The 72,089-nt window shown below is 33.8% G+C and overlaps 6 protein-coding genes and 2 non-coding genes across 9 annotated transcripts; 6 read left to right on the top strand and 2 right to left on the bottom strand.

Annotated features, from left to right (window-relative positions):
• Positions 1-1,924: 1,924 nt before the first annotated feature.
• Positions 1,925-5,208, bottom strand: LOC140888231 (uncharacterized). Its single transcript, XM_073295923.1, has 7 exons — positions 4,704-5,208; positions 3,940-4,651; positions 3,336-3,672; positions 3,153-3,156; positions 2,836-3,052; positions 2,657-2,762; positions 1,925-2,569 (listed from the first exon to the last, which is right to left on the bottom strand). Exons 1-7 carry the CDS (start codon positions 5,206-5,208, stop codon positions 1,925-1,927), a joined length of 2,526 nt encoding a protein of 841 aa, XP_073152024.1.
• A 28,859-nt stretch (positions 5,209-34,067) lies between these two features.
• LOC140886870 (ethylene-overproduction protein 1-like) lies at positions 34,068-38,522 on the top strand. Of its 2 annotated transcripts, none has more exons than XM_073293767.1 (4): positions 34,068-36,611; positions 36,852-37,143; positions 37,226-37,535; positions 37,765-38,522. In XM_073293767.1, exons 1-4 carry the CDS (start codon positions 34,567-34,569, stop codon positions 38,013-38,015), a joined length of 2,898 nt encoding a protein of 965 aa, XP_073149868.1. In that variant the 5' UTR covers positions 34,068-34,566; the 3' UTR covers positions 38,016-38,522. The 2 variants fall into 2 exon arrangements, with proteins under 2 accessions (XP_073149868.1, XP_073149869.1); XM_073293768.1 differs by having other exon boundaries at positions 37,755-37,907.
• Positions 38,523-38,801: 279 nt separating this feature from the next.
• LOC140888230 (uncharacterized) lies at positions 38,802-40,708 on the top strand. The gene is made up of 3 exons (XM_073295922.1): positions 38,802-38,943; positions 39,354-39,379; positions 40,424-40,708. Exons 1-3 carry the CDS (start codon positions 38,802-38,804, stop codon positions 40,706-40,708), a joined length of 453 nt encoding a protein of 150 aa, XP_073152023.1.
• Positions 40,709-41,544: 836 nt separating this feature from the next.
• Positions 41,545-44,026, top strand: LOC140887912 (small ribosomal subunit protein eS4z). Its single transcript, XM_073295512.1, has 5 exons — positions 41,545-41,621; positions 42,316-42,393; positions 42,495-42,675; positions 42,930-43,027; positions 43,345-44,026. The coding sequence occupies exons 1-5, from the start codon at positions 41,619-41,621 to the stop codon at positions 43,777-43,779; spliced, it is 795 nt and encodes a 264-aa protein (XP_073151613.1). The 5' UTR covers positions 41,545-41,618; the 3' UTR covers positions 43,780-44,026.
• Positions 44,027-46,096: 2,070 nt separating this feature from the next.
• On the bottom strand, positions 46,097-49,359 carry LOC140891379 (uncharacterized protein At5g01610-like). Its single transcript, XM_073299839.1, has 3 exons — positions 49,150-49,359; positions 47,913-47,967; positions 46,097-47,311 (listed from the first exon to the last, which is right to left on the bottom strand). Exons 1-3 carry the CDS (start codon positions 49,234-49,236, stop codon positions 46,941-46,943), a joined length of 513 nt encoding a protein of 170 aa, XP_073155940.1. The 5' UTR covers positions 49,237-49,359; the 3' UTR covers positions 46,097-46,940.
• LOC140893917 (small nucleolar RNA SNORD14) lies at positions 46,119-46,240 on the top strand. Its single transcript, XR_012153476.1, has one exon. It is a non-coding gene; the product is annotated as a small nucleolar RNA SNORD14 (small nucleolar RNA).
• Positions 46,477-46,567, top strand: LOC140893675 (small nucleolar RNA R32/R81/Z41). The gene has a single exon (XR_012153268.1). It is a non-coding gene; the product is annotated as a small nucleolar RNA R32/R81/Z41 (small nucleolar RNA).
• Positions 49,360-66,009: 16,650 nt separating the features above from the next.
• Positions 66,010-67,324, top strand: LOC140891084 (abscisic acid receptor PYL12-like). Its single transcript, XM_073299355.1, has one exon. The coding sequence runs from the start codon at positions 66,487-66,489 to the stop codon at positions 67,099-67,101; it is 615 nt and encodes a 204-aa protein (XP_073155456.1). The 5' UTR covers positions 66,010-66,486; the 3' UTR covers positions 67,102-67,324.
• Positions 67,325-72,089: the final 4,765 nt, after the last annotated feature.

Below are 72,089 nucleotides of genomic sequence, written 5' to 3'. Positions count from 1 at the left end.
CATCTTGTTCAAATATTAATTTCTTAGCCTCCGACAACTCTTTCTTTTGCTCAATAACCAAATCTCTGTCAACATCGACATTCTTCCATAATCTACCAACATTAAAATATAATGTCGGAGTGACATGACCTCCAACAGCCCTCACACGCCCACCATGTTCGTATGATTTGAGTGCTTTTGTTAAGATATCTTCTTTTGTCCCTATCGTGTTCAGTTTACCCTCACGCTTTTGTTGTATGTAATCATCCTGTAATGGAATTGAGAAAGAAATAATTACTTTACAAGATTTCATTGAAATTAAACAATAGATTGTGATGTTGAGAAATCTCACTATCTTCTCTACTGTCATTTTCAAATCGCTTCCTGCGAATTCCCCTTCTTTATTGACTCGACCTTTCTTCCAAATAATAGCTCTATTGATCTCATCATCATCAGATAATTCATTTGCCTACAAAAAAATAACAATCAAATGATATATACCAACAAAAGTGCGTGATTTCCAGTGTATTGTAAACTTACAATTTCTTCGGCATAGCGTGCATATCCCTTACGAGCAAGACGATGAGGGTACAAGTTCTGTTTTCTTCGTTCTTTTTGTTTCTCACTCAGTTTCTAATCAAGTCAAACATTCAACATATAAAATTTATTTATTCCAAAAATTAACAAATGATCAACTTACTTTACAAGTAAAAAGAAACTTACAGTGAAGTCATCGGACATGCGACTAATGACAAAAGAACTCCAATCATCTTGTGCAATATCATATCCAGTCGGTGGTTCATTCAACTCCTCCGGTTTATCAAGCTTGCTCAAGATGAAAGTCTGAGTGAGATAGGTTTTAAATTGACGCCACTTAGTATTTGCCGAACTCAAACATCCCTTCTTCCAGCTTTGGTCAACATCATACGTCAACTATAAAAAAAATAATTGGAAATTTTATAACCATATGAATATTGAAATGCATGAATCATGATAAAGATTTTAATATTCATTTTGAAATAAGAATGTTAAAGAGATTTTATATCAAATCAGCGGAACAACATTAACATTTGAAACTATCAGCCTGAAAATTCCACGTGATTACCTCGAAAAGTGAAGAAATTCACAAGCTGATACTTTGAAAATATTGTAAATTATAGAGCATTTTGCAATCAAATGTGACCAAATATTTATGATATCAATGCACAATAACCATGCAAAACTTATAAACATTGGTTTCAAAATATCAGTACTTCAAAATAGCAACCAGAATTGGAAATAAATGACAATTTATTCCAAAAAGCAAATAAATGGCAGAAGCAACTAATTTACTTACATTAACAAATTCCCATATCAATTCTTTGACTCCATTTGGAACTTGCTTCCAAGACTTGTAGCTTATCTTAACCTTTTCTCGAGCTAGCACTCCAATATAACTTTGCATTTCAGCAGCAAAGTCTCCTACTGGCTGTCCAAGTTTATTTAATCTTACTATCTTCCGAATTCCTTGAACCCTTCTCCTAGCAATCTTATCTAGATGTGTACGACCTCTAGGTGTTCTTGTTGTTTCAGTATCTATAGATTCGAACGTCGTATTTCCCTCCAAACTCTTCTTGCTGCCGACATATCCAACTTTTTCTTTACCCTTCCTACTCATTGCGGTCAGTTGTAATTTGATTCTGTTGATAAAAAAGAGAGTTGAAATATCAACAGTCAGCACGTAGATATATACACAACAAATAGAAATAATAACGCAATAAAAATATAATTTTCAGAAACAACAAATACAAATAAAATTGTAAAAAATGTCATCGTAAAAAAACAACAAATATAAAGAGTAATTCAAAATGATATTCAATATTGTTAATAAAACTCGTAATAAAATACGAGATGACATATCAATATGGTGTACAAAATGATCCTCAAAAGAGAAATAACTTTTGCTTTAAATATTGTCGACCCAAGTCCCATCACAATTCTCGCGAATACATGACGCTTCTTCATCTGCTAAATCAACATCCATAGAATGCAATCCTCTGCTAAAATATTGGTTGTGGAGTCCTGCCTCTTCCATTTCAATACCATTTACGTATTCAAAGGACTCCATGCTAGGATTTGCAAGTACAACACACCATGCAGGATCTTTGGGATCTTCAACGTAAAATACTTTCTTTGCTTGACTGCCCAAGATAAAAAAATCAGATTTGAATCCAACTCTATTGAGATTCACCAACGTAAAACCAAGATCATCTATCTTGATACCATTATTATTCTCCACCCAATTGCATTTAAACATTATAATTTGAAATTGGTGGTAATCTAGTTCCCATATTTCTTCAATAACTCCATAAAAAACCATATCAGACACAACTGGATTTTTATCCTTTGCACTAGCAACTTGCATTGTCTTTGCGACCAAGCTTACTCCAGAGTTTTGAGAAACTCGAATATCATCACGCTCTTTTGTAGCGTAAGTGACCCCATTAATCATGTAACTAGAATACTTTAACACTTGTGTGCTAGGACCACGTGCTATCCATTTCAATCTTTCTGATATTTTATGTGTGGAATGGTCAACTACCCGTGCAACCTATATTTAACAAAAAGAATAAAAAGTTATATTTTCAATGCATCAAGAGTTACAATTATGTCAACATATATTATTTATATAACTTACGCTATCACGCAACCAGATTATAAAAGTTCGGTTATGCTCATCTTGTAACCACTTCTTCGACCTAGCTTTATTAGGAAATCTTTCATTCAACTCCAACATGTGTTTCCTAAAGAAAATTTTTCAAGTAAATGAAATAGAATTTAATCAAAACGCATAAAGGCATAAGAAGGATATATTACTCGATATAAGGATCAATCTCAACGTCATTTGTCGATACGTAACGATGTGCTTGCTGCAATTCATTGTCACTTATAGAGTGGACCACTGCTCCCGATAAAGGCTTAGTAAGTTCTCCTTCATGATGTGTTGATGGTATCCCAATTGTGTGGATATTAGACAAATAGTCTGAGCAAAATTCGACAGCCTCTTCAGCAATATAACTTTCTGCCATGCACCCTTCAGGCCGATTGCGATTGCGCACATAACTTTTCAAAATCTTCATGTGTCTTTAGAATGGGTACATGTGCCTAGGCCATACCGGTCCACACAATTTTACCTCCCTTACAAGATGAACAGTTAAATGAATCATTATATCAAAAAAGGAAGGAGGGAAATATTTTTCAAGCAAACACAATATCATCACAATCTCTCTTTGCAGCTCATCCAATTTTGGGACATCTATTACTTTCTTATATAACTCATTGAAGAAGAAACACAACCGAGTCACAACATCCCTGACCTTTTTTGGCAAAATGCCGCGGATGGCCACAGGAAGCAATTGTTGCATTAAAGTGTGATAGTCATGTGACTTAAGGCCAACCAGTTTCAAGTCCTTCATCGACACAAGGTTTTTAAAATTGGATGAGTAGCCTGTGGGGACCCTTATTCCAGCCAAACAGTTGCAAAGACTTTTTTTTTCATCCTTACTTAGTGTATAACAGGCTGGTGGCAAAAATGTCCTTTTCTCTCCCATATTTGGTGCCAATTCAGTCCTCACATTCATTTCCAAAAGGTCTAATCTTGATGCCACTCCATCCTTTGTTTTTCCCGGAACGTCAAGTAATGTGCTGATGAGACTTTCACAAACATTTTTTTCAATGTGCATCACATCAAAAATGAACAAATTCAAACTTGAAAAGTACCTTTCTGATTCGCGAAGAATGAGGGGCAAGGGGATTGATCGAGAAAGATCTCTTGTTCTTATTATAGGATCGTGATTGGATCCGCATATGTTTGGTAAAGAGAATAATCTTCTCCTTTGAGAATAATCAAAAATGGAAAGTGTTCAATTGGAACATTAAAACGTGACTAAAATATGACGAACATGCAAATGTTTCCAATACTCAAGTTCAAAGAATATTGATTTCTTTTTCCAACATGGTTTTCCATCATCCTTCTTTGACTGTAGCTTTCCAGTAAGTTTTCCGAGTTGATAATTAATTCTTTCAACTCTTTCCAAAACTTCATGGCCACTCAATGGATTTGGTGTTGGATTAAACTCTTGGTTCCCATCAAATGTCTTCTTTTGCCTTCGATAAGGATGACTTAAAGGTAGAAACCTTCTATGCCCTGTATATGACATTTTTCTACTATGCTTCAACCTTATTGAGTATGTTTCTTCTGCACAAATAGGGCATGCATGATATCCTTTCACAACGCAACCCGACATGTTCCCATATGCAGGGAAATCATTGATTGTCCATAGTAAGACAGCTTTAAGAGAAAAATTTTCTTCTCGATATGCATCATATGCTTCAACACCTGTATCCCATAAGCATTTTAGGTCATCAATCAGAGGTGCCAAGTACACATCAATATCAATTCCCGGATGTCTAGGACCAGATATCAACAAAGTAAGCATCACAAATTTTCTCTTCATACACAACCATGGCGGAAGATTGTATGTGACCATTAAAATTGGCCAACAACTATATGCAGAACTCATCAAACTATGAGGATTGACCCCATCAGCTGATATAGCCAATCTAAGATTTCTTTTCTCTGATGCAAAGTCTGGCCACTTGCGATCAACTAATTTCCAAGACGGTGCATCAGCTGAATGCCGTAAGTATCCATCACGAATTCTTTCATCAGAGTGCCAAGTTACTTGGAATAGGCGGGAAATACCACAAGACCTTTGTCGGAACTCCTTCTCTTACTTTAGATTTGTTGCCCACCTTCCACCTTGACGTCCCACAAGTAGGGCAATTGGCAAAATCTTCGTACTCCTTTCGGTATAAGATGCAATCATTAGGACAAGCATGAATTCTAACATAATCCATTCCTAATGCACGTAAGCTTTTCTTTGCATCATACAATGACAAAGGCAATTCATTTTCACCTGGAAGCATTTCTCCAAACAGAAGAAGCAGATCAGTGAAACTTTTATCACTCCAACTATATTTTGCCTTGAAGTTAAATAGTTTCACAATTGCAGATAACTTTGTGAATTTAGTGCATCTAGGATATAAAGGTTTCTCAGCATCTTCTAATAGCTTAGTGAATTGATCTGGATTCTCAGCATAACTATCATATACACCATGTACTATATCTATTGGTTCTTCAACAAAATCTTTGTGTCCAACTTGCCCAGCTCGATCATCATAATTCATTGAGCTCTTACTCATACATGTTTCCCCATGCCATATCCATGTATGATATGTCAAATCTATCCCGTTACAGTACAAATGTGCCCTTATTATTTTGACATTTTTTTTCTTTATATTACCACATTTTGCACAAGGGCAAGGGATTGCATCTGGATCGTCGGCATTTTGCAATGCAAATTTCAAGAAAGACTATACTCCAATATCATATTCAGTTGATAGTCTATGCTTAGACATCCATTCTTTGTCCATTTTAGATATAACGAAGCAGCTAGAAATAAAACAACACCTACCTTCAAAAAATTGTACATCATACAAGAAGATATTAACACAATCTCAAGTACAGAATAATAACAAAAAAATCATAATCAATTTATTTATCCGAATTCTTGTAGTGAATAAGTAGTAGCATAGATCTCCAATTTTCTTAATTAACATTGATGATAACATAGTAATACTCAAAATAAACTAGCCCAACAGGAAAATAAAAGGCCGGAACAGATGTTTGGACACAAAGCAGGGGACATTACATTTCTGTACTTTATAAATAATGATTCAATTTGCATATGTTTACATAGAATGTACAAGAAAAAGAAGGATAAACAACATAAAATCATCTTGTGCATTAAATAAGTGCATCACAATAAATAATTTCACTTAATATACCTCATGTAAAGTTCCTACAACTCCGATAAAATTCAAAATGTTCCACTTTACGCTAAATTAAGAACCTGCAATGCACATGACATGTTAACATATTGATGGAAAACTGATATTGGAAATGGAAATACATAAACACGAATGAACATGGATAATAACAAACTAATAACAAAAGAATAAAAGAGGGATGCGTCGAGGTACCGTGGGGCAGAAACCTAAATGTTTATTTCACTAATTAAGATTTCTCAAATGAATTTTTTAAATATTATTTCTAAAATAAACTAATTAAATTCCATCAAACAATTTTTAAAAAATATTTAATCTAAAGTCAATTTTACTTTATATCTTATATTTTAAATAAATTCTTTATTTATGGTAATTAATTTTTAGTATGATTTGCAAAACAACAAAAAATCTAATAAAATTTCATAAAGCCATCTCAAAATATTCCAAACTGATCCCTCGACCACTTTTTAAATATTGTAATTTATTTATTTTTATAATGTTATTTACTAACAAATATCACTAATTAATACAAATTTTCAAAGCTGTAATCAATCGGTTTGAAAGGATCAACTATAAATCATATCGAGATATCAATTGGCAAGTTGCAAAAACTTTTCATGGTCCCAAATTTAATATCAAAATCCTTAACAAATAAAATTATTTTGTGGAATGAAAGATGACCCTAACACATGATATGCATGTTTTAAATTAATAACCAATCACGTACATGATCTAAAGACAAAACGAATACCCAAAAAAAAAAAAAGAAGAAAGGAACAGATTTTTGGACACAAAGCAGGGGAGATTACATTTCTGTTCTTTATAAATAATGATTTAATTTGCATATGTTTACATAGAATGTACAAGAAAAAGAAGGATAAACAACATAAAATCATCTTGCACATTAAATAAGTGCATCACAAAAAATAATTTCAATTAATATACCTCGTGTAAAGTTCCTACAGCTCCGATAAAATTCAAAATATTCCACTTTACGCTAAATTAAGAACCTGCAATGCACATGACATGTTAACATATTGATGGAAAACTGATATTGGAAATGGAAATACATAAACACGAATGAACATGGATAATAACAAACTAATAACAAGAGAATAAAAGAGGGACGCGTCGAGGTACCGTGGGGCAGAAACCTAAATGTTTATTTCACTAATTAAGATTTCTCAAATGAATTTTTTAAATATTATTTTTTAAATAAACTAAGTAAATTCCATCAAACTAACTGTTTTTTTTTAAAAAAAATATTTAATCTAAAGTCAATTTTACTTTATATCTTATATTTTAAATAAATTCTTTATTTATGGTAATTAATTTTTAGTATGATAAATGAATTTTCGCAAAACAACAAAAAATCTAATAAAATTTCATAAAGCCATCTCGAAATATTCCAAACTGATCCCTCGACCCCTTCTTAAATATTATAATTTAATTTTTTTATAATGTTATTTACTAACTAATCTCACTAATTAATACCAATTTTCAAAGCTGTAATCAATCGGTTTGAAAGGATCAATTATAAATCATATCGAGATATCAATTGGCAACTTGCAAAAACTTTTCATGGTCCCAAATTTAATATCAAATTCCTTAACAAATAAAATTATTTTGTGGAATGAAAGATGACCCTAACACATGATATGCATGTTTTAAATTAATAACCAATCACTTACATGATCTAAAAACAAAATGAATTATTGTTTATCTAAATTAAATAGGTATGGCCCTGATCAAGGTCGAGGCCTTAAATAGCAAAATGATCTGAGCTAGTAGTTGTTTTTTGACTAAAATGATTCTGAATCATTCAAATTCTCAATAATGTAAAATAGTTTCTATAATAAGACGGCTTCGGAAACCACCAATTTTCTTTGTTGAACAGAGGAACAGGTATCACATCACATCAGCCTGTTCTCAGAAATTTCTTCAAGAATGTACAACTGAAACCTCACAATTCTCTTGCATTGTGTATCATACATGTACTTGTGGAGCAAAACACAACATTAAACATGGTTTCCAGCAGTAAAACAAACGAACTGTCCATGTTCCAAGTTTCTTGGGTTATATTTGCATGTTACTTCTCCGGAATCGGCACAACCACAGACACGTTAAGGGCCAATCAATCCCTTGGAGACTTAGAAATGTTAGTTTCAAGCGGACAATATTTCAAACTGGGATTCTTCAGCCCAACGAACAGTAGTTACATATATGTTGGTATAATATATAATACTATCCCAGAGATGACTGTGATATGGGTAGCTAACAAAGAGAAGCCTTTAAATGATCGGAACGGTTCGTTACAGATTTCAAGAGATGGAAATCTTGTGATCTTGGAGGAAAAAGGAGATAGTCTTGGATGGGATACAGGGAATCTGGTAGTACAAGATAGTTCGAATGATGACATTGAGGCTACTGTACATATACATTCTCGATGGATCGGATGATAGTGAAGAGATCGAGGGAGTCACAAGGGTTCTTTACAAGATTTTACAGAAAGCTAGAAAGGGACGACTCGATCATTTTCTTTCCTTGTATTTTTTTCCAGCGTATCCACATGAAATCTAGCTAATTTGAAAATATTCAATTTAAAAACGATTGAGTAAATATTATATTTTAAGTGGATCCAAATGCAATAGATGGTGTAAAAGAAAGAATTTCTGGGACACGTGAAATCCCAACAACATGCCCTATGCCCTCTCTACCTACAATATATAGCACCAAGACGTACGAGCTGTGCAAAGTGAGCAGACAATTATATCGTCGAAGAATAGAGAATTGGGGACACATAAAAGATGAAGGGCCTGTGACTTAAAAATAATGAAGATAAAATCATACAAGAAACAGAAATATACACATAAAAGGAGAAAACCCACCACATCACGAAGCTCACGAGCACCCACAACGTATTCTTCCTTCTGCCACCGTCGGATCGGAGTGAATACGCTTCGATCGATGTTCACAAACGTACGAGCAGCAAAAGGGAAAAAGCTAAGAGACAATCGATCGATGTAGGAAAATAAACAGAGAATCGATTCAAGTAAAAGGGCAGAAACATCGAATCGATCTCAGCATAAGCAAAGAAGGTGAGAGCTAAAGATAAAGCACGATTGATTTAGGGCTAGCCATGGAAGAGTTTTCCCGATCCCGTTTTCCCGATCCCCAATTATAACTTGTAAATATTTGTGGGAGAAAAGAGTCCACGTTATTCTGAAGTTTTAACTATTTTTATTTTTATTTTTTTTTATTCTAAAAAAAATTATATTTTTTAAAAATAAAAATAAAAAACCTAAAAGACAACACACAAACACAACGCTTGAAAATAACCATTGTTTATTTTTTTAAAAAAACGCTCATAGACAACGATTTTTAAAACCGTTGTCGTATAGCCAAAACAACATCGGTTTTTATTAAACCGTTGTCTTCAATTTAAAAAAAACGCTCATTAACAACGGTTTTTCTAAAAACCGTTGTTATAGGCCAAAACACAACGGTTTTCTGTAAAACCGTTGTCTTTAGAGTGATGTGTATTATCAGTTTTGTTGTAGTGGTGTCTATGTGTACTACCATTCAACACGAAGGTGAAAATGTTTGTCGCTTTATATAAACTAATTATTTGTGCATATGCGTTGTGTGTGAAATAATTAAATTTTAATATATATTTTAATATGATATGATGAGATTTTTATTAATAATAAAAATATTATGTGTGATATCTACTCAAAAATAAAAGAAAGTAATGTATGATTTTTTTTAAAAAAATAATTTAAAATTCAACTGGTTGCAAAATAATCGGAATATATTGTTCCGATCTTTTTCGATAATACAGTTTACATTATATATCAAATGAATAAAATAGAATGCAAGTCAAATATGAACAATAAATACAAATTAAATTTTTTAGGGAAAAAAAGCCTACTTTAAGGGTTAATGAAAGAAGGGTAAAACTGGAACAAAAGATGGTGTCCTCAATGGATAGTTACTATAGATGTCTCAACTCTCAAGTATTATAAAATAGGATAGATTATAGGGTTAATGAGATCTTAACTTTAGGGTAGAACTCAAATCATGCATCAAATAATATGTATCTCAATACATATACATAATTAATATTTTAGTGTTGACATGGTAAATCATAGCTCGATAAATCTCCCGTTTAGATAGTAAAACTACAACATTCCTTTAAATTCATAGAAGCTCAAACACCACATGTTAATCGTTTCATAATAAAAATAATTATTGCACTCTAATAATTTCTATCTTGAAAACTGCATTCTTAGCTTGTCTAACAATTTCTAATCTTGAAAACTTCATTCTTTGCAACCTAAAGAAATTGAACAATTTGTCGCTTAATTTTACGCGAAATTATAAACTAGTGACAAGCCTAGTCCATATTAAACCATTCTCCAACACCCAACCACGAAGTTATAGGCCTACTCATTACATCGAATGAAAAAGCCATTTACTATTATGCCGTCAATCTTGTGATGCATTTATCTATAAGACTGCGTTTACTTATTTTGATAGGATTGTAAAGATATAATTTATAAGGTGATTAGTAAACTAATTAGATAAGATACAAAGTGTTATCGATAAATAATAATTTGTTTACCGTGATTGATTACAATTATGATTAGAATTGTGATTAAACAAAAAATAACAATTTTGTCCTTTAAATATGATGGAAAAGATTATAAAGAAGGGTATATTTGGAGTTTTTTAATTTTTTTTTCATTTATACAAGCCATAGATTATTTATCCTTAATAAAATTGAGGATTACAAATCATGCTCAAATTTAATTATTAACGGGCCTTGAGTTTATGAATTTTTGTTAATTTTTAAGTAAACATGGGATGAATTATTATTAATAGTCTTATCACATGATAATCACCCCAAGTAAACGCAGCCTAAGGGTATGTTTGGTACGGATGATGGGATAAATAATATATAGATAAGTAATGTATTGTAATAAAAAATAAATAAGAAATGATAGTGAATAAAATATTTGATTTGATTGATAGATTATAGTTGATTTGATTTGATTGATTAAATTATATAAAAATTATAAATTACTATTTTATTCTTTTAAAAAATAAATAAAATATAAATAATATTATTTATAGGGGATAATATAGTAATTTAAATTCAATGATTTGATTGATGTATGATAAATAATTAATGATTTGATTGATGTAAAATTATAATTAATAGATGGATAAATAATATTATGAGAAGAACGTATGATTAGAAATGATAAATTTGTACATGAATTATTAATAAGGCTACCAAATATACGGTACACCGAACAATTTTATTTCGAATAGTTGCTAAACAAACAAATAAATAGTCAAAATGAAAATACATTCATATTTAAAACCAATATTATCATCAATACAACATATGAAAAAGAAAATCACGAGACGAAACTATTACACAATTTAACGTACGTACACACCAAGAAATTAAATTACAATATTTCTCGTTTATTCATTTGACATCAGACCTGATATTATTTTAACGTGAAAAATGAGATTGACATGCAAGGAGATTTAAGGCCTGGGATATTGAAAGAAGCAAATTTCAAAACATGAAATAAATCATTTAATTAATTAATTAATTGTTTAGGCATTGAAGATCCTGTTGTATATCCTGGTCGCACTGCTTTGCTGCATCCGGTATTTTCTGCAGCTTTGGTAGCATGTTTAGGATTGAGGAGTCGCACAAGCATTTAGACCCAACGTCTGCCAGCTGAGCGCAGCAATTTGTCGGGTCCGTCGAGCAACTACTGATAGCCGCCGAAACCTTGTCCGCCGAGCAACCGATACCGTTCCCCAGCACCAGGGGCTGCGTCACAACGGTGGCCATCTGATTGCAGATGACTACAATTGCTAAAGCCACTGTCAGGGCCGTAACGCAAGAAAAATGACTTGCCATTTAATTGATCTCTTTGATATTAATTATATATGACAAGTAACAAAAGTGGCGTATATATAGGAGGAATATTTAGAATCAATTGTCATTGTCTTTATTAAAATACTATGAAATAAAACTATATCATTACTTGTAGGTTCACGCGGAAAAAAAAAAATTTGTATTACCATCTGGATCATGATACGTGCAGAGGTACATTAATTATTTTATGGGTTGTTAACATATGGTTCAGAAGGGAAATCTGTGTAATTTATTATTTTTATGGATTGGTATCCCCCGTTTTTAGGGATTAATAATTCTTGATACTTTATATAAACTTGTTAGGTTATTTTCTATTTTTTGAGATGGTAGACCTTTATATAATTGATAGCAGGTCGTGACACATGCAAGAAGGAGATAGGTTTGTTCCTTAAAATTTTAAAATGAAAGTTATCGATTTTTTAAAATTTAAATGGTAGAATTGGAAATAAGACTGAAAGAGAAGTGTGAGGTATATAGTTTAAACTTTTTTGAATTGAAAGGATTGTTTTGGATTATAAAAAAAAAACACTTCATCAACTTACCAAAAGTTAGTTTGTACAAGGGAATTCAACTTTAATTATATATATATATATATATATATATAAACTAGTGACCGCAATACACGTTGCGTGTGCAATATAATATATATTAGCGATCGTGACACATAATTTTTATGTGATTGATAATTTGATATACAAATTTGAGAAAAATTGTAAAAAAAAAATTGTAAATAATTTAATAGAAATTGATAAATGATGAAATTTGAAAAAAGAGATAAAGATGAAAGGAGATAAGGCTGTTAGAGAAAAGCGAGGATAATTTAGTCATTTAAGATCTAACATAAAAGACATGTGTGTTAAATTTAGGGGTAATTAAAATGGGAAGAATTTTTGGTGTGATTTGACACACAAAAATCGGTTAGTCTAAGAGATTAAACTATTATAATATGGTTAATGTTATGTGTACATAGAGTCTTACAAAGAGACTTACACGTCCTATTAAATTAGGAAAGTGTATCAAAATTCTTTTAAAATATCTTTATTTTCAACCTACAATTATTTGTCTTGTTCAAAAAAACTCTTAACAAAAAAAAATATTATTTTTTATTTTATTATTTATTGTGTAGTATTAGGGGGGTTAAAATTGAACCCGACATCAGTTGACAGATAATTATCGAATTAAGGTGGAGATTTTGGGGTTCAAGTTAGACCCGAAATATTTGAATTTTTTAAATTTTTAACAAAATAATTAAATACCCATAATAATAATCAATATATTTTGATTTAAATACATAATAACAAAATCTCACTTATATAATTTTATATAATTTAAATTTGAAAGTTCAAGTGTACAAAGTTTAAAATATACTTAATACAAAAAAATAAAATTATTTTTAAAAATTAATATTTTACAAAATAATTATTTCATGTTAAAAATCTATATACAATATACAATAATTTTTTCTCAAACATACAATATATAAAAATATATTAAATATTTTTTAATTTTATAAATAAGTAAAAAAAAATTTAAAAATTTCTCAAATCAAATCCGAATAAATCAATAGCGACCTACTTGAACTCGACTAACCCGATCAATCCAAACTAATGATTTGATTTTTTATTTTGTTTTTTTAACAAAATAAATAATTACTACACATAATAATAAATAAATATATTTTAATTTAAATACATAATAATAAAATCTCGCTTATATATGATGTAAATTTGAAAGTTTAATTTTAAAATTTTAAAACATATTTAGGATATCCACAGTAGAAAAATCCCAACATGAGCTTTTTCGTGCTTCTCACTCCGCCACATCATTTCCACGTCAAAAACAAAAAACCTATCTAACCCTCCACTATAACAAAAAACTCAAACAACTTTTTTATGAACCCCAAACTCAATTCAAATATTATCAAATATCAATTTATAAATTTTATATATTTATATATACAAATGATATATTTTTATTATGTTTTACTTAATTTTCATAAAAAATATAATTTTTATTGATTAAAAATTATAAAATTTTTATATTTTTATTATTAGATGTATTTTATCATTGATCTATTTTAAAAAATTAAACGGTTAGTTTAATAAAAAATGAAAAAAAATTACAATGGCTATACACACAATTTAAAAAATAGAAACACAAAAAACAAAGGAAAGTAATTGTTATAATAAAAATGAAAACAAAAAACCAAAAAAAAACAAATGAAAAAGCCACGGTCAAATCACAAAAGTGTGTAAATGTATATATCATATATATATAATAGTAATATATATTTATATATTTAAATGATAAAAAAATTTAAAAAAGAAAAAGAAAAGAAAGCAAAGGGCGCTATTGACGGTAAGAGCGCCCTTTGCTCTGCAAATTAAAGATCTCCTCCCACTATGGAGGAGCTCTTTAAATGTTGCCACCAAAAAGAAAAGAAAGCAAAGGGCGCTATTGACGGTAAGAGCGCCCTTTGCTCTGCAAATTAAAGATCTCCTCCTACTATGGAGGAGCTCTTTAAATGTTGCCACCTCAGCCGAGCTGCCATTTAGGATGCTTTTACTAGAAAAAAATAAATAATTATTATTTTTGTTGAACTTAGTAAATAATTATATTTTTATAATTATATTTTAAAATTTTATAAAATATTTACTTTTGTTGAACTCAGTAAAATTAATTTATAAGAAATTAATAAATAATAATAATATTTTTGTTAAAAGATTTTTTTAACAAGACAAAAAATTAATTGTAAATGGAAAAAAAAATTTAAAAAAAAATTGAGATACTTTCCTAATTTAATAGGGCGTGTAACCTTTTATGTAAAACTATATGTACATATAGTATTATCCTTATAATATAGTATATATATGTGTGTGATTTTTATAATATATTTTTTTTGACGGGATAACCTACATTTGCTATAATTCGATGCGCACCGGGTAATCCTGACTAATCATGCAAATTAATTTTATAATATTTAGTACATTATCATGTTTAAGAATGTGGTTAGGAAGTCAAATCGAAATATTTTACGGATTGAATAAAGCATGTACGTGCTTCATAAATACAAAGCTATATATTAATTAATAGCAACATGTATGTCTAATAATTAATAAATAAGCCGTGTGAGTCACATAATTAGCATTGTGAATCATCTCATTATTATATGTTTGTTATTTATTTGAAATCTTTAACCGAGATTACCACGCGACATGTATGTTTATATATAAATTTTTTTAGTGTTTTGTGAGATGGTCTCACGGATCTATTTTCATGATATGGATAGATTCGATCTATGTCTACAATAAAAAAATAATACTTTTGAGATTAAAAAATCATATTTGGGCATATCCACAGTAGAAAACCCCAACATGAGCTTTTTCTGCTTCTCACTCCGCCACATCATTTTCACGTCAAAAACAAAAAACCTATCTAACCCTCCACTATAACAAAAAACTCAAACAAATTTTTTTTTTGGACCCTAAACTCAATTCAAATATTATCAACTATCAATTTATAAATTTTATATATTTATATATACAAATGATATATTTTTATTATGTTTTACTTAATTTTCATAAAAAAAATATAATTTTTATTGATTAAAAATTATAAAATTTTTAGATTTTTATTATTAGATGTATTTTATCATTGATCTATTTTAAAAAATTAAACGGTTAGTTTAATAAAAAAATGAAAAAAAATTACAATGGCTATACACACAATTTAAAAAATAGAAACACAAAAAACAAAGGAAAGTAATTGTTATAATAAAAATGAAAACAAAAAAACAAAAAAAAACAAATGAAAAAGCCACGGTCAAATCACAAAAGTGTGTAAATGTATATATCATATATATATAATAGTAATATATATTTATATATATTTAAACGATAAAAAAATTTAAAAAAGAAAAAGAAAAGAAAGCAAAGGGCCCTATTGACGGTAAGAGCGCCCTTTGCTCTGCAAATTAAAGAGCTCTTCCCACTATGGAGGAGCCCTTTAAGGCCATCTCCAATCCATTACGCTATCTTAGTGTAACACTAACTTCAAAATAGTGTAATTCTTACACCAAATACAATACTCATCTCCAACCCATTAACTCTAAACTCTACACTAAAAGGAATATTCTCGGAATATTCTTTATTATTTTATTTACAACAATTAATTTATTCCATAAAATATTTTTAAACACAATAATTAAAATATCAGTATTATCTAAAATAATAATTTATATATAAAAATATTATTGAATTAAAATTTTTAATTACATATATTTTAAGAGTTATGTTAAAAATTTTAAAATATTTTATTTTATTTATTAAAATATTTAAAATTATTATTTAATTTACGAATTTAATTTTATTTATTTAAATACTTAAAGAATTAATTACAAACAAAAAGAAAAAAAAAAGAAAAAAATAAAAAGTATTTGGTTCAACACTGTTCCTCTACTCCAACCTAGCGCTGAAAATAGCGCTGGGGTTGGAGTAGATATTGCAACACCAATTTGGTGTAATACACCAAATTGGTGTTGCATTGGAGATGGCCTAAATGTTGCCACCTCAGCCGAGCTGCCATTTGGGATGCCTTTACTAGAAAAAAATAAATAATTATTATTTTTGTTGAACTCAGTAAATAATTATATTTTTATAATTATATTTTAAAATTTTATAAAATATTTAATTTTGTTGAACTCAGTAAAATTAATTTATAAGTAATTAATAAATAATAATAATATTTTTGTTAAAAGATTTTTTTAGCAAGACAAAAAATTAATTGTAAATGGAAAAGAAATTTTTTTAAAAAAAATTGAGATACTTTCCTAATTTAATAGGGCGTGTAACTTTTTATGTAAGACTATATGTACATATAGCATTATCCTTATAATATAGTATATATATGTGTGTGATTTTTATAATATATTTTTTTTGACGGGATAACCTACATTTGCTATAATTCGATGCGCACTGGGTAATCCTGACTAATCATGCAAATTAATTTTATAATATTTAGTACATTATCATGTTTAAGCATGTGGTTAGGAAGTCAAATCGAAATATTTTACGGATTGAATAAAGCATGTACGTGCTTCATAAATACAAAGCTATATATTAATTAATAGCAACATGTATGTCTAATAATTAATAAATAAGCCGTGTGAGTCACATAATTAGCATTGTGAATCATCTCATTATTATATGTTTGTTATTTATTTGAAATTTTTAACCGAGTTTACCACGTGACATGTATGTTTATATATAAATTTTTTTAGTGTCTTATGAGATGGTCTTACGGATTTATTTTCATGATATGGATAGATTCGATCTATGTCTGCAATAAAAAAAATAATACATTTGAGATTAAAAAATCATATTTTTTTCATAAGTTGGGTCGAGTCGAAAATTCATTTCACAAAATTAGCATGTGAGATCATTTCATGAGAGTTTTTATTTTTAAGATCCATTTATATAATATTAAAATTTTCAAATAAAAAAGTGAGAAAGATCAGGCGGTGCGTGTCCACAAAGATATAAATAGGGGTGTACATTCGGTTAAAGCAGCCCGACCCAAACCGGTTTTTTGGTTAAACCGGTTTTTCGGTTCTCCGAAACCCCAAACCAAAAACCGAACCGAATGAAGCGGTTCGGTTCGGTTCGGTTCGGTTTGGTTCGGTTGGGTTTTTAACCGAAATAATTTCGGTTTTTGGTTCGGTTTTTCGGTGACCGGTTTTTGTTTTTTGAAAATTTTGTTGATGACTTGACGAACTAATTTCTCGAAAAGTGAACAACCGAATATAATTTGAGTCACGTACATATATGTGATTAATGTTATAAATATATTATTATTATAGATGATTGTCTTATTAAAGATATGTGATCAAGATAAATATGTCAAGATAATATTTGTAAAGATTTGTATCTTATAATCTTTTCCTATAAATAGAGGTGATTGGGTTCAATGAAAATTGCACCTGTGTATTGACTCATGAATTCTCTCTCATGTCATAAATTCTATCCACTCATCTCTCTATTTCTATGATGATTTATAACATGTTATCAGCATGATGCTGTAACTAACTGAGAATGAAAATAATTCTCGTTTTATTGATGCTATTGGAATAACACAACGTGTTGTCAATACTCAAATTTATGAGAGATATTCATTGATGCTCTAGAAGTAGCACAAAAAGATATTCATTGGTGCTCTAGAAGTAGCACAATAAAAATAATTGATATATTGGTGCCCTTGAAATATCATGAATATGTTGATGGCTATAAAGTAGCACAACATGATTTTATATTGAGAATTTGAAGAAATTCATGATCGTGATATAATATATTGAGAATTTTGAGAGATTCATTATTATAATTTTGATATGTCGAAAGATATTCATGAATTCATGATATAATATATTGAATATTGAGATATTCAAGATTAAGATCTGATATAAGATCAAATATATCAAGAATCTAAATAGATTCTTAGTTATAATATAATATATTGAGAATGTAGATAGATTCATGATAAAGATGTGATATATGATTTCATATATTGAGAAAGTGAATAAATTATGATTGATATCTGATATGATATCAAATATCTATAAATATCATTGAAGAAATTGATCTCATGTCAAAATATATCAATATTGACATATTGATAAAAGGATGCACGATTGTATCAATATTGAAATATTGATAAAAAGATGCAAGATTTGATAATATTCATGAAGAATATTAATATAAGATCCAAGATTTGGAAATATTCTCGAAGAATATAATTTGATGCCCTTTTGATTGTTGAGGATCTTATGAATTGAGAAATTTAGTACAATTTCTCAAAGAATATCGATATATGATCTAAAATTGTCAATATACATAAGAAAAGATTATTAAAGATATATGTGATATATATATCAAAAGATATTGACTTGATATCGATTCAAATTATATATTTGTTTTTAATGCTATAGAAGAAGCATGATTTATTATTTGTCAATATTTTTATGAATCGCGACTTGATGTTCAATGATGAACTGCATAGGTTATTGATTGACAATTACGAATGCGCGGTAGTAAGATCGCAACGCTATCAACCGAAACAGAAAAATAAATGTTAAACTCAATGAATTTTACCATCATCTATATTGAGAAACGATGATGATGGATTGATGGTAGCCTATGCATGATTATGTCAATGAGTTGATTTATGACTAACTTCAAGTGATTTTATTTATTTATTGAACTAATTTATTTTTTTGTAAACTAAGTTTTTATTTCTGTTTAAACTAAATTTTGGAAAACTCTAGTATGTGTTTTTATTCACATAAATTATTTTGATGATATAAAATAAGATCTACAAATTTTGTGAATCTATTCTATTAGTCAATGAAAGAGTGGGTGCTCGGTTAGCCAACTTGTGGCTAAGGGCTTTTATGACTCTATGTAAAACAATCTTTTGTTTAATATAATTTACACTTTTATAATGGCATTGACTTTATCTTTCTTCATATTGTTATATTATGATATACTATTGTTGTTTTGATAAAAACCTTGAATATACTATAGTGTATGTAAGATGTGGTAGCACATGGGGATGGCTATCATGAAACACATCTTATAGTCACTGTATATTCTAAACTGTTCCTAGTCAATTGAGCCGTCCGCAAATAAGGATAAAGATCGCTCGAGATTGAGACTAGCATTTGCGATGCCGAGTACCACGTTTCATTGGTATGAAACATAGAGATGTTCAAAGCATGCAAATGGATATTCATATGATGAATGATCGAACTACCCTATTCGGACTTTCCAAGTGGTTATCACTTATCGAGTGGATAAAGTCCGCGTTTTTGGTTGTACACCATTAGTCCTTATTACTTGAAACATCATTGAGACTCTATATGCTAGTACTATACTTTGACTCGTTTACCGACTCTATTGGGGCATCAGGTGTCGGGATTGGGTACAGTTACGACACATATAGGAGTCGATGCTTTGTTGTTAAGGATTCACCACATACTTGCGAGTGTGGATATCCTATGCGATCTGAGGAGATATTAGTGTGACGAATCTCTGGCCAGAGTACATGATGTGTTTTAGGTTAATGGACACATGGGATGTCACTAATAGATCTCCAAGATGTTATGCATAATTATCGAATCTCGAACGACTCTCGATATACCAATGGTTGTTGATTCGATCGGGATATATGGTTGAAGGGACCGTACTGTACGCTAACCAAAATCTACTGGTTCTTGCAGGCACTATCAGTAATACCTAGGAAATCATGGGGCGATGTTGCTAGGCACTCTTACCATGATTCGATGGGTAAGTCGGAAATTTTTGTTCCGAGTCACAAGGAGTTGTGAGCCCACGGCTAGCTGTATTCCTGAACCATTGAGGGTTACACAAGTAATGGATTACTAAAACCCCGTAGAGATAATTAAATTTAAAGAGTTAAATTTAATAAAAGAGAAGTTGGACTTCTTAACTAAAAGGAGTGAAATTTTCTAAAATGACATAGAGATGGACATTTTTTGGAAATCACTGAATTTGGATTCAGAAAAATTATCTTGACTCTAAAAGATGCAGAAATGGTTTCTGTGCACATTGGTAAAATCAGTTTATCAATCGGAGTCACGATGAATTTTATATTAATTTTTAGAACAACGGGCTTGGCTTGTTGGGCTTAAGTTATGGATTCTGGGCTTTAAGGAGTTAGAGTCCTAACACAATTATAACTTAACCTATTCTAAAAATTATCTATAAATACATGTAGTGGGTTCGAAAATTGCATGCAATTCATTCATCAAATTTTCGAACACACATATATTATTTTCTAAGGGTTTTTCGAAAATCCTTGTCCCTTTCGGAGAAAATTCGGCTTGTGATTTTTATGAAAAATTACAATCTGAATTAACAGATCATATCTGTTTATTCTCTACGCAAACTTCTGATTGATTTCTAGTGCATTCAATCAGAGGGTTTTGTTTTCTATTCGTGGACCTGATTGAAAAAACGTTCGTTCATCAGTTTCGGGGATATACAACAAGAGCAGATTAAATTCTGTTGGTGTCCATAATCTCGCTTCGAGATTTTAAGGTAAAATATTTAATTATGATTATTTATTTTACTTACACAAATTTAATCGTAAAAGTTTTGATACCCAGATATGGAATCGTTCCATATTAATAAAATAAAATTTTTAAACTTCCGCTGCACCGGGTATCAATTCTAATTGATCTGAACACCGATTTCCAACAGTGGTATCAGAGCCAGGTTGCTCAGATCAAACGATTAAATTAATCGATTGTACAAAATTTTTAAGCCTCGGTTTTTGAAACAAAACAAATTTTTAAAAATCAAAATTTTGACGGGCAAAACACGGGCAGCGCCGTATGGGCAGCGACGGGCTGCCCAGCCCGAGCCCCGGTCGGGGCACGGGCTGCCCGGGATAGTCCCGGGCAGCCCGGAAAATTAAAATTTTATTTTTAAAAAAATTTTGAATTTTTGAAATTCTAGTGTTTGATCCGATCGAAAATTGTTTTTGATTAGATCACGAGGCATCGGATCGAATTGTTCGAGTCCGAAATTTTTAAAATTGATTTTTGGATAAATTTGAATTTTTGGAAAATTTATAAATTTTATCCGTTAAATTAGATTTTATAGAACTAATTATTTTGGTACAATTGATGATAAGATATGATCTTATGGATGGATAAGATAAAATATGATTTTATCTTTTAATTATGATGTCATTGCATATTTATCCAATTATTTAATTATTGAATTGATTAATGGATAAAGGATGATCGATTGTCATGACCAATGTTTTAGGTGTATGTTAGGTGATTTACATTTGTCTTATTGTTGTTGGTGTTTATTAATGGGCTTGGTTTATAGCCCAATATGATTGTCATATGTAATAAAAGTGGGTCTGGTTTATGGCCCGTTCCCACCCCTAAAAATGTATCCCATATTTATCATCGAAATTTATTGTAAATTTATTAGACTTAGTAGGAGACAAAGATTTGAAGAAATGGTGGGCCCAGCAGACAATGAAGACCGAAGAAATGTAAATTGGAAGCACAATGTAATAGGATTGCATTGCATACTTACATATCACCTAGGATTGGATTTAGACTCGTGATTGGCAACCACAGGTCGATTAGTTAATGAGATCGATCATCCTTAAATAATATATGATATTATTGATGTATGCATGTTTAGACAAAATTGTATGAATCCCGCAAGCATACATAAATTGCATGATGAGACAAATTTTCAAAATTAAAAATTCCTCATTTTAAATATGATTTAAAATTGATATCAAGATTAATAAAAAGGGAATTTAAATATTGTTTAAATATTCCTACCTTCCATCAACGATCAATGTATGAGATGCTACCCGCGGATACGGTCCGGCTCATATTATTGGGGGGGCCCGTTCGTCGAAAAGTTGTACATTGGATCGACACATGTTGTAAGTTGGGTGGAACTCCCATGGGATTGGCTCATATTATTGGGGGATTCACATGGCGACCGTCCATCACAACTTAATATTGATGGGTTATCTTAACATGTCACAATAAACGGCGTCATATTATTGGGCCCTTATTGGACATGAGGTAAAAACATGGGGGTTACTTTGGAAGTAATTGGGCTCTACCTTTTGAAAATTATGGTTGGCTGATATTATTCGGGATCATGATTTGTCAATTGGACTCCATGTTCTCACTAAGGAAACAGTTTCCCGTTTTCACTAGAGGGTAGTGAAATCGTTAAAATAGTGGGAGTGTAATTCATAAAATAAAATTTGCCATATTTTATGTCTTAGTAAATTAATTAAACAAATCACTGATTATTGTCTGTTTCCTCTTCAGTATTATATTACGATGAATCCACGCAATCCACTGTTTTCAATTCTCAAACAAAACAAATTGACTGGCGCAAACTATACGGAATGGTTCCGTAAGTTGAAAACTATTCTAAACTCGGAGAAAATTTTCTACGTGTTAGAAAAGAATCCTCCAAAGGAAGCACCGGCTAATATAAGTCCGGAAGAATTGGCAAAACTTGATCAATGGTGGGACCATGATATCAAGGCTAAATGCTATATGCAAGCTTCAATGTCTGATGAACTCTAGAGGCGATTTGAGGATGCCGTGAATGCTGCTGACATACACGTGCACCTCAAGGAACTTTTTGGAGCTCAGTCAAGGTCGGAGAGGTATGCCACCGTCAGAGAGCTCGTGACGAGCCGCATGCGAGATGGGACTTCGGTCCGTGAGCATGGGGTGCGCATGATTGGGCTCATTGAAAAGTTGGTAACACTCGACTTGACTTTGGAGCATGAACTTAGCGCGGACTTGTTGCTTCTATCACTTCCTTCATCGTTTGACGGTTTTGTGATAAACTTCAATATGAACAAGATAGAGGCCACCCTTGAAGATATGGTCAATATGCTTGTCACATATGAAGCCACACTAAAAAAGGATAAACCGGTACTCTTGGTTGGCTCCTCTTCTAACTCTAAGAAAGGACCAAGTGGAAAGGGTAAGAAACGTTCTGCCCCGCCCAAGAAGATTGTACCAAATAAGAAGGGAAAGACCAAAGCTTCAATTGGGATAAAAGATGAAAACGTTTGCCATTACTGCAAAAAACCCGGTCATTGGAAACGTAACTGCAAGGAATACCTCGAACAGTTGCGAACTGCAAAGGGTATGTTTTACATTGAAATAAATGTTTCGCTTAATACCTCTTCTTGGGTATTGGATACCGGATGTGGATCTCACATTTGCAATGATTTGCAGGTGATGACAAGAAGTCGTAAGTTAAGGATGGGTGAGACCCAGCTAAGGCTCGGGAATGGTTCTAGAGTCGAAGCCAAAGCTATATGAGACATTTATTTAGTTTTGCAAAACAATTTTAAGTTATTTTTTAGAGATGTTTTATATGTTTCGAATTTGGTCAAAAACATTATATCTATTTCTATGCTTGATAGAGACGGTTTTTTTTGCAATTTTGTGAATGGGATTTGCAATATTTACAAGAATGAATGTTTGATTGAAAATGGACAACTTGAAAACGATCTATATAGCTTAAAATTAAAAGACGTTCCAATTAATTATGTTGATAAACCGGAAACAACAATTAAAAGGAAGGACGATAGTTAAAACCCGGCAAACCTTTGGCATGCTAGGCTAGGTCATATTTCCTCAAGGAGGATGAACAAGCTAGTGGGAGAGGGCATGTTTGATATGTCTGATATTAACTCTCTACCTACTTGTGAGTCCTGCCTAAAGGGAAAAATGACTAAATCTCCTTTCAAAGGGAAACCTGAGCGTAGTCAAAATCTGTTGGATTTGATCCATACAGATGTTTGCGGTCCATTTAGGATTGGTACTAAATGTGGCAACACCTACTTCATTACCTTTACTGATGATCATTCTAGGTATGGGTATTTATATTTAATGAAATATAAGTCTGAAGCATTTGAAAAGTTCAAAGAATTCAAGGCTGAAGTAGAAAACAAACTAGGTAAAAGTATTAAGGCACTTCGATCGGATCAAGGTGGAGAATACTTAAGTACCAAGTTTTTGGACTATCTAAAAGAGAATGGGATTCTCTCTCAGTGGACTCCTCCTATGAAACCTCAGCTTAATGGTGTTTCGGAGCGTTGCAATCGAACTTTGTTGGACATGGTTCGATCCATGATGAGCTTCACTGAGCTCCCACCTTCGTTTTGGGGCTACGCGCTTGAAACGACGGTATTGTTGTTAAACAACGTCCACACTAAAGCAGTAAATAAAACACCATACGAGTTATGGAATGACAAAGCTCCTAAGTATTCGTACTTGAGGATTTGGGGATGTCCTGCTTACGTGAAGCAGACAGTGGGAGATAAGTTGGATAGTCGATCCACCTTATGTTATTTTGTAGGGTATCCGAAGATTTCAATCGGATATTATTTCTATCATCCTGCTGAAACAAAAGTGTTTGTTTCAAGGAATGCCACCTTCTTGGAGAAGGAGTTCTTATTGGATAAGAAAGGCAAGATGATGGAACTCGAAAAAATTCGAGAAGAACCCGAGATACAAAATAGCGATCCTACACCTCAAGAATCATCACAAGACACGCCTATTACTAGGAGATCCGAGAGGACTTCTAGGCCTCCTATTAGATATGGTCTTCTTCTTGAAGGGGATCAAAGTGAACCCGACATTGGATGTGATCCAAGAAACTTCAAGGAAGCAATTTCTGATGCGGATTCGAATTTATGGCTTGAAGCTATGCAATCGGAAATAGACTCGATGCATTCTAACCAAGTTTGGTCTTTAGTAGATCCTCCCGATGGAATTGTTCCAATTGGGTGCAAATGGATCTACAAGAGAAAGCTTGGGCCTGATGGAAAGGTATTGACCTACAAGGCACGATTGGTGGCAAAAGGTTATACTCAAAGACAAGGAGTTGACTATGATGAAACCTTTTCACCAGTCGCAATGTTCAAGTCCATAAGAATCCTTATTGCCATAGCAGCATGGTATGACTATGAGATATGGCAAATGGATGTAAAGACTGCATTTCTTAATGGAAATATTAAGGAAGAGATCTATATGATGCAGCCTGAGGGATACACATCCATGGGAAGCGAGCATAAGGTATGCAAGCTTCAGAGATCAATCTATGGTCTCAAACAAGCATCAAGAAGTTGGAACCAGAAATTTGATGAAACAATAAAGGATTTTGGTTTCATCAAAAACCCGGAGGAACCATGCGTGTACAAGAAAGTAGTTAAGGATGCGGTAACATTCTTAGTACTTTATGTTGATGACATTCTACTCATGGGGAATGACGTAGGGATGTTGCAGTCAACAAAGATATGGTTCTCAAGTAGATTCTCGATGAAGGATTTGGGTGAGGCCTCCTATATTCTTGGGATACAGATCTATAGAGATAGATCTAAGAGAATGATAGGACTTACTCAATCAACCTACATCGAAACCATATTGAAAAGGTTTTCAATGGATGGGTCCAAGAGAGGACATCTACCTATGTGTCATGGAGTTTCTTTATCCAAGTCTATGTGTCCCAAGACTGACGAAGAGATAGAGAAGATGACACACATACCATATGCGTCAGCCATTGGTAGTATCATGTATGGGATGATATCTACCAGACCGGATGTGGCCTATGCTCTGAGCGTCACGAGCAGATATCAAGCCAATCCCAGTCAAATGCATTGGAAAGCCGTGAAGGATATTCTTAAGTACTTGCGAAGGACTAAGAATGTGTTCATGGTTTATGGAGGAAGAGAATTGAAGTTGGAAGGCTACACCGACTCTAGCTTCCAATGTGACGTGGATGACTCGAAATCAACCTCTGGATTTGTATTCGTGCTCAATGGCGGTGCTGTCTCTTGGAAGAGTTCCAAGCAAGACACCACAGCGGATTCCACCACTGAGGCAGAATACATTGCAGCATCAGCTGCTGCTAAAGAGGCGGTTTGGATAAGCAAATTCATCCAAGAGTTGGGTGTAATTCCTGAAGCTGTTGGTCCAGTCCCGGTGTACTGTGACAACACAGGTGTCATTGCTCAGGCAAAGGAGCCAAGGTCTTATCAGAAGTCCAAACACGTACTGAGGAAATACCACATCATCCGGGAGATTGTGGAAAGAGGAGACATCAGTGTCGAGAGAGTGGCCTCTACAGACAATATCGCTGATCCGCTTACTAAGCCCTTGCCAGTACCATTGTTTGACAAACATCGCGAAGCAATGGGATTACGTAGTATGACTAGTTGGCTTTAGGGCAAGTGGGAGATTGAAAGAGTGGGTGCCCGGTTAGCCAACTTGTGGCTAAGGGCTTTTATGACTCTATGTAAAACAATCTTTTGTTTAATATAATTTACACTTTTATAATGGCATTGACTTTATCTTTCTTCATATTGTTATATTATGATATACTATTGTTGTTTTGATAAAGACCTTGAATATACTATAGTGTATGTAAGATGTGGTAGCACATGGGGATGGCTATCATGAAACACATCTTATAGTCACTGTATATTCTAAACTGTTCCTAGTCAATTGAGCCGTCCGCAAATAAGGATAAGGATCGCTCGAGATTGAGACTAGCATTTGCGATGCCGAGTACCACATTTCATTGGTATGGAACATAGAGATGTTCAAAGCATGCAAATGGATATTCATATGATGAATAATCAAACTACCCTATTCGAACTTTCCAAGTGGTTATCACTTATCGAGTGGATAAAGTCCGCGTTTTTGGTTGTACATCATTAGTCCTTATTACTTGAAACATCATTGAGACTCTATATGCTAGTACTGTACTTTGAATCGTTTACCGACTCTATTGGGGTCATCAGGTGTTGGGATTGGGTACAGTTACGACACATATAAGAGTCGATGCTTTGTTGTCAAGGATTCACCACATACTTGCGAGTGTGGATATCCTATGCGATCTGAGGAGATATTAGTGTGACGAATCTCTGGCTAGAGTATATGATGTGTTTTAGGTTAATGGGTTATCCTAGTAACACATGCGATGTCACTAATAGATCTCCAAGATGTTATGCATAGTTATCGAATCTCGAACGACTCTCGATATACCAATGGTTGTTGATTCGATCGGGATATATGGTTGAAGGGACCGTACTGTACGCTAACCAAAATCTACTGGTTCTTGCAGGCACTATCAGTAATACCTAGGGAATCATGGGGCGATGTTGCTAGGCGCTCTTACCATGATTTTATGGGTAAGTCGGAAATTTTTGTTCCGAGTCACAAGGAGTTGTGAGCCCACGCTAGCTGTATTCCTGAACCATTGAGGGTTACACAAGTAATGGATTACTAAAACCCCGTAGAGATAGTTAAATTTAAAGAGTTAAATTTAATGAAAGAGAAGTTGGACTTCTTAACTAAAGGGAGTGGAATTTCCTAAAATGACATAGGGATGGACATTTTTGGAAATCACTGAATTCGGATTCAGAAAAATTATCTTGACTCTAAAAGATGCAAAAATGGTTTCTGTGCACATTGGTAAAATCAGTTTATCAATCGGAGTCACGATGAATTTTATATTAAATTTTAGAACAACGGGCTTGGCTTGTTGGGCTTAAGTTATGAATTGTGGGCTTTAAGGAGTTAGAGTCCTAACACAATTATAACTTAACCTAGTCTAGAATCTATAAATACATGTAGTGGGTTCGAAAATTTCATGCAATTCATTCATCAAATTTTCGAACACACACATATTATTTTCTAAGGGTTTTTCGAAAATCCTTGTCCCTTTCGGAGAAAATTCGGCTTGTGATTTTTATGAAAAATTACAATCTGAATTAACAGATCATATCTGTTTATTCTCTACGCAAACTTCTGATTGATTTCTAGTGCAGTCAATCAGAGGGTTTTGTTTTCTATTCGTGAACCTGATTGAAGAAACGTTCGTTCATCAGTTCCGGGATATATAACAAGAGCAGATTAAATTTTGTTGGTGTTCATAATCTCGCTTCGAGATTTTAAGATAAAATATTTAATTATGATTATTTATTTTACTTACACAAATTTAATCGTAAAAGTTTTGATACCCAGATATGGAATCGTTCCATATTAATAAAATAAAATTTTTAAACTTCCGCTGCACCGGGTATCAATTCTAATTGATCTGAACACCGATTTCCAACAGTCAATATATTGCATGAGATATTGATTATGCAATTTGATGATTTGAGAATTTTTAAATTTTAAGGATACATTGGGTTGTTACATCTTTATTCCACAAAATTGATTATGGATTTTAAATTTCTCAATTTTGATTGTGGATATAAATTTTGAATTTTTTTCAAAATCTTTGATTAAGCTATCACTTTTTAAATGAATGATATAGTATTTTTATCACATGTTATTATCTTACATGTAGGAACATGAATTTAATATAAAATGACATTTGTAATAGATTGAATGTCATTATTAAAGGTAAAAGATCTACTTAGTGCATACAAGAATTTGAAAATGAATACAAATTCAATGTGAGATGACATTTGTGAGATTGAATGTCATTGTTGAAGGTAAAAAGATATACTTGGTGCATAAAAAAATTTGAAAAGGTACGTCTGATTTCTCAATTTAAATTTTTTTAATATAATATATTATTTATAATATTTTGTTTAAGAAAAGACAATTATGAAAGTTGTCTAATTAATGTGGTCTATTCTTTTAAGTGAATGTGACAGTGCCAATTAACACAGTTGATACAGTGTAGTTTAATTCTTCAAGGAAGAATATCTCATCTCGTATGAAGCGAGATATGAATTATAAATTCGCCACAAAATATTGAGATATACGTCATAATCAAGTATTGTACTAAATGTACATCGGTATTTCGCATCACTATCGTACCTGAAGTACGTAAAGAGATTTTATTGATATCTATCAAGCAAGATATAAAAGTTTGTGGAGACCGTTTATGTCTACCCAAATTATATGTTTCATCGTATGTTGATATGAATGTATGAAAGATCTGGAAGATCGTTTGATTGACGATGAAAAAAAATTGATATGATGTGCTTGATATTATAAAATAGTGATATATAATATTGACGTAAATGGATTTTTGAATCTAGTAGATATTGATTTGGTTTAAATAATATATTACAAATCAATATTTCTAGAAGAGCTAAAGAGATCCAAAAATATCATTGATACAAATAATTTCAGAGTTTGGCATAATTGATTGAATTGAGCATTCAAATTATATAAATAGTTGAAAAACTATTGATAGTGCACAAAGTTATTAATGAATAAGCCAAAAGTTTCTGGATCGATAAATGTGGATGTTTTTTAATCAAATATCCAGAAGATTTTATGAATTTTTATTGTCTTATCAAATTTGATATCACTATCATTAGCTCAAATTGGTAGAGAATCCCCATATTATCTGAAATGAATAAATAACGTGGGGCCACGAAGCGCAAAATGATGTTTGCCAAAATACGTATTGAGAAAAACTTCCTGAATATATAATCAAGACAAGCTTGATCAAAAAAGGGGATATGCATATCAATTTTATGATTATAAATACGTTGGTTTAGTTGATTTATTTTGCCTTCAATCAACTATTAAACCATGAAAACAAATGCGTCATATTTGGGGATATCTGAAAGATATATTATAAATATTATGTCAAATTCTCATGTACTGAAAGTTAATGTTTGTGCGAGAAATTCAGTACAATAAATCTCTTGAAGGGATTGTAAATATGTTGGAAATAAATTGAATCTTATGAGCAATTATCTTGAGAAATGAGATTTTATTACGCAAAATTCTCATTTATTATTCTTGTAAAACAATATTTCCAACATTGAGGGGGAGGAAATAGAAGCTACAAGAATATTTGAGATCTATCCCAATGAAATATAAAGTGAACATGATGTTCAAAGTTTAAATCTCAAATACATTATTTGATCTTGGGTGTAAGATCGTTTAGCTTCATTTGTGTTCAAGTTGAACAATATTTATAAATTGTCTTTAGTGACGAAACTCCTTCAAAGAAAATGAGTGAACATGTGAATGTGAAAAGAACAATGGAGGCTGGTCGTTATGAAATAAATCGATGTTCTATAGGACCATATCTTATATTACTTGCAAATAAATGAAAAAGGACGTTAGAAGCGTGAACGACAATTATTTCAATGAATCCAATTTGGATTATGTTATTATTGAAAGAATAATTAGTACATTGAAAGGTGAGATTTCACAAATTATTTTGGATCAAAATGATATAGTCATTCGTGTGTTTTGCTATTACGCAAAATGATGATTATTTTGAACTACAATTTGTTGAACTTTCAATAACAATGATATGTAGCAATATGAGAAAATTTTTACAAAGTTTCTCAAAATATTTCAAGAGGATTATGAGAAAATATTTACACTTATCATGGATGCACTGTTTTGACGGTGCAATATATAGAAACATCATCGAAGAATTTGATGCTCAAAATATTATTTTTGCCAAACTTGAAGAAAAAAAGATATTTGGTCTTGAAGTAGCATACCTATGAAAAAATCAGCATCTGAATCAATTTTTGGCAAATCAGTGCATAAGATTGAAATATTAAGAGTTGATAATTGAAATTGATGCTTGCAAGAGGGGGAGCAATTAAAGTTGTACTCTTTTTCCCATGTCTATGATTTTTCCCACGTGATTTTTCATAACAAGATTTTTAATGATGCAATTAACATATATCGCGAGATGTCGTACTCTTTTTCCTTCATTAGGATGTTGTCCCACTGGATTTTTCCTGATAAGGTTTTAACGAGGCACATCTATTGTCGGGAAGACATCCAAATAAAGTATATGTTGTTGTACTCTTTTTTCATTCGTTCAGATTTTTTCCACGGGGTTTTACTGTCAAGGTTTTAACGACGCATCACTCGAGTCCCGATGAAGTCCCGAGCATCCATCTTGCCAAATGGAGATTTTGAAGAATTGGTTGCTTGTGCAAATAATCATCTAAGGGGGAGTGTTATAAATATATTATTATTATAGATGATTATCTTATTAAAATATATGATCAAGATAAATATGTCAAGATAATATTTGTAAAGATTTGTATCTTGTAATCTTTCTCTATAAATAAATAGGGGTGATTGAGTTCAATGAAAATTGCACCTGAGTATTGACTCATATGAATTCTCTCTCATGTCATAAATTATCTCTACTCATCTCTCTATTTCTATGATGATTTATAACAATTAACATTTAAATTAATTTATAAAAATAATGTAATATATAATGCAAATACGTGTATATATAATATAATATAATAACTTCATTAATTTTTAATTATTTCTATTTTAAAAAACAATATTCTTTTTTTTGAAGAAAAAATCAATATTCTTTAAAATCACTAAATCAATACATTTTTTAAGTTGAATCTACAATATATTTGAATAATTAGATAAATAATTAAATCAATTGTCTTTTTTTTTAAAAAAAAAACAACGAATTATCAATTATAACTTTTGTTTTTCTAGTTTTTCCACAAAATTAATTTTTTGACCGCACATTAATGTACATATAAATTGATTAGTAAAGAAATTCAAATACCAAAAAAAGAAAAAAAAAAAAACGAACCAAAAATCGAAAATCCAGAAATTCGAAAACCGAATTTTTGGTTCCGGTTTCGATCGGGCGGTTATCCGAACCGTGAACACCCCTAGATATAAAAATAAATTCAATAGAGACGTTTTATAAAACCGTAAAACAATTAAATCGATTGTTATTTTTGGTGGAGTTTTTCTGTTTTGGATAATTTAGTGTATCGTGACATAAATAAATTGGAAAATAATTTGCTCAAAAAGATAAAATTAAGTGTAAAAAAAATTAAATTAAGGACAATTTTGGAATATTGAAAATTAACTTCACCAAAAGTTAATTATATTAGAGACTCTTGATTTATTAATCGTATTAGGATCTACTACATGCGTTGCGTGCTTATAGAGTCCGTTTTTTTTTAACGAAAAAAATAAATCTCATAATTATATATTTGTTAGTTATTTGAAAAATCTTGAACCGATTACCACACGACATGTATGTCTTATAAATATTTTTTTTTTTGTAAATATTTCTTAGAGACGGTCTCATGGATCTATTTTCGTGAGACGGATTGATATATCATATTCATATATACAATAAAAAAATTAATAATTTAATATGAATGTCATATTTTTTTAATAAGTCGAGTCCGGTCAAAAATTCCTTTAATACATATATCCGATTTCCATTACAAAATCAATGAGGCATCAATTAAATATTTATTCACAAATTCTATTGGACCGTTTTTTACACTATATTTGTGGTCCAGCAGTTTTTTGAGTGTTGAGAAAATTTTAGTTTTGTATGGCGAACCCTATAAGATCGGTCGCAAGAAATTTCGGTGTTTTAGATTTTTTTTAAAAAAAATTAAAGTGTTTATTCACTTCCTAAATGCATATGTGATCCTACCATAATCAGGGGCGGCCCTGAGGTAGGGCGAGCCGGGTCATCGCCCAGGACCCCATTTTGAGACGAGCCCCTAATTATTTTTAAATTAGTATTATATTAATATTTATATAATTTTAGTTAATAAAAAATTATATGACGAAATAAAAAATAATTATTGTATAATTTATTGCAAAACTTTTACTTTATCAGTTAAATCATCACAAACTCTTGTAGCCATTAATTTTTTTTTAATTTCATTTTCTCTCCTCCCGCGGTCCTGCAAACAATTTACTCTAAATACGAAAATTTATCTCAAATCTCCATTGGTTCATAGGTAGACATATCGTTATTATTTTTTTTTATTATACAATTAAACCATGATAATTACTCGGATTGAAACTTTAAAATTGTGTAATTTTTAAAAAAAAGTCACATTTTTTCATTTACTAATTACTAATTGATTGTTGCATTGTTATGTTATTAATTCATATTACACTAATTTATTATTCTTCTATGTATGTTTATTTTTGTTCGTTTCAAGTTCATTATTTAGTATTATTTTTGTATTGCATATGAGTTTAGTTAACATAGTTTTATTCTTGCACAATTATTCATCTTACATAAAATGTCAAAAAAATGATGACTTTGCTTAAAAAAATGCGAGAAGAGTGCAATTTAAATATTATTGGTTAGTGAATAAGTTATTTTAAAAAATTATGTAGAACGTTTAATTGTGATGTGCAGTTTTTTTAATTACATATTATCATTTACTTTGACTGTAATATTCGATTGGTTTATATATATATATGTTCAAATTAATGAAATGATGAATTTTTTTTATCCGCCCCGGGCCTAATATGTCTCAGGAATGCCCCTGACTATAATAGATAAAATAAAATTTGAGAAGAAATTTCTTTTATTCCATTTGTGCGAAAGATAAGACTTCTCATTTTTATATGATATGCTCAAGCTCCTCAATAATTTGAATTAATAACAGTAGATTGTGATCGAAATATAATCTAATACGTCAAATTTCGTATTTTGATATCAAAATTTGGACATGTTATATGGCCGAAAATGACTTCATTCTCAAAGCCCAAAATGGATAATCTGACAGTATAATAATACCAAATTTAAGCCCAAAATCACTTATCAGCACAACGTTGTCGTTTCTAAAAGTGGTGCCACCCCATATTCGTATGTAATTCCCCGAAAGATACGGGACGGGGAATGTGAAAAAAATTATTGCAACACAGCTTTTTCTCTTCAGCTTCAGCGGCTCTCCATTCCTAACGGGTGAAATAATAAATCGGAGAGAGCTAGAAGAAAAGAGACAGCTTTGTTGTTAAAAACGGGAAAAAGGAGAATAGAGAGAAAAAATTGTGGATATATACGTATATAGATACAGAATTTATTCATACAGAGGTGAGAGAGGAGTGGCCGTTGAGATTAACGGCCGCCACCGCCGCTGTCCCTCCTATCAGCAATCATCAAGTACCATTTTTTTTGCCAAACCCATAAAGGAAAAAACAAAATAATAGAAGGGAATTGATTTCAGAATCATTGTTGGTTTTCCCGAAGTTTTTGGTTTTCTTGATCAACGGTGCGAAAGTTTGCAGGTGTGGAGGATTCGATCGTTTGGTATTTGCTTCCTTTATAATATTTTCTTTTTTTGGTTTATTGTTTACGTTGTAGGGTGGTATTTGATTGAGGAAAATGCAGCAACATATTTTCAATTCAATGCGTAGTTTGAATATGGTAGATGGATGCAAAGGGACCCCATTGTGTTCCATCAACCCCAGTGTCAGCGGCGGAGCAGCCGCTGGAACTGGTGTGGGAGAAAAGTTCTTTCAGCATTTGCAAGAGCATTTAAGGGTCAATTCGATTAGGTCGAAATCTCATCGACATAATCAGAGTTTCTCTCAAAGTAATAATGGGAATACAAGTGTTTTAAAGGAGGCCTTGTCGGTTTACGGGCTTCCTCAGATAGATTTCATCGAACCCATCATTGATCCTTGTCTTAAATTTGTTGATAATGTGGAGATTTTAGCTGATGTTTATCGGAGACTTGAGAAATGCCCTCAATTTGATAGATCTGGGGTATATATAGAACAATGTTCCATCTTTAAGGGGTTGCCTGAACCGAAATTGTTTAGGAGATGCCTTAGATCAGCTAGACAACACGCGGTTGACATCCATTCTAAGGTTGTTCTTTCGTCTTGGTTGAGGTTTGAAAGGAGGGAGGATGCATTATTTGGGGTATCAGCCATGGATTGTTGCAGGTGGAGCATGGAGTGCCCGAGGAGTTCATTGATTTCAGGGTATAATCCTGAATCTTCAAACGACCCTTGTTCATGCCCTCGAGATTTTGAAGAAGGTGAGAAAATGGAATCAGATGTAGAAATTCAAGAATGTTCGATTTCATTGAGTCACGATTATGACATGGATGAAGATGATTATGATATCTGGTTTTGTATCGGTGATGACGAGATCAAATGCAATAGGTTTAAATTTTCCTCTCTTTCAAGACCTTTTAAAGCAATGTTATATGGTAGCTTTATTGAATCACGGAGGGAAAGAATATACTTTTCACAAAATGGTATTTCTGCAAAGGCTATGAGTGCCGCGGAGTTATTCAGCAGGACAAACAAGGTGGATTCGTTTGATCCAATCACCGTCCTGGAGCTACTATCTTTGGCTAATCGGTTCTGTTGTGATGGGATGAAATCATCCTGTGATGCATATTTAGCATCTTTGGTCAATGACATGGATAATGCTATGATTCTTATCGAGTATGGGTTAGAAGAGGGGGCATATCTCTTAGTGGCAGCTTGCTTACAAGTGATCTTGAGAGAACTCCCAAATTCATTACAAAATCCAAATGTGGTGAAGCTTTTTTGCAGTTCCGAGGCTAGGGAGAGATTAGCACTTGTGGGACATGCATCATTTTTGTTATACAATTTTCTAAGCCAGGTATCCATGGAAGAAGACATGAAATCTAACACAACGGCGATGCTTTTGGAAAGAAAAGGCGAATGTGCTACCGAGAAATGGCAGAAGCAACTTACTTTTCACCAGTTGGGTTGTGTCATGCTCCAAAGAAAGGAATATAAGGATGCTGAGAAATGGTTCGAGGAGGCTGTTGACTTGGGTCACGTTTATTCTTTAGTCGGCGTGGCACGAGCTAAATACAAGCGCGGTCACAAGTTCAAGGCATACAAATTATTGAACTCCCTCATTTCTGACTATACACCCACTGGATGGATGTATCAAGAGCGATCTTTATATAGCAGCGGGAAAGAAAAGATGATGGATTTGAATACAGCAACAGAATTGGACCCAACCCTCACGTATCCTTACAAGTATAGAGCTGTCGTGGTGGCGAAGGAGGATAAACTCGGCACTGCCATAACTGAGATTAACAAGATTATTGGTTTTAAGGTATCTCCGGACTGCCTCGAGCTCCGGGCTTGGTTCTTGATTTCCCTCGAGGATTATGAAGGGGCTTTAAGAGACATTCGAGCCCTTTTGACGTTGGATCCCAATTATATGATGTTTCATGGGAAATTACATGGTGATCAATTGGTCGAACTTTTATGCCATCATGTGCAGCAGTGGAGCCAAGCTGATTGCTGGATGCAACTTTACGATAGATGGTCTTCAGTAGATGATATTGGTTCTCTAGCTGTTGTTCACCAAATGCTGGCCAATGACCCGGGAAAGAGCCTTTTACGATTTCGCCAATCTCTCCTTCTCTTGCGGTAACTGTTTGTATATGAAATGAATTCGTTTTATTTACCTGAAGCTCGATCCTTTAGGCTCATAAGCATGTATCGCAGAATACTTATATGGAAATTTATGATTAGATGTTCATCTTTATTTCTTTATGAGAATGTGATTTTTCACTATGTAGTTCCTTTCCATCAGATTTTTCTGAGGTTTAATTTAATGTCTCTCTTTCTATTACTGATTCGCTGAAAAAGTAACTTATATTATTATAGATTAAATTGCCACAAGGCGGCGATGAGAAGTCTCAGAATGGCCCGAAATCACGCAATGTCTGAGAATGAAAGACTTGTGTATGAAGGTTGGGTTTTATACGACACTGGTTATCGTGCAGAGGCCATAGCAAAAGCTGAAGAATCCATCGCTATTCAGAGATCATTCGAAGCCTTTTTCCTTAAAGCATATGTACTGTCTGAAACCACGACAGATTCAAAATCGTCATTCTATGTCATCGAGCTTCTTGAAGAAGCTCTCAGGTGCCCATCTGATGGCCTCAGGAAAGGTCAAGTAAGTATTCTCTTCCACTAGACGAAATTGTTGTCATTTTAGCAGGCAAAAATACCAGCAACCTAATGTTTATACTGTGCAGGCTTTAAGTAATCTGGCAAGCGTTTACGTAGATGTTGATAAGCTAGACCATGCTGTCGATTGCTACATGAATGCGTTGAACATTAAACATACAAGAGCACATCAAGGTTTGGCACGTGTCTACCATCTCAAAAATCAGCGTAAAGCTGCGTATGATGAGATGACAAAGTTAATTGAAAAGGTGCAATGCAATGCATCGGCATATGAGAAACGTTCAGAATACTGTGATCGAGAGATGGCCAAAAGTGATCTTGGCATGGCAACACGACTCGATCCGTTAAGAACGTATCCATATCGATATCGTGCTGCAGGTAAGTTCTCGGTGGTTTGCATCCTAAACAATATTAGACATGTTCCATGGGATTGTTTCCCCTCTTTAGCCAAGTTAGATGCTTAAGACCAGTGTCCCTTTGCCATTGTGTGAGGCAGCCTAACGTACTCTGCGGAGAAATATTCAATCATATGTATTCAACCCCAGCTAAGTTTGCCCTTTGATCTACTGCTTTATGATGTTACTAAGCATGGAGTAGTTGTTTTCAGTTTACATGGATGACCACAAGGAAGCAGATGCAATTGCAGAGCTCACCAAAGCCATAGCATTCAAGCTGGACCTACAACTACTTCATCTTCGTGCAGCATTCCACGATTCAATGGGCGATGTTGCATCCACCCTCCAAGACTGTGAGGCAGCTCTTTGTCTCGATCCTAACCATTCAGATACAGTTGAACTTTATCGAAAAGCACAAGAGCGTGCCCCCGAGCAAGACCAAAACGGTCAGAGGGAAAAATAGACAATTTTGATTCTTGTTTCTCTCTTGTGCTGTTAAAAATGTGATTTCCAATGTACGTAGGGTCGTGAACATGCGACATTTTTTATGTTTTCATTTTTTCTGTGGCGAATGAACCAAGACGGGTTGGTGTGCAGAACCTGTTGGGAGATGATTCAGCTGGCGAGAATAATGAATGGAATCTTCAACGGAGGCCAAGGAAGAATGGTTGATTCATTATATTTCTGCGCAACATAGTTTGATTGTAGTTGTACAGCTCTATACCATACAACAGTTGTTTAAGAGTTAAGACAACTGATACATGCGTGCACTTCTGTGAGAATTGTTGTATTTTTGCTCAGTTTGTTTAAATGCAAAAGAACAATGTCTTTTTCATTTATTTTTCTTGCATGGTCCACTGAAATTAATGTACCTGTGGACCATCGTCCGGTTATATCCCAAAGAACTGACTAATGTATTTAAGGTACGTATAATTATTGTAATAGTTCATTTAAATTTAATTGTTTACAAGATTTTATTTCATAATAGCGAAACGGATTAAATCAGATGCAAGACATGTGGTGACTTACACTGGATGAAGTAGTTGAAAATCACAATATCAGTGAGTTATTGTAGGTAAAACACAAAAAGGGAACAAAAAAATGCAATGGGTAGAAAAGTTTGACTGCAGAAAGAGTTGGAAGAGAAACAGCAACTTGAACCAGATGCTAAGGATGACGCTTAATTAGATAAGTCTTTGATGTCTTTAGGTATAAATTCCAATCCAAGATTATGGCCAACAATTCGTGAATGGCCGTCTTTGTGTTTCAAATAGAATGTGTGGGCAAGTCTCCGTTGAAGAGCAGAGGAAGAGTATCATCAGGAAACTTGAACAAGATCATCCTAAAGCTCAGCAATTCTCTTGCAAAATCTCGTGTACTTCCACCATTTTGTTTGCATTGTATTAATTTGCATATTGCATAGCTAGCGTTGGAATTTTTACTATGTTATTAGTTTCACGCCAAATGAACCCCGGCCCCAAGATACTTCAATATTTGGTGTTCAAAAATTTTCCAGACGTGTTTTACTTGTGGTCAAATATGGATGAGAGGAGCATCTCTGTCCATTATTTTACACAACATTTCTTGGATTGGCAACTTAATTCAGATGGGCTGTTTCTGTGTTCTTCGAGTTTGTATTGGAAAAGGTATTTATTGGTCATGGAATTAGTTTTGGCCGGAGCTATTTACATGCCTGGATGATCAGGCCTGCAGCTTGAGAATGACATTAATTTCCAATGTTTTGAATTTTATGGTCGATGCATCTACCATTCTCCATGAATTCTTTTACTCGAAATCTAAGATATTGTTGAGAGAAATAAGAAACTGGTCGAAAAGTTCGACTTTTGATCCAGAGAAGCTGACTGCATTTGAAACTTGTGGTTCCCTGTGAAGAACTAATAAATTTGTCTACGCTTTTTCGCTTGAGCCTGGTGTAGCATCTGTTGAAGAGATATTCTGTCTTATTTTATCATAATCCAGTTTTCAAGAATGGGAACCATACGCATATATTTGTAGTTGCACTCTCGTCCTTTAATTTATTTCTCACAGAATTAGCCAAGCATCGATATCACATATTGGCTTGTTTGAAAAAATGCCAATAATTAAAAGTTCTAGTGGTCGTCGGTTTTAGGGGTGCAAACGAACCGAACCTGTTCGTGAGCTTTACGAGCCCGCTCGATAAATATTTGATTCGTATTCGAGCTTATCGAACTCGAGCCGAATTCGAACATGCTCGAACTTTTTTTCGAGCCGAAATTATTCTGTTCGATAGTTCGCGAATAGTTCGTGAGCCTTAATATTTAATTAATATAATATAATTATATAATATATATATACATTTTGAACTTTTTCGAACATTTCGAGCTTTTCGAACCATAATATCCGAATAGTTCACGAATAGGTTCGAATATTTCGAGCCGAACTCGAACTCGAACTTCATTTCGAGCCGAGCTCGAGCCAAAATATTTGAAATTATCGAACTCGAATATACTCTTATCAAGCCGAATTCGAGTCTTAAAATTTTACCACTATTCGGCTGAATTCGATTCGTTTGCACTTTATCTATCTTTTTTTTTTTTTTTGTATATATGTAATAATAATAATAAAATTACAAAGTAACCGACCTTTGAGACATTTTCATCGATGCCAGAGGCAGTCAGATGTATGCAGGTGATTGGGTGAAACGAAATAAAGATAAAACAACATGCAGCTACGTGGAACTCTGTGAATTAAAGACCATATTCTCCGCCGTCTGTGTAATATATATATATAGTGCATGCCTTCCACACATGAACTGAACAACTATATTACATATCATATGTTAATCAAAGAATGGAAGCTGGGGTTGAAGATCTACTGCATCTACTCGAGGACGAAGAACAAGATCAGCAATATCATGCTAGTGGGGTGATAAGCGACTTGATTTCTGCTTTTGTTGCCAAAAATGACAGCCAAGAGGATGAACTAAAAGATGGGAAGCTTGAACTAGAAAATGAAAAAACCCCGTCGGAAGAAGAAGAAGAAGAAGAAGAAGGCGGCGGCGGCGGTGGTTTAGTTGACGGTCTCATCTCTCACTTGCTGACGCCGGAGATTGCGGTGGCAGCTCCACCGGATGACGAGGCTTCGATCTTGATTCATTCAGTAGTTCATGAGTGAGCTAGCTGCCATGTTTTTTTTCAAGGCAGTGGAATGTATCATGTATTACATAAATATAAGCAGTTGTATGTTTGTTTGTAATTTATTTCAATTCCTATGTTTCCATATTTTACTCTCAATATCAAAGCGTAGCAATGGGATTTTTATTAAAAGTCCTTAAAAATAGAGTTACTACGTTGAGAATTATTCTATAGGTCCACTCAACAAAAATATTTGTCAAACGTATTTCAAATCCAAGTCCATCAAAGCAATAATAATTAGAAACTATGCATCGGTATGGAAAAATGAGTCGAATTACGTACTTGTTCTAAATGAATTTTATAGCTTTGGATAACAAATTGGTGAATTTTGGAATCTGGTCGAGTGTAAAAAAATATAAAACGAAAATAAAACCACAAATGAAGTAATATTTGTAACCTCTGGAAAAAGTGACCATGGATCTTAGTAAATTTTGAAGAAAAATTGGTAATCATTTTTTTTAGAAGATAATATTTTTTAATATAATTGGTGTGTCATTTTTAAATTCATAATCGACGGAAATAAATTAAATAAAAGATACTCAAGTAAATGGTAATAAGCTGATTAAATATTATATTTTAAAATATTTTTATAATAAATTTTCATCAAATATATATATATATAAAACTGAATACAAAAAGATATATATCTCAAATTATTTCTGAATGATATCTTGCCTGGTATCCAAGTCCGAATACTGTATCGGGTCTGATCGGATCCCAAAACCCGACTAGAATTCTGAAATTCCAAAAGCACCCCCCGAACAAGGCTTCGGCCCACATTTATAAAGAGAACTAGGTTTTATAAGATGGAGCCTTCACAGCAGTCGGAAGAGGATTGAAGCTAGAAGAGCCCGGCGGCGCGGCAGGTTGTTTCAGCCACCAACGAGAAGATGGTCAGTGATATAAACGATTATTTTTCGTATTTTCAGCAAATTGTGTGTTAACTTGTGTGTGAGAATGATTTTATGTCTTGATTATTACATACCTTGTGCTTTCTTTGAGCTGAGATTATTAGTAATTCGGTTAAAGACGCATTTTTGGACTGTGATTTACGGAATTTCAGTTCTCCGTTGTAGATCTAGGATTCTCCTTCGTGCTTTCTTTCGTTGTTTTGAAATTTGTTTATGTAAGGTTTATCGTGCAACTGGAAAACTTGGAGGCTTAACGCATGGAATGACTTTGTATGTCTTAGGAATTATCGTGGCCATTTAAATATAGGACGAAATTGTATCTCTTGTGAGTCGTAGAAGAACGGCAATACATTCAACTGTAACACTGATGTTAGTAGTAAAATGAATTATCTAATTTGTTATTGGAAGATGTATCGACTTTCTTCATTATGATGAGGTTAAATAGAATGGTCGAAAAAAAAATTCCGGCCATTTTTATGTAAATAAATGAAATGGTCTACCTGTAACTTTTCCTTACCCATTGTTCCACTGAAATGAAGCACATCTTTGTTGCTTTCCTCTACTTGTATGTGATATTAAAAATGTAAAATTGATTAATTGATTGAAGTCGGAAATATTTTCCATATGTGGCATTGTTAATGAGTGTGTTATATTATTGCTATTCAATTAATTACAGGCCAGAGGTTTGAAGAAACACTTGAAGAGGCTCAATGCCCCAAAACATTGGATGTTGGATAAGCTTGGTGGTGCTTTTGTAAGTTACTTGTCCTCATTTGCTTCTTGATTTTTACTTTGTGTCCTTTTTTTTGTCCCAGTATGTTTATGGTTGATTTTAATTTATGCATATATACTCAGGCGCCTAAACCATCATCTGGACCGCACAAATCTAGAGAATGCTTGCCCTTGATTCTTATCTTACGGAATAGACTAAAATATGCTCTCACTTATCGTGAGGTCATTTCTATTTTGATGCAACGCCATGTGCTCGTCGATGGGAAGGTCAGGACAGATAAGACGTATCCTTCTGGGTTCATGGGTATGCACTCCGTACTGCAATTTAAATATTTGAGTGGCCTATGTGTTCCAACCAGTGATGTCTGGGGATTATGTAAAACAGGCATATTAGAAATTACTATTCACCAACCATGTATGCTCTATTTCTGTTTGTAAAGAAAAGTGTTTTCACCTCTGAAATGTATATATATTTGTCTAGACTTATACCTTGACTGTTTTTGCTTTTTCTGGATATGTTGATTAATTAATGCTTAATTTTCTCATCCCTTTCTCTAGATGTTGTCTCTATTCCAAAGACCAATGAAAATTTTCGCTTGCTGTATGACACCAAGGGTCGATTCCGTCTTCACTCTATACGGGATGAGGAGGCCAAGGTCATTCTCTTTTTCCTTAGTTTTAAATGATTGTTCATTTGATATATTATTGATTTTTTTTCTATTTACTGAGGGAATTTAATCTTAAGCTCATTCCAGGCTTGGCCCCCAAATTTGGACTCATAAAAGATTGTAGAGATGATGTTATACAACTGCAGAAACAAAAACTAGATGAAATATTTTTTATTACTTGGTTGGAAGTTTATTTTGTAGTTTCGGTATTAATTTGATGGTCAGATGAAACACAAACAAATGTTTTGATACAAGTCCTCAATTATTTCAGTTTGACATGGATTTTTTGTTTTTGCACCCTGCAGTTTAAGCTTTGTAAAGTTCGTTCAGTTCAGTTTGGGAACAAAGGCATTCCTTACCTCAATACATACGATGGAAGGACGATTCGTTATCCTGATCCACTGATCAAGGCTAACGACACCATCAAACTTGACCTTGAGACCTGCAAAATTGTTGATTTCATCAAGTTTGATGTAGGGAACGTCGTGATGGTGACTGGTGGTAGGAACAGAGGACGTGTTGGAGTGATCAAGAACCGTGAGAAGCACAAGGGAAGTTTTGAGACTATTCACGTTCAAGATGCTACTGGGCATGAGTTTGCTACCAGATTGGGCAATGTTTTCACAATCGGGAAGGGGACAAAGCCTTGGGCTTCTCTTCCAAAGGGCAAAGGTATCAAGTTGTCTATCATTGAGGAGGCCAGGAAGAGGATCAATGCTCAGTCTGCAGCAACAGCTTAGAAATCTTTATGGGAGCCTTTTAAGGTAGTTTTGTTTCACTGGCGGGACCTATACATGCTGATGTCTTCATTTGTGCTACTACATTTCCTTTCAAGAATTTTTAAGTTCCCTTTGAGTTTTGACATATTTATCTTCACTTTGAAAACTTTTGTTGCTTGGATTGGTTGGATCTCTATGTTGGAGTTTTGTGCGAATTTTGAGAGTGACTAGATTATGTTTAAATTTGTTAAGAAAAGATTTATAATCACTCTTAAATGCCTAACACTTTATGTGGATGGAAGCAACAATAGTTGGTATTTTGACCACAACTCCTCCGAAGGTTTGAGACCCCCCTTTTCGGATGTGTTTATTTTAAGGGGCAGGGGTTTCAACTTTCTAACCCCCTTGAGTTTTCTCATAAGATGGTAGTTTCTTTTATAGTTTTTGTTTACTATAATATAATTGTTTTTTTATATTATATACATCATATGAAATAAATTATTCATAATAGTACAAACGATTTTAAAATTAAAAATTTAATAAAATAATTAATAATGTTACTATAATTTGGGATGAAAAATTTCAAAATATCATATCTAGGGGTGGGTTACCCCAGGTTTTCGTATTTTTGGTATATCGTATAAAAAATATTGGTATGAAAAAAATTCATACCGGTACTGATATCGAAAATTTGAAATTTTTGTATAGAAAAAATTCATACTCATACTATATAGATATCGAAAAAAAATCGATATACCTAAAAAATATATCGAAAAAATTTTGGTATGGTATTTCAAAAAGATATTTTTATTCGATATCACAACCCTAATCATATCAGTAAAGCGGATTTAATTCAAAACGTCATTTTAATTCAAATTTTAGGGGTTTTTTTTTTTTAAAAAAAATTCGGTTTCGAAGATATTTATTAAATTTTTTTTAAAGATTTTGCTAAAATCAAATAATTTTGAATTATCGTGGATTCATTATTTTCGGTTTATTCAACTCCAATTTAATTTTCACGAAAAGTTGAAAGCATTAGAATTATATTTTGAAAAAATCCTAATAAATATTGAATTGTACTTAGCAACTCGTTTTATTCGATTTAATCGATATTTTGTAAAAGTAATAGCAAGTAAACCAATTTTTACTATTTTATTAAATGAGCGTAGCTTATTTTAATTATTTTTGATCTCATGGTCTGTTTTCTTCAAATTTTTTTTTTTTATCTCTACACCCTCTCTCCAACATACTTATCCTACCTTTTCTTTCAGTTGCTCACATCACCTTTTTTTTTTATCATATATATTTCCATCAATCTAAAACTGAATTTCAACTAATTTTTTTTATATTTGAAAAAAAAAATAAAAATAAATAAACAAGCACTTTAAAATTAACAAATTATTCAATATACAATACATTATATTTGTATATAATATTTTACATACGCAACGCGTATGTTTCGTCGCTAGTTTAAATTAATTTACGAATATAACTGCTTTCTTTTTCTTTTTGAAGTAATAAAACTGGGTTTTTCAATTAATCAAACAATTCGGTTCATTTTCTCCGAAGTTTTGTTCATCCTTAATTTTGACAATATTATTATTTCTATTTTTATTAGTTTGAAAGTCTAAACATTATTACTACTATTATTAATAATTTAATTTATACGATTTATTAATATTCCTTTCAAAAAATATTTTCTGTTTTATTATTTAAAGATATGTCACCCGATTATATTTGTCAAGATTATATATATATATATATATAAGTTTTGCTATGTTGCCCACCTTCCGTGTCTACCTCCATGCCCACCTATGATGTGGCAATCATCCAATGAATGAGATGAATCATATACAAATGGTTCATCCAATGGATGATTGACACCTCATAGGTGGGCATGAAGGTGGACACGGGAGGTGGGCAGCATAACAAAACTCTATATATATATATATATATATATATATAAAAAGAAAAAGAATCTTAATTTTAATGGATGCGGATCTCAAACCTCAAGTATATAACAAAAAATTTTAATTTTAAAAAAAAAGTTTGTTATTTTGGTAAAAAATATTCTTTAAAATAGCAAAAAAACCTACCTTCCTTTGTAAATTGTTTAATGACACCGGAGTCAAAATTCTCCGCCGTCAGATCGTGCAAACCCTAGCCCTAACCCTAACCCTAACCCTAATTTCTTACATTAGTCCCTCTATAAATTGGGGCCTTCACCACTCCCTTCTCATCACCAGCCTCCAGCCGCGCCTTGTACGCACCAGCTTTGTGCTTTTTTCTCTGTCATTATGTTTTTCTTGAATTCTTTTATTTTAGTTTCGAGTTTCTTAGTTTGTTTTCAATTCAATTTGGATCTATGATGCAAATGGAAAGGCTTGTTTCTCAAAACATTCGCAGTGGCCGCCTAAGGGCTCTCGCCTTCGCCAGGCTTGAGAGCCTATGCTGCTTTATCCTTCCTTGGATGTCTGAGATCCATATTTCCCCCCAGAAATTTAATTTTTTTTAATCTTCCTGTTATTTGTTTTTTCTTCAATTTGATTTCTGTTGGGTTGCGTTTTGATCGGGCAACCAGGATTAACACATAAATCAGGTTGAAAAACTCTCGATTTTTTGAATATTTTTTAATTAGATTTGTAGAATTAATCAACACCGATGTTTATTACTACACTTTTAAATCAGTTTTGGTGGGTTTAAAGTATTTTTGTGAAAGGATAAAATGATGAAAGTAAACGATTGTGATGGTTAATTCCATTTGATCAAGATTTCAATTTGTTTTCGCTACGTTCTTTCTGATTTATCCTGCCTCTTTTATATTGTGTATAGTTTTTGTTTCCAAGTTTTCAAATTCTTTTTTATTAGTTTTGGGTACTGTAAGAAAAGTTGGTGTTTAAACTTGTGACAAATATTTTGACAATCAAGGGCAGCTCGATGTCTTTGTATTTGCGATTGGTTTATATATCGAACCTGTACATTCTATGCTACATCGAAAAATGCTGAGAAGGTTTCCTTGACTATATGGAAGAAGATATTTTTTTGTGCTAGCGGAATTTGACTCTGAAAATAATGACAAAAGAACTAATAATAAAATCATCTGCGGAGAGAGCATATGCAACAAAAATAATAATAATAATAACAGTAAGGATTCAAACTAGGCATTACATCAGATAACCATCTTAGAATTTTTCTACGCTTATACCATCTCTAAGAACCTCATACGCTTCTCTGCTCCGAGATTTCTTCATGCCAGCTGTGAAATAGAGCTTCGAATTCTGAGATGAAATGCATGTCACTTTGACCCACACCATCACTTTAGTTTTGATTCCATCAATATCTGATAACTTGCCTTTCTCCAAATAACCGGTTACGATGGTTGAGAATCGCAGCACAGATGAATCTCTGTAACCCACTTCACAGACCGATGGAATGTAAACAGTAATCTTTCTGGTCTCCTCGTTGAACTCATAATGGGTGGAGTCGCGTGGGAAGATGCCTATTGCAAGGTCATATTCTTTGAGGAGCTCTGGCAATGGCTTTTGCATTTTTCCTGGTTCAGAAAAGTTACAGATTCATTATCTACTCAATTAAAACAAGCACAGGATAACTTCAAGGGAGCCACATACTGAGTGATCAAAGCACAACACTTTTGTAACAAACAAACGCAATGGTACAAAACCGATAAAATTTTAATTCTCCTTTTTCTGTCACCAGTAAAAAAATACATTTGAGAAATTCTATAGCAGCCATTCAATCGACTTGATTCATTTCCACCGCTGCTTTTACGAATTTGTTCTACATCAACTTTGTTGATAAGGGGAAGGCCATGTTCATTATTTAAACGGGGAATGAGATCTAGAAGATTGACTTTTGCGCCTGTTGTCTTGAAGAGACCGATATTTCAAGGAGGCATTATTATTAGAAAATGGTTTTAGTAGGAATTCCACTAGGCCAGGAACAGATGCAAGCATCTAAAAGAAAATAACTCATGCTAATGATGCTTGAGTATATAGCCATCACAACAGACGTCAAGCTGTTTTAAGCTTCCAGAAAAAACTTAATACAGAAAAGGCGGGTAAACTCCTTCATTCATATTCAAAGAAAAATTGAAAGTAGGAACACCAAAGCAACTTAGGAAGACAAACATAAACCTTTCATCTTGTTAACCAACCACTTGGCTCCCCCTTCAATACTGCTTGAGAACGACTGACAAAATAAAACAAAGGTTAGTGCGAAGCCTAAATGCAGATGACATCTTACTCATTAAAAGTAAATTCAAAGAAATTCAATCGCCAAAAGAATTGTGATTACAGTAGAACATACAATGAAAGACATACAATGAAAGTCCATAGAGTTCTTCGAAGAACTGAGTCATTAAATGTTATGTTCATTGCATATAGCTCGGAAAGACGGAAACAAGAAAGGAGATTAAAGATATATAACCATGAGACAGTAAAACTATTGTGGGAAACTTGAGGTAATGGCAATAACACAGTTTCCATTTCAAGCTACTAGCTTTATAATTCAGTGTCTTCCACAAGTTTCAAAAAAAAAATTACTTGCATTGAAGAATTTTCCACAGCTCCTTGTGATTTTTATTATATGCCAGAAAAAAACTCAGTCAAAATACATATCAATTAACAACAAAAAAGTCTCCTCGAATAAAATTTTCAGCGCAACTGCTTCTATTAGAAGAGATGAACTTTCAGCCAACATTAGTATATTAAAGATTATATTTCATGAGTAAACTTCTTTAATCATTCAAATTTGAATTCACATTTCAGAGAAAAGACTGAAGAAATCTGAACCCATACTTCATTTGCTTCACTGAGAAGCACAGCAAAGTTGAGACCAAAAAACATTGCCATAATTCTTCTCAATTGAAGAGGTGCAATTTAAGAAAAGAGCAATTCCTTGATATCAGTCAACCCATAGATAACCAATAAGCAAACAGAAGACATAAGTAAATTTTCACACGACTGACAAATTATTCGCTCGTCCAAAAAGCCAATGCTTTGGGAAAGTAAGCGATAATCATACAAACATCGCAACGACGCTGATATAAATAATTGTCTGAAATTCGCAAGATCATAATCAACGTATACCTATTATCACAATTACAACACTCAATATTATCCAAACCAATTATTAGCTTCCCAAAACTAACAAGATCCCAAAAAGGCAGAATTTCAGCTAAAACTTCAACTGCACAGCACTAGAAAATCCACATCTTAAATCTGCGACAAGATTTCTAAATCAAACCCCATCAAATACAGCACACGCAACAGCCAAACAAACCAAATTTCAGCAGACAGGTGAGAAATGAAAGTGAAAATCCGTAAATTCAAAGAAACAACAAAAGTTGAAAACAATAATCCAAAGTCTTACGTTGATATCATCGCCAACTGAGCCAATCTCCTTGTTGGCCTTTTGACCCAACCAGTAAGCCCCCACCTTATTCAAAATTTGATCCATTTACTACCACCAATAAAACAATCCGTCGAGTGAAACTACAGATACCCTCGAAAATCGAAGATAAAGTCCCCCGGAGCCCTAATTTCAAAGCGAGAAAGAGGATCGACCCGACTTTTCTAAGATCTTCACACCCTCTGAAGTCTCTACGAATATTCAGTATTCACACACGTTACTATCCAAGTCCTTCCGGAGGAGTTAATACTTATTAGTCCTCCAGTTATACCATATTAGTCCTCCCTCTCCCTCGTGTCGGTTGTGTAAATGAGTAGAGTTCGTTCACGAGTTTTTCGAGCCGATTTAAGTATTTGATTTGCATTCGAATTTATCGAGCTTGAGTCGAACCCGAACATCATCGAACTTTTTTCAAGTCGAGCTCAAGCCAAAATTATTTTGTTCGATAGTTTTTGAATAGTTCGCTAGTCTTAATATTTTATTAATATAATATAATTAAATAATAAATATATATATATTTCGAATCTTTTCGGATATTTCGAGCGTTTTCGAGCCATAATATCTGAGCAATAGTTCAAATAGTTCACGAATATGTTCAAATATTTCGAGCCAAACTCGAACTTCATTTCGAGCTGAGCTCGAGCCAAAATATTTGAAATTTTTGAGCTTAGAATCGAGCTCGAATTCGAATATACTTAATTCGAACCGAATTCGAGCCTTAATTTTTTTTTACTATTATTCAGCTCAATTCGGTTCGTTTACACCCTACAGTCGTGCACGTCTGAATTCGCGCGCACAATATATTTTTAACGAAATTAAATATTTTTTGTACATTTTTGAGTTATTGATTATCATCAATAAATCATTTATTTATTTTCAAAATTTACTAAAATAAATTCTTATAGAAAAATTTATTAAATGAAAGAAATGATATTTTTGTCTATCAATTAAATAATCAACATAATTATCTAAGGTGTTGGCACGTATTACATAGTAATATAGATTAGCATCACTTGCATGTAGAGCTATCGGGTCAATCCATTGTGAATCGGGTCAATTCATCAAAAACTCACTGTTTGGCAGGTTGAGGGTGGACTGGCCCACCATCCCCATGGGCTAAAATTCTTCAACTCAATCCAATTCAAGCTGGGTTGCGAGTTAGGCGGGCCAGCCCGCAGATTGGCTTACTTCAAATAAAAAAATAGAAATTATTATAATTAATTATAAATAAATAAATAAATACTAAACATATTAATAAAAGGAGAGTGTTATTTACATTCCAAAAAATGTTGATCACACCACACCTTCTATAAGCAATTTATAATTAGACAAATTTGCCCTTAAACTAACTTTTCTTATATTTTAAATTTTTTATTTACTTTCAAAAAATCACTCAAATACAATATTTTTGTACATTAACAAATAAAATAAAATATTTTACAAAATTATCAAAAGTTTTTATCATACCTAAATAAAATATAGAATATAAAAAATATGTTAATCTATGATATTATACATATTTTATAGCAAATTTTAATATGGCACAAAATATCAGTAACCATAAAATCATAAAAAATATATTAAATATTGAGATATAAAACATTTTAATTTACCAAAAACTTATTAAAATTTAAAACTTAGAAAATAAAAATTATGTTACAATTTGAGATTAAAAATAATAATGCATGTATATTATTTTTTTATAATATTTAATAAATCTATCAAATGATTATCAACGTTATATTTATAACATAATTTATTATTTTCACTCTATCAATTTTATATCAATAAATAATAAATATTAAATTATTATATATATATATATATGTCTATTATTTTTTTTTAATGAAGAGTGTTATTTGAAAAATATTTCAACTATAAATTTTATCAATGATATATTATTTTAAATTTTTATTAGCAATATATCATTTATAAGATATTACGATTGATTAAAATATTAAAACAATGGAATCTAAGCAACATTACTTATTTTAAATAATCATAAATAAATAAAATAATATGTCAATTAAAATTAAAAAAACCCATGATTAGTTAAGTAAATCATACTTTTAATTTTTATTTTGAGTTTTTATTTATTTAAGAATATATAAAAATTACACGATAATTTTGAATAGTTAATACTTTGGGTAACCGTTTAGGAATTAAGACTATTAATGATTATTTATTAAAAATAAGTGCAATCAAATAAAGGGTACAATTATCAACTAATGTACAAAAATTAAAAATGGAGTCTATTTAACAAAAAAATGGAGTGTGAATAACACTCCCCTAATAAAATGTTAAATTATTGATTTCATAAGTATAAGTTTTTTATATAAAGTAATTAATACAAAAAAAATTCACAACCTTCATTAAAAAAATATATATATCACAATAAAAATAAAAAAATTAATAATTCTCCAGACCCACGACAGGCTAACCCACATGGGTCACGGGCCTCAAAGGGTTAGCCCACCTTTAGTTAGGTTGAAAAAATTTGAACTTAATCCATTTAAATTGTGTGGCAGGACGGGCCGACTAGGCGAGCCTAACTCACATTGACGGCTCTACTTGCACGCAATGCTTGTGTACATTAAAATTTTTTGATATTAAATAAATACTTGTGTACATTAAAATTTTTTGATATTAAATAATGTTTTCTTATGAAACATCTAGCATCGTATTAAAGTTTTAAAAAAAATTTAAAATAGCTGGTGGTAATATTTTGGTGTGTTAAAGGTATTATCATCATTTAAAAATTCAAAGATACACATAAAGATAAAGATAAGAAGTATTTTGTTGAAATATGATTGTAATGTTAAACAAAAAATTTTCTAAAAAGGTTTTTATTATATATTTTTATTAAATTAAGATGTATTTATAATATCTCTTGTTGGGATCGGTTCAGAGGGTAGAGGGGGGGGTGAATACACTCTGAAACTTTTCTTCTTCTTCTTTAAAATGATCAAGTGAGGTTTAGTTCACTTAATCTGTTTTCTCAACTTCTAAAACGTTTTGAACAACTTAAATAGTGCGGAACTAGTTCAGAGGTTTTAGTGATGCAAAGTTTATAAAGCAATGTATGAGCAGGATGTAAGATAAATGGCAGTAAAGGCTAAAGCACGATTTTATAGAAGTTCGAAGGCTTAATCCTTCTACGTCTCCCCTTCTTCCACTTAGGAAGGAATTCACTAGAAGACTTTGGTTATTACAACGTCTTGTAATACACCCACTTCAGACTTAGGACTTATCCAATACCTAATCCGAAACTCCTAGATTTACACAGATAAGATTCTCAGTTCTTATCAGACTGGTGGAAGCTTTCAGAGTAGCTTCAAGTCTCTTCAACAATGAGTATAGTTGAATTGAGCTTCTCAAACTGCAGAGCGGTCGAGAGGCTTGGAAACCCTAGGATGATCCTTGACGATCAGATATGTGAACTGTAGGCGAGGGTTTATTTGAGCAGCAAAATGAATGATCTTGTAAGTGTGCTCAAGTATATCAGATCAGGACTTCTGATATTATTCAAGTGATTGAAATGTCTCTCTTCGTTGTCTCGTATCACTTGTTGTTGTTCCTTTTTTTGTTGTTATTGTTGTTATTCACTTCTTGAGCAATCCTCCCTTTAAATAGGTCAATCATCAACGTCTTTATTTTGAACGTTCTGATGCTGCATTGAATGCACATTTAATGCTCATAAATGCATTGATGATTCTGCATGAGGATCGTACACTGCAGACAACTTCCAGGGTCCAAAACTGGAATAAACGGTCGAGTGCTTTATCTGCAGTCATTCTGTGTTTTTGCCATTTTGGTACAACCTGTTGTCTTGATTTGCAGGAGTCAACAAATCTTCTGATACGCCGGTTCTGCTTTTAATAAAGGATCCTGCAAAGAACATCTTGTCACAGGTTCTTGTCTCGAGATATCTTGATAGGCAGTTGGCATTCTACCGGTAGGGATATTTGTCCTCTGCTGGTTTGAATAACCAGTCGATAGGCTTGAGACTTCAACCGGTCGAGAGACATAGGCGGTTGACAAGCTTCCGGTAGATAGATTTATCCTCTGCTGGTTTTGATAGCCAGTCGATAGGCTTGTGACTTCAGCCGGTCGAGAGCAAAGGCGGTTGACAAGCTTCCGGTAGAAGTTGTAGTAGATTCCTGAAATACAATGGTTGGCAGCACATTCCTATACGATGAGTTGTTGTTTGTTATCACCAAAATATCGGATTCAACAATTTCCCCCTTTTTGGTGATGACAAAACTTAAGTGCCCCAAGAACAATATGAAAGCAGTACAATGAACTTCATTGAGAGAATGAATTTCATTAAGTACAATAAACATTTTTATTACACCTACAGAAGAAAGTCAAAAATGAGATGCAGCTGAGATAAGTGAAGATTGTTCATCTTTTGAACCAACTGGCTCCTCCCGACCTATCGCCTGACCTGTCGCCTTCTCTTCTTCTTCTGTCGGCTTCTTCCTTTCTTCTGGACTCTTCTTCTCGTCTTCTTGCCTCTGCTGCTCTACGTTGCTCTTCTTCCCCCTTTTTGGCATCACCTTGGTTGAGTCGAACGATGATCTCAGTGAGTTGAGTGCCAAGGCAGGATTGCATATTGTCAATCTTTGCATCGAGTTGAGCAAGTAGAGTAGCTTGCATAGTGTCCATCCGATCATTCAACTGCTTGTGAAGGCGATTTTCGGATCGGACAACTTGTTCAGAGACGGTAGAGAGCGTGTTGATTTGAGTGCGATGATGATTAGTGATCTCTGTGGTCATACGAGCAAGGTCTCGAGACACGGTCTCGAAATGCCGAATCATCGTCTGGCGTGAATTATCAACGGAGAAGGAGGAGTTAGTGATATCTTGAGAGAAGGACCTAACCGTTTGCGTGAGCTCATGTAGCCTATTAATCAAGGTATGATCTAGAGCTGCGGCCATGGCGTCAATCAAAGAATCATCAGTCTGAAGCATTTGCCCTTGTGGGTCATTTCTTGGTGAAACCGGGCTTGACTCACGATGATGTGGTGATGGTGATCTGGCTGGAGAGCTAGATGATGGACCCTCCAATAATGGTACAGTTGGAGATGTAATAGTCTCGACTGCAGCCAATATGGTTGGTGGAGTATCAGGATCAGCACTTGGTTCATCCATAATGAGATCTTCCATAAACTTTTCAGTGGATGGAGACGGTTGATGTGCTTGATCAGCATCAGTCACTTGCTGTACTGGAGATGCAGGTGATACAATAGTGCTTGGTGTCTCCATTGGGGGCACTATTGCTGCACTACTGCAAGGAGCCTCTGTCACAGAGGTGACAGGTATCTCTTGTGCTACCATTTCTAAAACATCTTGTGGACGACTGGGAGAGGAGTGAGCGGTCGTCACTGGAGAGGAGTGAGCAATCACAACTACTTCCGGTTGAGTGACTGCTTGGACTGCGGTGGAGGAGGGGTCGACCGATGAAGAGGCTGCCACACTCGATTTTAGAGCAGATGATTGAAAGAGGTCGGCAGTGATGAGATCGGTCAGAATCCCATCTGAAGAAGAAAAAGCATAGACGTCTTCCTCACCCTGATCTTGAGTGAGAAAGGTCTTCATCATCACTTGTCCTTCCAGCACATAAGCTTGTAAACAGGCTGCTGAAGCTGGTGTGTTGACATTGTTGAGAGCTTGGAAGTGCTGAAGTAGTTGAGTGATTTGACGTAGACTATCCTGTAGTCCAGTCAAAATCACAAAGTCATCGGCAGCGGTAGGACTCTTGGATTTGAAATTCTTGACACGCTCATTAATTAGCAGAGATAGCAGGCTTCCTCGAAGCTTCAAGTCTATGAGCTGTCTTCTTCCCAAAGCCTCCACGATATCTTCAGTATCAGCAAATAGAAGCATCTTCTGCTCAATGACGTTTAGAGATTTCCATTTAGGAAATATTTGAGCGAGTGTCAAGTGAGTGCGGGAGTGATGCCATTTGTCAAAACGTTGTAGATGACGCTTGACAGTACGGAGCACGTGAGAGATGATCAAATTGAGTTCTACCGTAGCTGCTGGTTGAGCTTGGGTGTGTAGATCATCACACCTTTCCCTTTGTCTTTGGGATCAGCTAGAGTGACCTTAGGAGCTGATAAGGCACCTTCCCGGATTGTCACACCCTTTGTAGGATGAGGAGCAGTAGAAGCAGCAGCGGTAGTGGTCTCGACCGTTGGCAGGGTAGGAGCAAGGCCAGACAGAGACTTTAGCTTCTTGTGCTGCCTCTTCTTCTCGCCTGCAGGCGTAGATGACACAGCTGCTTTGGATAGAGAAGGAGATGATTTGCTGAAAGCTTGAATCAGTGGAACATTCTCACGTGATTCGTCTTCAGAGTCAGATTCGATGATCAGTTGGCGCTTGGCAGACTTTTTGGTGTCGACTGGTTTGGCCACGACCGGAACCGTTAAAAGCGGTTGTGGGATAGCAATAATCTTTGCGGTAGCGGGCAAGGTGTCGACCGCAGTCTCCTTTTTGTTCAGGAATTTGTGAATCGTGGACTTGTTGAGCCATTTGGTGGGATGCAGATGCTCAATTTTGGAGAAGTCCACTCCAAGGACGCCCAAGATATGGCAGATTTGCAAAGCAAATCCCTCGGATTGCCCTTTGCCCCTGATCATTTCACATAGAATATTGAACAGAATGTCTGACCAGTTTATGTTGATCTTGGAGGCAATACACGCCATGTATTGAAATTTCTCCAGTGTCACTTTGTCGTAAGAACCAGCCTTGGCCAGAAGATTCTTGGCTACGATGTTGGTCAAGAGCCTGAATGGAGCTTTGAGAGATGTCTTCTGGGCCGGCAGTTTGATTGGAGCATCAGTGGTTGAGAACTCCTTCAACCAGTAAGAGCAGTTACCGTCTGGAAGATCCGTGCATTTTGTCAAACCCCTGGAGGGCAGATCAAAAGTGCTAGCGAAGAACTGCTGATTGAAAGAGTAGACTTCTGTCTTGATCACGCATTTGATAGTCCCATGCTCGATTTGAGCGGTAGTGAAGAACTCCTTCAAAACAGGCAAATCGCAGATGGCACTGCATTCCAGAAATTTCTTCAGTCCAGAGGCTTCAAGCATGGTGAAGACCTCTGTAATTCCTGCATTGTTTGCCTTAACCACGGAGTCAAAGTTGATTGCCAGGCAGGTCTTCTGGATCGACATGATAGCTGTAAATAGGAACTAGAGCAGAAAGTAAGCAAAATCTAGAGAGTAATTCGATGATGCGTTTAATACAATATGAAAGCTTTTAGCAAAGGTGAAAGATTGATATACGAGTATAAAGCAGTATATATAGGAATCTATGGGCCATAGGGTGACGTCATGAAAAGTATTTTTTGAAATTCAAAAAGTTTTGAAGAATATAATCACCGCGCCCAATTAATATCAACTGGTTCAAAGCACAAGGCTGCTAGTACTAAGCCTGTCAGAGACTGGTTAAAGGCGGATGATATGCCAATATTTATGGCAATGTAATAGCTAAGCTTTTAATGGCATAATGGCAATCATTCTCCCTAAAAACATGCATACTAACTCAGATCTACTAAGCCAAGAATATTTCGAAAATATGAAAACTTAGCGTCCGGTAGAGGCTTGGTGAATATGTCTGCTGCTTGCTGATCGGTAGAGATGTATTCCAGCTTGATTTCTTTCTTTAAGACATGATCTCGGATAAAGTGATGCCTGACATCAATGTGCTTTGTCCTAGAGTGCATCACTGGATTGTGAGTGATGGCTATGGCACTTGTATTGTCACAGTAGATTGGAGCTTCACTCGACCGGATTCCATAATCCTTAAGCTGCTGTTGAATCCAAAGTATTTGAGCACAACAGCTGCCAGCAGCAAGGTATTCTGCTTCGGCGGTCGAGGTAGCAATTGATGTCTGCTTCTTACTTGACCACGAAATCAGTCTATCTCCAAGGAATTGACATGTGCCGCTTGTACTTTTGCGATCAATTCTACACCCTGCATAATCTGCATCTGAATAGCCAATAAGATTAAGATTTGAATCTTTGGGATACCAAAGACCCACATTAGTAGTTCCTTTAATATATTTAATGATTCGTTTGGCAGCAATGAAATGAGATTGCTTAGGTGCTGCTTGAAATCTAGCACATAGACAGACTGAATACATAATATCCGGTCGACTGGCAGTCAAATAAAGCAATGAGCCAATAAGGCCTCGATACATGGTTACCTCGACCGGAATTCCCCCTTCATCTTTATCAAGCTTGATTGATGTACTCATGGGGGTAGATGCAGTTGAGCATTGTTCCATTCCAAACTTCTTTACCAATTCCTTGGCATACTTGGACTGATTGATAAATATTCCAGTTTCAAGTTGCTTCACTTGAAGTCCAAGAAAGAAGTTTAGCTCGCCCATCATGCTCATTTAAAACTTCTCCTGCATTAGCTTAGAGAACTTTGAGCACAACTTGGGGTTAGTTGACCCAAATATAATGTCATCAACATAAATTTGTACTAGTAACACATGATCACCTTTTACAAATTTAAATAGGGTCTTATCGACCGTTCCAATTTGGAAATCATGTTCCAGTAAAAATTTTAGTAATGTGTCATACCAAGCACGTGGTGCTTGTTTTAATCCATAAAGAGCTTTGTCAAGTTTATAGATATATTGAGGATGAGTAGGATTGACAAAACCTGGTGGTTGTTCAACGTACACCTCTTCTTTAAGTAGACCATTGAGGAATGCAGACTTCACATCCATTTGATAAACTTTAAAATTTTTGAAGGCTGCATAAGCAAGAAAGATGCGGATTGCTTCTAGTCTTGCAACTGGCGCGAAGGATTCCTCAAAGTCTATGCCTTCTTCTTGTCTAAATCCTTGAGCAACAAGTCGAGCTTTGTTACGCACAACAGTGCCATATTCATCGAGCTTGTTACGAAACACCCATCTAGTTCCAATCACATTTTGATTTTCCGGTCGAGGAACTAGATGCCAAACATTGTTGCGGGTGAATTGATTCAGTTCTTCTTGCATTGCCTCGATCCAGCTGGCATCTGATAGGGCTTCATCTATCTTCTTGGGCTCTACCTGAGATATGAAAGCTGCATGCAAGAATTCATTAATCATTTGACCACGTGTTTTTCGAGGAGCAGAAGGGTCACCTATGACCAACCCAGGTGGATGATTTTTGTTCCACCTAAAATAATTCCCTAAAGGGTTGTCATCAATTGGTTGATGAACGTCCTCGTTTACTGGATCATTATTGGCAGGAGGATCGTTATCCATCGGTGGATCCACTTCTGGCCTTGTTTGATCACAAACGGTAGAGGGAGCTGGATCATCCTTCTTTGGAGGATATAGATCACTGTCACTCTCTTCCTGTAGATTTGTGTTTTCCAGTCTATGACTCAGATCATTTATGCTCCCTTGAGTTTGTTCTGTACAAAGAGTAGATTCATCAAAAACAACATGAATGGTTTCCTCGACCGTTAGTGATCTTTGATTGAACACTCGATAAGCTCTGCTAACGGCTGAGTAACCAATAAAAGTTCCTTCGTCTGCTTTGGCATCGAAGGCTGTCAAATGGTTTTTGCCATTGTTGTGGATAAAGCATTTGCACCCAAAAATTTTGAAGTATGAAATATCAGGTTTTGTGCCATTCCAGATCTCATATGGAGTTTTGTTAAATCGTTTATTAATCATAGATCTGTTTTGAGTATAGCAAGCTGTGTTAACTGCTTCTGCCCAAAGCCTTTGAGAAACATTTGAATCAGCAATCATAGTTCTGGCTGCTTCTTTTAAAGTACGGTTCCTTCTTTCAGCCACCCCATTTTGCTGTGGGGATCTAGCAGCTGACAACTCATGCTTGATTCCCTGATCATCTAGATAAGTCATAAGAGTGGTGTTTAAAAATTCAGTCCCTCTATCACTCCTGATCCTATCTATCACAGTAGATTGTTCATTTTGCAAGCGTTTAAAAGCTTAATCAGGTGAGGTGCAGTTTGATCTTTTGAAGAGAGAAAGATGACCCAAGTAAATCGAGAAAAGTCATCTATAACAACAAGAGCATATCTCATTCCCCCTAAGCTTCTTACTGGTATAGGACCAAATAGGTCCATGTGAAGTAAGTCTAAACATTTGGAAGAAGACATACACCCTTTATTTTTAAAAGTTGCTCTCACCTGCTTTCCTAGTTGACAAGCAGGACAAACTTTGTCTTTTATAAAATCTCCTTCGGGCAGTCCAGAAACCAAATCATGCTTCCTCAAGTTAGAAATGGACTTAAAATTTAGATGATTTAATCGCTTATGCCACAGCCAATGTTTATCATGATGAGCAGTAAGACAAGTAGGTGAGGAAATATGTGAGCAAGACCAGTTTACCTTGTAGGTGTTTAGGTCTCGTACACCGGTCATAAGAGTCTCACCTTTGTCATTTTTTATGAGGCAAGTGTGTTTGTGAAACTCGACCGAATGATCATTGTCACATAGTTGACTAATACTTATCAAATTATAACATAGTTTGTCAACAAGTAACACATCTTTAATAATGATGTTACCATGGATAATCTTACCCTTACCCATGGTTTTACCTTTGGAGTTGTCTCCAAAGCTGATCTTTGGTCCTTTGCACAACACCACTTCTGTTAGAAGTTCTGGATTCCCTGTCATGTGTCGTGAACAACCGCTATCTAAATACCAGGTAGTGTCCTTGATAGAAGTGGTTTTCTCGCCTGTTTGGACTTTTAGTACCTGCAAAGGGTGAAGAACTTTTGGTACCCATATCTAGTAGGGTCCAGGTCGGATTAGCCCTTTCGGGACCCACACCTGGAACACCCTTACAGGTTTGCCCGTGTGTGTGTCCAGAAATCTGTGCGGTCGATAGGCAGTAAATGTGTGTGCTTGTGAGGTTACTGTGTGCTGCTTGCCTTTTTGATTTTTATCAGTTAGCCTGTACCTCTTTTGAACTGGCCTGCAATTAAAGTACTGGTAAGGCTTCTCCTTTGACCATCTTTTCTTAGAGTAGTTAGGCTCATTCCATGGCCTTTTGAAATTAGATTGGTTTCCCTTTCTTCTTTCATTAGGTTTAGGTTTGATCCAAGTTCCTCTTTGATTAGAGATCTGGGGATCCACATATCCCAGCCCTCTATGCTTAGAACTTCGTTCGTTAGATACTTTCTGGTTTTTGTCAAAGCTGCACTTATCGTGTTCATATATCGTGCTGAACCTGACAAATCTTATTTTGTTAAGATTGCCTTTGTCCAGGCTTGACTGAATACATGACTCCATAGACTGTTCATTTGTTCCAAACCCTAGACCGGTCTTATCATGTACCGGTCTTTGGATTTCTTGAATCTTGTCAATGGTTACAGAAGATTTATTCCAAGCCTTAATGGTTTCAAGTAGTTTTTTATTCTCAATCAAGGTAGCTTGGAATACTCTTTTCAAGGTGTCGTTCTCAGTAGCCAGCAGACTTAGCTTGACCTTAAGACCATCAAGCTCTTTTTGCTGCATGCAGCTTGATTCGCTTGACTTATCTTTTAGGTCGGCTCTTTTTGCCTTTACTTCCTCGAACTCCTTGGATAATGCTTTGTATTCATTAGCCATTTCGTGTAAAGCAATAACCAAATCACTGTGAGTAAATTCAGGTGAGCCAAAGTCAAATACCTCCTCAGCTTCTTCTTCGATGTCGACCATAAGGCATTCCACTTTTTCATCATCGCTGTCATCTGAAGAGCTTCCGGTATTGGAGTTGTCGGAGTCAGACTCGGCCCACTTGCTTTTGCTTTTGTCTGCTACTAGAACCCTTTGGTCTCTTCCTTTTCTAAGGGTCCTCTTGTCCTCCTTGCCCCTTCTTCTTTCAGAAAATTGCTTCTGATCATTGCTCTTAGGCTTGGTACACTCTGCAATGAAATGGCCTGGCTTGCCACAGTTAAAACAAGTAGGACCATCGTTTGTATGGTCCGATTTATGATAATTTTTAAAATTAGAATTGTTTTTACGCATAAATTTACCAAATTTCTTGACAAAGAGTGTCATGGCTTCATTGCTGATTTGTTCAGCTGATCTCTTTGGAGCTTCCTCGACCGGTGGACGTATCACGGTTGAGGTTAAGGCCTTGGTTGGTTGAGAGGTAGATGGTTCATCTTCTGTTCTCATGTTGAGCTCGAACTCGTAGGCTTTAAGATCTGCAAAGAGATCATGCAGTTCAACCTTGCTCAAGTCTTTCGACTCTCTCATGGCCACTGTCTTGATCTCCCATTCTTTGGGCAGAGCTCTCATAACCTTCACAGCAATTTCACGGTTAGTATAAGTTTTACCTAAAGCAATAAGATCACAAATGATACTACTGAACCGTTCATCAAATTCAGCCATGGTTTCCCCTGGCTTCATTTTGGCGTTGTCATATTTTTGAATGGCCAAGGTGAGCTTGTTTTCCTTTGTCTGGTCATTCCCTTCACACAGCTGAGTGAGCTTCTCCCAAATCTCCTTTGCTGTGGAACATGACTTGATTTTGCTGAACATATTCTTGTCCAGTGTTTTGTATAGGATGTCCCGGGCCACATTGTCAAGATTGGCCTTCTTTTTGTCCTCAGTGGTCCACTCAGCTCTTGGTTTCTCAATCATTTGTCCTGCACCATCGGCTAGAGCTGGGTTGACCTTCATAATTTTGATAGGACCGTCTGTTATGACATATAGCATGTCATCATCCTGTGCTGCAAGATGTGCCTGCATGCGAATTTTCCAATCATCATACTCTTCTTTAGAAAACATAGGAATTCTGTTGAAAGAAGTCATGATTTTAAAACTTTAGATCAACAGTTGAGAAAGGAACCCGCTCTGATACCACTTGTTGGGATCGGTTCAGAGGGTAGAGGGGGGATGAATACACTCTGAAACTTTTCTTCTTCTTCTTTAAAATGATCAAGTGAGGTTTAGTTCACTTAATCTGTTTTCTCAACTTCTAAAACGTTTTGAACAACTTAAATAGTGCGGAACTAGTTCAGAGGTTTTAGTGATGCAAAGTTTATAAAGCAATGTATGAGCAGGATGTAAGATAAATGGCAGTAAAGGCTAAAGCACGATTTTATGGAAGTTCGAAGGCTTAATCCTTCTACGTCTCCCCTTCTTCCACTTAGGAAGGAATTCACTAGAAGACTTTGGTTATTACAACGTCTTGTAATACACCCACTTCAGACTTAGGACTTATCCAATGCCTAATCCGAAACTCCTAGATTTACACAGATAAGATTCTCAGTTCTTATCAGACTGGTGGAAACTTTCAGAGTAGCTTCAAGTCTCTTCAACAATGAGTATAGTTGAATTGAGCTTCTCAAACTGCAGAGCGGTCGAGAGGCTTGGAAACCCTAGGATGATCCTTGACGATCAGATATGTGAACTGTAGGCGAGGGTTTATTTGAGCAGCAAAATGAATGATCTTGTAAGTGTGCTCAAGTATATCAGATCAGAACTTCTGATATTATTCAAGTGATTGAAATGTCTCTCTTCGTTGTCTCGTATCACTTGTTGTTGTTCCTTTTTTTGTTGTTATTGTTGTTATTCACTTCTTGAGCAATCCTCCCTTTAAATAGGTCAATCATCAACGTCTTTATTTTGAACGTTCTGATGCTGCATTGAATGCACATTTAATGCTCATAAATGCATTGATGATTTTGCATGAGGATCGTACACTGCAGACAACTTCCAGGGTCCAAAACTGGAATAAACGGTCGAGTGCTTTATCTGCAGTCATTCTGTGTTTTTGCCATTTTGGTACAACCTGTTGTCTTGATTTGCAGGAGTCAACAAATCTTCTGATACGCCGGTTCTGCTTTTAATAAAGGATCCTGAAAAGAACATCTTGTCACAGGTTCTTGTCTCGAGATATCTTGATAGGCAGTTGGCATTCTACCGGTAGGGATATTTGTCCTCTGCTGGTTTGAATAACCAGTCGATAGGCTTGAGACTTCAACCGGTCGAGAGACATAGGCGGTTGACAAGCTTCCGGTAGATAGATTTATCCTCTGCTGGTTTTGATAGCCAGTCGATAGGCTTGTGACTTCAGCCGGTCGAGAGCAAAGGCGGTTGACAAGCTTCCGATAGAAGTTGTAGTAGATTCCTGAAATACAATGGTTGGCAGCACATTCCTATACGATGAGTTGTTGTTTGTTATCACCAAAATATCGGATTCAACATCTCTCGTATTATAGTATGGTCTAGATCATATAATTAATAATGTCAGTTAACTTTCATTCAAACTCTTGATAAAATAATAATTTTTCTAATACTATTTCTAATTAATATAATTGAATCGTCCCATCCTTACCAGGAAAATGACATATATGTTAATGCTCAAAATGAGTATAGATCTCATGTAGTCATATTTATTATTATTTTTGAAATCATTACTATCGATCTACACTATATTATTATTAAGTAATAGACCAATAATCTTTATATCCTCGCACTATTTTTATGTTTATGAGAATATATAATTAAATAAAGTTCGAACTCCAATTAAACACATACAATTATACTTTATATTAAGATTTAATATATATTTATGCATAGTCAAATTATCTTGCTGTGTTGATCAATTGTTCAATGTCTGTTATTTAAGATATTAGTTGTTTGTTGCACTAATTGTGTTGTGCATTAATGATTAGAAAGAGCTCGTAACATACGAATTTTAATTTTGTCTGGCTGTGGGTGCTTAATTCAGCTTTCAATAGCAAAAGAGGACTAGATAGTGATGAGATATTAACAACCGTCATTAAATCGTATTCAATTATCCATTGTTGTTCCTTTAATTTTTGTGCCATTCGGACAGCTTCTCGAACTACTCACATCTCACCAAGAACTGGTGGGAACGATATAGATATTAATATAATATTTGAGAGAATTTTTAAAAAAATATTTCTCGATTTTCCTTTAATAAAATTTTGTGAAGAGAAAGAAATAGAAGTGTAAATTGGCAAAGGAGAATGTCTAGAATGAAAATTGCCACCGATCGATCTCGTTTCTTCTCAACCAAGTTGATCATGATTCATGCATTCAATTTTATAATAAATTGCCGCCGCTTTGTGACCAAATAATAGACTTAGCATCATTACGTGAAAAATTAATTTCGAGCTATGCCACTACATATGCAATTTATAATATTCACAAAAACTTCGTATGAGATATCTTATAAGTATATTTTATGAAATGAATATTCGACTTGATCCAACTTATAAAAAATTATTATTATTATTTTATGTTAAAAATATTATTTTTCACTATATATATGAACTTGATCAATACGTCTCATAGTCATAGATATAATTAAGTTCATAAAATCGTCTAACATAATTTAGTTTAACATAACATTTGGGTGTATGTGGTCTCTTCTTTTCTAGATGAAGATGTAAGGATTTTAACTTTGGTAAAAGAACTTGAGATTTATATGGTATATCTAGGGTTGGTTCGGTATGGTATACCTATCTTTTTAAAAAATACCACATATCGTACCGAAAAATTTCATACTGTGCTTATTGAAATCGAAAAATTTCGGTATACCGAAATTCGGTACGATTTCAGAATAATATCGTCTATACCGATATTATTTTAAAAAACTTTTGTTTTTCACCATAAATTTATACCGTCTATATCGACTTAATTAATACTTAATTATATGCATATTAATTAATTTTTTTAAAAAATATGAATGTTGTTCGTACCGAAATACAAATTTTTTAAAAACGTATATCGATATCGATACCGAAAATTTCGTTACAATATCAAAATGTATTGAAATTTTCAATATATATGATTTTTTTTGGATACCACATATGCAGTATTTCGACATTATTTATTATTTTCCATCCCTAGGTATATCACCATATCGAAGAGAGTGTCCGATACAATTCACGCACGGGAAAATACAAGTGGAAACGAGGATGTTTCGAGTTTATCCGTATATTACCTGGATGTTTATAGGCAGTGAGATTTTTTTCTTCCTTTTAGTACAGAACTGAGATTTTTTTTCTCCTACAACATTTGATTTGATTTGCTGGTACAGACATTGTTTGATTTGAGTGATAGGATAAGTAATCCATAAATAAGTAATATAATGTAAATTAAAAATAAATAAGAAAAAATAGTTAATACATTATTTGATTTGATGGATAGATTATAATTTATTTGATTTAATTGATGTAAAATTATTAATTAATAAATAGATAAATAATATGACAAAAATAAGACAAAATTGATTGGGATAAGTTATACATAAATTAATAATACATCAAACTAAACAATGTCTAAGAGATATGATAAGATACACCACAATCTGCACAAACACGTTTTTTCTTGATATTTCGTAATAGAATTGTATACATCGGGATCTCAAAGATATTTCTATAATTTTAAACAAACATTTTTATATGCTAATATGTCCTACATTTTCTTTAATATATCCTACTTGAAAGATGATGATGATGATAATAATAATATACAAAAATTATAGTGTCATGCAGCCGTCGATATATATACATATATTTATAAAAGTTTTTCAAAACTTGCTCCCTCGATATAAAACATGATACTGAATTACAAATAACATGAAAAGGTAAGCATCTTTTCATTGCTGTGGGTCACTTAGATTAAAATACCATCATATATACTTGTCCATATGCATAACATTTACTTCGATATTATCCATATGTTAGCTTTATAATGATCCCAATTAAAATAGTGTACTCTATATGTTGAAACTTAAAACATCAACCCCACGGCCCAAAATGTATCAAGGTGTTGGATATACGATTATGTATATGACATTGGATAGTGTGTGTGTGTGTGTTTTTGTTTTTGTTTTTTGGGGAATATTGTGATACTATTGAAGTAAGAATCTGAATAGAATTATGAAAAAAAACATCGACCACAAATTCAACATCAGATTCCACAGTCACATTCTGAACAAATAAACTCTTAAGCCAGGCGAGAACTTCACGAGTTCCAAATACTTGATTGATTGATATTTCGATTTGAATTGAAAATATTGGTTTTATATATATACTACAAAAGGGTGGCTTCGTAATTTTAGATATTGGAGCAAGTGGATGTTTTCTTTTTCTTTTTCTGTTTTTTAAAACATCAAGTGGATCCTATTTTAATGGCTTCTAAATATATCTATTCTCTACCAGACAATACAATAAAATGCTGATTTAATTTCTAGGCCATTTAATTCACTTTTAATTTGGTGCCTCTTCCGATCCGATCATAAAACCAGCAAAATCGATCAATCAAAACCCTCGCACCACCAAAAAAATGCCTTCCGATCCCCCTAAATCTTCCCTTCTACTCCAAAGAATCAACGAAGCCCCCACCACCGCCGCATGCAAACAATCCTACTGCCATCCCGCCGCCGCCCAGGTGCCGGACCACGTCGCCGTGTACCACGACCACGACGCGGGAGCCAACCAGTGCTGCTCCGCCGTCACCCGACGCATCTCCGCCCCAGTATCGGCCGTATGGTCAGTCGTCCGCCGCTTCGACAACCCACAAGCCTACAAGCACTTCGTCAAGAGCTGCCACGTCATCCTCGGAGACGGCGGCGTGGGGACCCTCCGCCAAATACGCGTCATCTCCGGGCTCCCCGCCGCCAGCAGCGTCGAGCGGTTGGAGATCCTGGACGATGAGCGGCACGTGATCAGCTTCAGCATGGTAGGTGGCGACCACCGGCTGGCCAACTACCGGTCCGTGACCACCGTCAGCGAGGCGGCCGACGGCGGCGGCACGGTGGTCGTGGAGTCCTACGTCGTTGACGTGCCGGAAGGTAATACCAAAGAAGAAACCCGAGTTTTTGTGGACACCATAGTCAAATGCAATCTTCAGTCGTTAGCTCAGATGGCTGAGAAATCAACCAGACGTAACTCTTCTTGATCATATTAACATTATTATTTTATTATATATATATATATAAATTGTTTCGAGTTATTTCCAGTGGATTCATGTTCTTGAATATGATATTTATTAATTTTCTTGGAGTTGGAGGTATTCATTAATTGAATGGCATCCAAGAAACTGGCCCTGCATGCTAGCTAATTGCTAAATCAGATTATAGAGTTTAAGGAAAATTAAAATAAGACATTATTATTGTTGTCCATATATGTAATTCACACAGTTGAATGGTCGATTTTTGGATGCAATGAGGGGGCACTGTGACTGTGAGTGGCAGATGGTTTCTCTTTGTATTATTTATTTGCTATGTATTTAATGTGAACAAATACAAAGAAAGATGGACGGGAGAAATCGTTTTGGCTTAATTTGATCAAAACTATTTTGAAATATAATATACATTAATTATACATAATATTATTGGTAGACGATCGATATTAATAGAAATAAAGTTGAAAGGAATCAATCGCGCGAACAGGTTGCCCACTGCAAGTTGGGGTTCTGATAGCTGTCCTAAACAAATAAATTTAACCAACTTGTTGTTATGTATCATATTGTTGAAAATATATATAAATATATATTATTATTTATTGTTGAATGTTGAAGGTTGAAAGTTGAAAATTGAGTTGTAAAATATTGAAAATTAGTGTGTGATGATGTAATTAATGATGTATTAATTTTTGACTAATCTCCAATTGAGATCTATAAATAGGTCTCTCCATTTGTGTAGAAAAACACAATTGTGAAGAGAGAAAAATTTTATAAAGTGTAGAATTTGATAAATTTTGAGTTTTTGAGTTTTTACTTTTTACCGTAAATTTTTACTTTTTCACAACACGTTATCAGCACGATCGCTCGAAGGTTCTCTATATTTTCCGACGCTCCAAAATACAAGAAGAAGTCAAAAAATATTCAACAAGTAAGAATTTTTATTTTACTGTTTATATATTTTTATTGTGTATATATTAATATATTATATCATGTTATGAAAAAATAAGTTTTTTTTAAAACTTGTTATAAATCCTGGGAGGATGTTAAGACGACATCCCACACTCCCGGTAAGGGATACGACAAGTATAAAAGCCTCTAAGATTTTTAAACAATAACGTGATATATATTTATTATGTATATATATTAACTATATTAATATATAATTTCATGTTATTATATAAAAGGTTGTCTATGACACTGACCTTATAATAACGTGATATGATATATATTATTGTGTATTTATATACTAACCATATTTGTATAATCTCATGTTATTATATAAAAGGTTGTCTACGACACCGATCTTATAATAATGTGATATGATATACTATACCTGACTTTATACTAACTATATTGGTATAATTTCACAACATTATATAAAAGGCTGTCTACGACACTGACCTTATAATAATGTGATATGATATACTATACCTGACTTTATACTAACTATATTGGTATAATTTCACAACATTATATAAAAGGCTGTCTACGACACTGACCTTATAATAATGTGATATGATATACATAATTATTTAATTATGATTATCATTATATGCATTACATGATTATCACGAATTTTTATTCAACACATACTCAATTTTTTCTTTACCCCCAACGGTCACAAACGGTAACAAAACGGCTAGTTTTTGCCCTATAAATATGTTCACTCAAACTCATTTTCAATCACACCAAATTCATTCTTTCTCTCAAAATATTTTATCCTCGGTTTTTTCGAAGATGGAGATGATGACATTTATAAGGATATTTTTCATCACGACTATGATCATCATGCTCACGAGTCTTTTACTCACCAGCGATTTTCCAACACATATTTTTTCTCTATTTGTATACGCACTTGTAATTTACGTTCTTCCATTATTTTGTATTGTCATATTTATGGAAATTAACTTATAAAATGCATTGTTATTTTTCTAGTACCACCATGTCAAACTTGGCAAAGCTTGAATTCGTTGCGCTCAATATCACTAGAAAAGAACAACGAATTGTTAATAAGAAATCATCAATCCCGACCCACTGGATCAACAACATTTCCTGAAGCAAATGTCTTAATGAAAAATGAAAACCAAAATCAAAGGCATAAATAAGATTTTGGTCGTGGTCGAGGAAATGGATGTGGTCATGAACGTGGACGTAAAAATGATCGCGGTCGTGGTTACGGCCGTGGATATGAAAATAATCGAGATAGTTACTTCAATAACTAATCTCAAAAGAACGTCACGTACCACACAAAAAGGCAGCATGAAAATATGAGTGAAAATAAAATCACTCAAAAAGATATGAGAGTGCTTGTTATAAATGTGGCACTCCAAGACATTGGTCATGTACCACTGAGCACTTATGTAAGCTCTTTAAAGTATCAATAAAGGGGAAAGAAAAAGAGACCAGTTTTGTTGAAAACAGTAACCATTTAAGTGGTTCAACTTATTTCAATGCTGCCGATTTTTCAAATGATTTCGAGAACAATGATTAATATATTGGTGGGATTAGAATGTAACATGTTATATTTTTCATGCATTCTTATAAAGAATGTTATATTTTGCATTGTACTTAATTTTTTTTTATTGCATTTTTGTGAAGTTTGATATGGAAAATGCTATGAGCAAACATGGAAATAATACCATGGAAATTTGCATACCAGATAGTGGTACAACGCACATTATTCTGCGAGATGAAAGATATTTCTTGAAAATAAAACCAACAAAAACAATGGTGAATACCATATCAGGTCCTGTAGACTTGATTGAAGGTTGTGGAAAAGCACATTTTTTGTTACCTAATGGTACAAAATTTCTGATAAATGATGCTTTATATTCACCACAATCGAAAAGAAATTTGTTGAGTTTTAATGACATATATTCTCATGGATATGATACTGAGACGATAACTGATGGAAATCAGAAATATATGTGTCTTACCACATATAAATCAGGGAAGAAATATGTGGTTGAGAAATTATCAATGCTCCCTACTGGATTGCATTATACACATATAAGTCCAATCGAATCAAATATGGTTATTGGAAATTCTTCAATACTAACAAATTGGCATGATCGATTGGGACATCCTGGTTCAATAATGATGCGAAGGATTATAGAAAATACAAGTGGTCATCCACTGAAAGACCAGAAGATCTTTCAGAATAATAAGTTTCAGTGTAAAGCATGTTCTTTGGGAAAACTTATTATAAAACCATCACCAGCTAAAATCCAAAAGGAATCACCCATATTTCTTGAACGTATTCAAGGTGATATTTGTGGGCCAATTCATCCACCATGTGGACCATTTCGATACTTTATGGTATTGATCGATGCCTCTAGCAGATGGTCACATGTATGTTTATTATCCACTCGGAATGTGGCATTTGCAAAATTGATGGCTCAAATAATAAAATTGCGGAATCAATTTCCCGAATATACGATCAAGAAAATAAGACTTGATAATGCTGGAGAATTTACTTCCCAGACTTTTAACGACTATTGTATGTCGATGGGAATTACTGTTGAACATCCTGTAGCTCATGTTCATACACAAAATGGATTAGCTGAATCATTGATTAAACGTCTGCAATTGATTGCTAGACCAATGATTATGAGAACGAAACTCCCTATTTCTATATGGGAACATGCAATTTTACATGCTGCTGCATTGATTCGCATCAGGCCAAGTGCATATCATAAACACTCCCCATTGCAGCTTGTATTTGGCAAAGAACCAGATATTTCTCATTTGAGAATTTTTGGATGTATGGTGTATGTGCCTATTGCACCACCTCAAAGAACAAAAATGGGACCTCAAAGAAAGAATGGTATTTATATCGGCTATGATAGTCCATCAATCATTAGATATCTTGAGGCTCAGACAGGCGATGTGTTTACAGCACGGTTTGCTGATTGTCATTTTGATGAAAATAACTTCCCAATGTTAGGGGGAGAAAAGAAACACATCGAAAAAGAAATCACATGGTATGTACCATCATTATTACATTTGGATCCTAGAACTAAACAATGTGATAAAGATGTACAGCAAATTGTGCATTTGCAAAGAATAGCAAATCAAATACCAGATGCATTTGCAGACACAAAAGGGGTAACAAAATCATATATACCTGCTGTAAATGCCCCTGCTCGAGTTGAAATTCCAAAGAAACAAAATGAAGACATTCATGATGTCATAAAACGCCTGAAGCGTGGAAGGCCAATCGGTTCAAAGGATAAAAATCCTCGGAAAAGAAAATACATAGAGAAAAATGATGATCAGAAAATAGAAAATGGTGTTCCAGAAGAAACACACGATGATGAAAATATTCTGTCAGAACCACAAACTGACGAGAATCATGAAATCTCTATCAATTATATTAATACTGGAAAAATATGGAACCGAAAGAATGTACAAGATATTGATGAGATATTTTCGTACAATGTGGCATGTGACATCTTAAATGAAGATAATGAACCAAAATCTTTTGGTGAATGCAAAACTCGAAAGGATTGGTCAAAATGGAAAGATGTCATCCAGGTTGAATTAAATTCGCTAAATAAACGTAGTGTTTTTGGACCTATAGTCCTTACACCTAAAGGTGTTAAACCTGTTGGGTACAAATGGGTTTTTATTCGAAAGAGAAATGAGAAAAATGAAATAGTGAGATATAAAGCTCGACTTGTTGCACAAGGTTTTTCTCAAAGACCTGGAATTGATTATGAAGAAACATATTCTCCTGTTATGGATGCAATTACGTTTCGGTATTTGATCAGTTTAGCAGTGTCTGAAAACTTGGACATGCGTCTAATGGATGTTGTTACAGCTTATTTATACGGATCACTTGATAGTGATATATACATGAAAATCCCTGAAGGATTTAAGATGCTAGAAGCACAAAGTTCAGAACCCAGAGAATTTTATTCTGTGAAATTACAAAGATCATTGTATGGGTTAAAGCAATCCGGCCGAATGTGGTATAATCG

The sequence above is a fragment of the Henckelia pumila genome, chromosome 3 (assembly GCF_033568475.1).
Source record: "Henckelia pumila isolate YLH828 chromosome 3, ASM3356847v2, whole genome shotgun sequence".
NCBI classification, from domain to species: Eukaryota; Viridiplantae; Streptophyta; class Magnoliopsida; order Lamiales; family Gesneriaceae; genus Henckelia; species Henckelia pumila.
The sequence above is the reverse complement of the archived record's forward strand: the minus strand, read 5'-3'. Positions and strand labels throughout refer to the sequence as shown.

Excerpts from the sequence above, each read along its gene's own strand:
- LOC140887912 (XM_073295512.1), top strand. Across the intron at positions 42,394-42,494 it reads ATAAGCTTGGTGGTGCTTTT|GCGCCTAAACCATCATCTGG; the intron begins GTAAGTTACTTG and ends ATATATACTCAG. Across the intron at positions 43,028-43,344 it reads TACGGGATGAGGAGGCCAAG|TTTAAGCTTTGTAAAGTTCG; the intron begins GTCATTCTCTTT and ends TGCACCCTGCAG.
- LOC140891084 (XM_073299355.1), top strand. The coding sequence starts at position 66,487 with ATGCCTTCCGATCCCCCTAAATCTTCCCTTCTACTCCAAAGAATCAAC.
- LOC140888231 (XM_073295923.1), bottom strand. The coding sequence starts at position 5,208 with ATGAATTATGATGATCGAGCTGGGCAAGTTGGACACAAAGATTTTGTT. Across the intron at positions 4,652-4,703 it reads GTATTTCCCGCCTATTCCAA|CTGATGCACCGTCTTGGAAA; the intron begins GTAACTTGGCAC and ends TACGGCATTCAG. Across the intron at positions 2,763-2,835 it reads GAGATTGATCCTTATATCGA|GAAACACATGTTGGAGTTGA; the intron begins GTAATATATCCT and ends AATTTTCTTTAG.
- LOC140891379 (XM_073299839.1), bottom strand. The coding sequence starts at position 49,236 with ATGGATCAAATTTTGAATAAGGTGGGGGCTTACTGGTTGGGTCAAAAG. Across the intron at positions 47,968-49,149 it reads CAGTTGGCGATGATATCAAC|TCGTTCTCAAGCAGTATTGA; the intron begins GTAAGACTTTGG and ends TTATTTTGTCAG. Across the intron at positions 47,312-47,912 it reads GTTGGTTAACAAGATGAAAG|GAAAAATGCAAAAGCCATTG; the intron begins GTTTATGTTTGT and ends TTTCTGAACCAG.
- LOC140886870 (XM_073293767.1), top strand. The coding sequence starts at position 34,567 with ATGCAGCAACATATTTTCAATTCAATGCGTAGTTTGAATATGGTAGAT. Across the intron at positions 37,144-37,225 it reads ATGGCCTCAGGAAAGGTCAA|GCTTTAAGTAATCTGGCAAG; the intron begins GTAAGTATTCTC and ends TATACTGTGCAG. Across the intron at positions 37,536-37,764 it reads ATATCGATATCGTGCTGCAG|TTTACATGGATGACCACAAG; the intron begins GTAAGTTCTCGG and ends AGTTGTTTTCAG.
- LOC140888230 (XM_073295922.1), top strand. The coding sequence starts at position 38,802 with ATGGCCGTCTTTGTGTTTCAAATAGAATGTGTGGGCAAGTCTCCGTTG. Across the intron at positions 38,944-39,353 it reads TCGTGTACTTCCACCATTTT|ATATTGTTGAGAGAAATAAG; the intron begins GTTTGCATTGTA and ends TCGAAATCTAAG. Across the intron at positions 39,380-40,423 it reads TTGAGAGAAATAAGAAACTG|GACGAAGAACAAGATCAGCA; the intron begins GTCGAAAAGTTC and ends CATCTACTCGAG.